Source organism: Erpetoichthys calabaricus, chromosome 5, assembly GCF_900747795.2.
Source record: "Erpetoichthys calabaricus chromosome 5, fErpCal1.3, whole genome shotgun sequence".
NCBI lineage: Eukaryota > Metazoa > Chordata > Cladistia > Polypteriformes > Polypteridae > Erpetoichthys > Erpetoichthys calabaricus.
This window is the reverse complement of record NC_041398.2, coordinates 25,758,481-25,810,213: the sequence shown is the minus strand read 5'-3', so window position 1 is coordinate 25,810,213 and position 51,733 is coordinate 25,758,481. Positions and strand designations below refer to the sequence as shown.

Below are 51,733 nucleotides of genomic sequence, written 5' to 3'. Positions count from 1 at the left end.
TATCATATACATGCCATAGTGAAACCCTTTCAGCATTTAGGAAGACTAACATTTTATAGATCTGTGCTTTTCTTATATTTATTTCACTAACAAATGCCACAGTATTTACCACCAAATACATTTCTGTGCATAAATATCCAGATGATTAGAAAGTTTTCCAGAATTTGAGAATTAAATTTATTTTCATATTTTACTTGCGTGGCAAAAATATGTTTTCAGGCATATGTATGTATATGTCATTAAATAATAAAAGATAAAGGTAAATGAAATTTGAATTTGGCATAAGCATCTAGAGTCATCATGTTAACATTTTGCTGCAGTGGCAGCTTAACATTTTGTTCAGGTATTGTGATGTTTCAGCTTTTCCGGCAGCTCTCTAAGGCTCACTTTAAACATCAGTATTTGTGGGAAAATGTCAATATGGGTCACAGATTCTTAATGTAAAACTTTAAATCTGGCACTCTGAGACTCTTATTTTGTTCCTATATAATTTTGCTTTTCACTTTTTCAACTGTTAGACCACTAAGGGTTGGATTTTAATACCAGCCTCAGTTTTGAGGCCTGTTTCCATTTCTAAAACTTTCTCTTTTAGTTCTTTTCTTCTGTTGTGATGTTTCCCTGTCCCTGCTGCTGAGAGTCACCCTGATAATTGGATGTTATGCTGCCACCGCTGTATAAGTAGAGTTTTGTGGGGTGTATTATATACTTTATATGTTTTAGTCACAACACAACTTTTATCACTTACGTGTTCCTGAGCTAGCCTCAGGTGAGCTGCTCATTTGATATTCATTGCATTTTTATTAATCTCACACCTTCTGAACTCTGTTATGTTCTTTAGTTTTTCTTTCCTTTAACAGCATACAGTTCACTTTAACTTTTTGTAACTTTCTAATATTTATAGCTCCGTCTCATACATTAGCTTGCATTGCCATTGTTTGTCAGGTTGGTTTGAATTGTATTCTTATTCTTATGCATTATGAAAAGCAGTTTGTGATGCTGTGCTCAATGAGAAGGGATTTGTTAAATAAAGATTGATTGTCCAAAATGACCTTTTGGTTTCCTTCAAAACTGCCCTTACTTTGTGCTTGTTTAAATTTGATTTAGTACACTTTTCTATGTAAGATGATATGACAAAGTTTATGCTTTTTAATTACTGCAGAAACATTGCTCACTAGCCTTTAACATTTTTGATCTTTCTTCCATATTTCATTCAACATATGACAGAAATATAACCATTAGCTATTGTGTCTGAATCACATTGATAGAACTAAACCTTTCATGCAGCCTCCAACACCCCCAGCTTTCCAGTCTTCCCTGCTTATTTTGCATTACGGATGGAGTGTATTTTTTAAAATGCATTGTCACTTCTATAATGATGCCATTTGTATAACACACATGAAACAGAATTTTAAGGAAAAGTGATTGAAAATAGTGTAGAACTGTGGTACAGTTGTTAGCACAACTGCCTTACATATCCAGTACCTGTGGTTTAAATGCCAAGTCCAGTTGTTCTTTGTATGGATAATGAAAATTATCCTATTTATACAAGATGTTTTTCCAGGTACCTCCCAACAGATAAATGTGTGAGATGATTAGTGATTATAAACTGGCTCTGAATGTGTGTCCTGTGATGGACTGCCACTTGGCCCTACAGAGAGTTATGAGCATTAGAGAAATTTACATTTACGTATTTGACTGACATCTTTATCTAAGATAATCTGAGATGCAAATGGATGCATTCCTTTTGTCTTTATAATAGGAGCACAGGCAGGTGAACTGACTTGATCATGATCACACAGTGTCAGTAGCTGGATTTGAACCCACAACCTCAAGGTTTTACATCCATAGCCTTAACCACTATGCCACACTCCTTACTTATGGTAATTGTTATCATCATCATTTCAACATTGGAAACTTTTTTAATGAGAACAGGCCATTCAGCCACCTATTTTCTCTAAATTACCATCAAGTTGAGTTTTTTTAAGGCACCTTATGTCCTACTATTTACCACACTACTTGGTAATTTATTCCATATGTCTGTGGTTCTCTGGGTGAGGAAAAATCGTTAAATGTTTTTACACTTAACAAGCTTTCTACTGTGTCTCTGTGTTCTTGTTGAAGATCCCATTTTAAAGTAATAGCCTGGATCCACTGTACTAATTCCTTTCATAATACTATGATCATGTCACCTGTTAATTTCCATTTTCTTAAATTGAAATAGTTCATCTCCTTCAATTTTTCCTCATACTTTTTAGTCCAGAAATCAGCCTAATTGTTCTTCACTAGACTTTCTGCTACCTTTGCTTTGTCTTTTTGTAGCTTGGAGACCAAAATTGCACGTAGTACTCCAGGTGATGCCTCAGGAGTGCGCTTTATAACTTAAGTGTAACCCCCCCCCCCTTGCACTTGTACTCCACACATCGTGCTATATAACCTAACATTCTGTTAGCCTTCTTCACAGCTTCTGCTAGAACGAGACGAGAACAAGCCATTCAGCCCAACAAAGCTCGCCAATCCTATCCACTTATTTCTTCCAAAAAAAACATCAAGTCGAGTTTTGAAAGTCCCAAAAGTCTTAAATCAGCTTTAGCCAATTAAAAGTAAAAGTTAATTAGTTGAACAGTCAAAATCAGATGGATCTCTTATTTCACATTTGAATCTGTACAGAATATACTGTACCTCTAAACTACCATTAGAACGATAGAACACTCTAGACAAGAACAGGCCATTCAGCCCAACAAAGCTTGCCAGTCCTATCCACTTATTTCTTCCAAAAAAACATCAAGTTAAGTTTTGAAAGTCCCAAAAGTCTTACTGTCTACCACACTACTTGGTAGCTTATTCCAAGTGTCTATCATTCTTTCTGTAAAAAAAAAACTTTCTAATGTTTGTGCAAAATTTACCCTTAACAAGTTTCCAACTGTGTCCACATGTTCTTGATGAACTCATTTTACAATAACAGTCTCGATCCACTGTACTAATTCTCTTCATAATTTTAAACACTTCAATCATGTCACCTCTTAATCTTCTTTTGCTTAAACTGTATAGGCTCAGCTCTTTTAATGTTTCCTCATAATTCAACTCCTGTAGCCCTGGAATCAGCCTAGTCGCTCTTCTCTGGACCTTTTCTAGTGCTGTTATGTCCTTTTTGTAGCCTGGAGATCAAAACTGCACACAGTATTCCATATGAGGCCTCACCAGTGCATTATAAAGGTTGAGCAGAACCTCCTTGGACTTATACTCCACACATCATGCTATATAACCTAACATTCTGTTAGCCTTCTTAATGGCTTCTGAACAATGTCTGGAAGTCGATAGCTTAGAGTCCACTATAACTCCTAAATCCTTCTCATAATGTCTGCTCTCGATTCTCAGACCACCCATTGTGTATTCATACCTAACATTTTTACTATCTATGTATAATTCTTTACATTTACTGACATTACATTTCATCTGCCACAAATCTGCCCAAGCCTGTATGCTATCCAAGTCCTTCTGTAATGATATAACGGATTCCAAATTATCTGCTAATCCACCTATCTTGGTATCATCTGCAAATTTAACCAGCTTGTTACTTATATTCCTATCTAAATCATTTATATATATTAAAAATAGCAGCAGCCCTAGCACTGACCCCTGTGGAACACCACTCTTAACATCAGCTTCTTTGGGAATACCCAGACATTCCCATAATGGTCAAAAGATATTAGAACTCCAGCATGTCCTGGGTTTGCCCCTAAGTCTTCTACCAGTTGACCATAAATTGTACCTCTCCAACAGAGGACATCCCATGGGCATACCAACAATATGTCTAAATCACCTCAACTGGTTCCTCTCAGTATGAAGAAGCAGTGGTTTTACTCTGAAGTCCTCTCATATTGATTAGCTCCTCACTCTGTCACAGAGAGTCAGCTCAGCAACTTTGTTTGGCTACCTGTACTCACAATCTCATTCATTCAGTCACTACTCTGTGGTTGGCAGTAAAAATGGGGAAATATCCATCCATCCATTTTCCAACCTGCTGAATCTGAACACAGGGTCACGGGGGTCTGCTGGAGCCAATCCCAGCCAACACAGGGCACAAGGCAGAAACCAATCCCGGGCAGGGTGCCAACCCACCGCAGATGGGGAAATATTCTAACTGTTAAATCAAAATCTTTGTTTGCCATGTCACCACATTCTAATACAGCAAACATAAAATCGTGGCTGCAGTTTAATCAATCTCAGAATCACCTTCAGCTCATTGGATAATAAGACCTTTGTCAGAAGTTCTTTAATCTCTCCAGCTACTCACTTCTTACCTGCAGATACAAGTAGTAACCAGCCACACATTTCCTGGGAAGAACCATGACCGCAGATTTGGACGTGTTGATTCTCATCCTAACTACATCATGTTCAGCTGTTGTTACATCTTTATAAAAAGTATTCATTTTATTTGCCTTAAATCATTTTTAGAAAATTATTACTGTTGTTTGTTTAAAGCTTTTCAAACTTAGGGAATTGAATCCTTTCATTACTTTTCTATTATATTCTATTTGTATCCATGTTTATTTTTATTGTTTTAATATTTTTTTTCTTGTGTTTTGTTTTTGTAGTGGTGCCATTTCTTGTTTTTTTATGGATGCCACCATTTTGCAGCTATGACCGAGTGATGATTTAAATATTTTACTGCATCCAAAGTTACCATTGCAAACCTGTCTTGAATATAAGGAATGTAATGTCTCTCTGTGTCTAGAGGTAAACAAAATTATTCCAAGGACTGGCATTAAAAATAATTTTAAACATTAACGTCTGAATGAGAACATAGTTTTATGTATATAGTTACAAATTGTTGCTTCAGATTGATGAAATAACTGAAGTTATTTGAAATAACTTTTTAAAATTGCTTTATTACAGCCGCTGTAATAAAAAATAAATAAATTGTGAGAATGGAATGTAGGAGGTGTGGGGAATTGTCAGTCAGTTAGTATCCAATCTGCTATATCCTAACACAGGGTCACAGGGGTCTGCTGGAGCCAATCCCAGCCAACACAGGGTGCAAGGCATGGCACCAGCCCACTGCAGGGCACACACACCCACACACACACCAAGCACACACTAGGGACAATTTAGGATCGCCAATGCACCCAACCTGCATGTCTTTGGACTGTGGGAGGAAACCCAGGCAGACATGGAGAGAACATACAAACTCCACGCAGGGAAGACCCGGGAAGCGCCATGTGGGTAATCCTACTAGTACATAAATATATGTAAAATGTGGACTTTTCCAAGAAAACTATGTGAAAGAAGTTGATTAAACTGTAATGTAAGTTAGAAAGCAGACACTGTTCTGTGTTATAAAATGAAGCAATTTCATTTAGTAACAAATTTAAACGACAAGACCGGCTGAGAGTACACAATTGATCCGTTTTACACAAGTTCTGAGAAAATGGACATTATAAAGTGGTGACACTCACAAATCCTCACAGTACTGACACTAATGCACAGTAAGCCATACAGATAAAACAGTTTACAGACAGGTTAAACTGTTAAAGCTTACAAAAGTGGAACTGACTGACAAGTCACAAATCATATTACTTATAATATCTTCCTCTTCTTCTTTTGGGGTTTTCTTAAAATACTCTCTTGCGTACGTTTTGTCGCACAAAAGTCTCACAACAATGTTTGACACGTCACGTTGTTTGGGACGCTCGTTTTAGATTGAAAGTACAGCCAAGCCACTAAGTTTGTCTTGCTACGTGGTGTTTCTGAGGTCGTTTATGATGACTTTTAACATGGAGAACGATCGTTCACACGCAGCGACAGTCACTGGTATAGTCAGCGGTAACGTGTAAGCCGTGCAAACGTCACTGGAAGTAGATGACAGTGCAAAGTGACCTATCAGTAACAGTTCAGCTACTACGAAAACAGTCAACTTGTTTGACTGGATCGCTTTAAAACATGCACGAAATTACAACAATTGAAATGTCCGCGCTATAGCGTTCAACGAGAAGATCGGCAGCAGCACCCAATTCGTCGTCAGCCATAGACGTCAGAGTTGATGGTAACAAGACATTGAACGTTGAAAGCACTGCATCGAGACTGTGCAACCGCTGTTTTAGTTGAGAAAATAATTTTAAAAAAAATTGGCACGGCCCCGAGTGCCCCGCCCCCCTAATTGCACAATCTGCACAATCGACTGCTACGCCAGTGGTGAGAAGCGCACTGAATTCCACCAGGTAGTGATGGGCGGAGTGAAGCCTCATGAAGCATCAACACGTTTGAAGCAATTGTGTCGGAAATCGTATCGAAGCTTCGAAGCATTTGACACTCACCTCTCTAGTGACACCTCCTGGCCATTTGTATTAACAGCACATTTTAACAGTAAACTCTTAGAGCATTGTGGACGAATACCGAATCTCTATGAAGTTGTGATATACACCTTTGAAGTCAAAAATTATAATTGGCAATAATGTCAAGCATTGTAAATCGACATACGCTTAGCAAGTAATTATTCTGCAGTAATCGGATCAACGTTGACTAGTTACGTTAGGCGCCAGCACGGATTACCGTTGTTTAGAAGTAAATGTATGCGTAACGGTGGCTTGAACAATTACGCCAGTCGGACAGCGCCAGGTCTCGTGTTCAATAACAAACCTGGTCAGCATCTGTCTGGGGATTGCAGATTGCCGTTGCCTGATGCGTTTGATTGATAGTTCCGATTATGCGGCAATGCTCCTTGAAAACCTGGTTGGTGTTAGACTTCTAATCGGGAATTTAATCTGCATAATGTACATTCATATTCTAATTCCAATGTAAAACCAGCATATATCAGTATTTGAATTAAACTCTTCAACCAAACTAGACTACACCTCGTGGAAATGCGATTGGTCCATCACTAACTGTCACTAAATTTTGCAATAACTATACTGATACGAACTGGCGCTACACATCCACATCATCACGTGCATTGGAAATGAGACGCTGAGCTTTTGACGCACAAATGTTTCAAAACGACACCTTGAAGCTTGTTTAAAAGTGCACGTGAGATGATGAAGGGGAGGTAAAGCCAAATGTCAGTGAGATATGTCGTGTGTTACTTTTATCAGCACTGTCAATTACTTCACCCCATGTTAGCCTTGTTAATGACGACGCTGTAGACTCTTCATCAATTGATACAGACGCCGACATGAAGATCTACTAATGCACTGGAAACAAAGAGCAGGCAGCTATCCATATTTATAGTAATTTAAAAAAAAAATCTGTCTTTGCCAGAAACATTTATTTTTGTTTACCATAAGAGCAGCCCATACTAATCATTTATCTCGAAGCATGCGCAAATAAGACTTGATACACGTATATCACCTAACGTTCAAAGTACAAGACTTGCAGTTTACCTATTGTAACATAATATAGCCAATACAACTAATGAAACCCTCTACGTTAGCTAGATCTACCATTTCATCATACACATGAAACAAGACACATATTTTCATTAGATACATCTTTATCACACTGCTGCCTCACAATAAGGAGACCCGGGTTAATTTCCCGGCTCCTCCCTGCGTGGTGTTTGCATGTTTTCCTCGTGTTTGCATGGGTTTCCTTCGGGTGCTCCGGTTTCTTCCCACAGTCCAAAGACATGCAGGTTAGGTGCATTGGAGATCCTAACATGTCCCTAGTGTGTGCTTGGTGTATGTGTGTGTCCTGCGGTGGGCTGGCATGCTGCCGGGGATTTGTTCCTGCCTTGCGCTCTGTGCTGGCTGGGATTGGCTCCAGCAGACCCCCGTGACCCTGTGTTTAGATATAGCAGGTTGGACAATGACTGACTGACTGACAGACATATTGAACATTAATGCAGTAATTATAGCAGTAATAATGAACCTGAGGAAGAAAAGGAATATTTATGAGAAGGGACAGAAACAGTGATATCGTAGTAAACAGTATAAAAACAACATATAACACAGTAAATAGAACATATAGAATATCAAACAAGATATTACACTTCACCAGCAACCACCCGGTATCTCATAAACAGAGCTGTGTTAAAACTCTATTCAGAAGAGTCCACACCCACTGTAATACGAAGGAAACAAAAATGAATGAATAACTTCAAACGGATATTCAAAAACATTCATTAATCGGAGCTTACACAGAAGACGCCAAAAAACTCAGCAAACAATTGAACTGAATCAGAACCCCCACCCCACCTGGCACTCACTCCCTTATCACCACAAGGTGTCAGAAGGTACAGCGGGCATCCTGGCCAAGTCAGGTGTCAGAATAGCACACAAACCCACGAACAATCTGCGCACGGTCCTCTTTAATGCTAAAAACAAGAAATCGATAGCAGAAACACGAAACGCAGTTTATAGTATTCCACGTAGTTCTTGCTCAGCAGTATACATAGGACAAACTTCAAAAAGAATCGCAACACGTATACAGGAACATCGCAACGCCATCAGAAGAAAGGACTCACTTTCATTGATCTACACGCATACTAAATCAACAGGACATACATTTAACTGGGACAAGTCAAATTTAAGGCCAGTACTAAAAGTGGCAGAGAGCTGGCCGAATCTTGGCTATCAAATGAGAACGCCATCAACAGACACTTGGACGTAAATCCAGCATATGTAAACTTAATAATAATTCATTACATTTATATAGCGCTTTTCTCAGTACTCAAAGCACTATCCACACAGGGAGGAACTGGGAAGCGAACCCACAATCTTCTTACTGCAAAGCAGAAGCACTACCATTGCGCCACCTGTGAGGACACAGAAGAAGAACATGTTCATAATAAATAAACTGTACACCCAATACCCCCCCCCCATCACACTGATTTAGCCACCCCCCCATCCACATAATGTTTTGCTATATATTGCCTTTGATTCTTGCAAGTCTAAGCATTATCCTCTGATGAAGACCCCTGGCAGGGGTTGAAAGCTCAGGAATAAAAACTACTTTATGATACATGATACATTTTTTCTCCCTTTGTGGATCTCCAGCTGCAAATATATATATATATATACAGTAATCCCTCACCTATCGCGGGGGTTACGTTCCAGAGCCCCCCGCGATAGGTGAAAATCCGCGAAGTAGCGACCTATATTTATTTTATTATTTATACATATTTTAAGGCTTTATTAAACCCTTCCCATACTCTTACAAACCTTTCTCACTCTCTTGTTAACCTTTCCCACGCTCTTATAAACACTTCCTATGCTCTTAAACACTTTCTACTTTCTTAAACACCTCAGACCAACACTGCACACTGCGCAGCGATCAGAAGTCAATGTGTCTGCACTCGCTTTGTGAAGGGGGGCAGCTGAACTCACGCTGAGCAGAAATGGACTTTGTGCTGCTTCTGCCAAAATGCCTGCTTGTCGCTCTGCTCGTTTGGAAGGAGGAGGTGTGTGTGTGTGTGTGAGAGAGAGAGCTGAACGCACCTTCGCTCAAACCCCCCCTCCCCGGAAGCGCAGTAAGCTCCTGCCACTTCGCATTGTCAAGGGGGTGGGGAGCAGAATGAACGCTAAGGAGAAGTGGACTTTGTGCTGGCTTTGTGCTGCTTGTCGCTCTGCGTGTCAATAATTTAAAAGCCTGTACATCACCAATTTTCCTGTCTCACTGTCTTGTCTTGTGTGAAGTTAAAATGTTTTATAATAGTGAGATGTTACTCATATCCTTAGCCCGACATTCACATATCATATGTGTTAACAAAGTGTGTTTTATAAGTTTACATGTGTTTAAAGCATGTGGGATGGGTATTTTAAGGCTTAAACTATAAAAATGTTTATTTATATGGTCTTTCTATATCGCGGATTTTCTCCTGTTGCTGATGGGTCTGGAACATAACTTCCGCGATAGGCGGGCAATCACTTGTATTTAAAAACCTGCGAAGTCGTGAATCCGCGAAAAGTGAACCGCGAAGTAGCGGTACAATCATATATATGTTGATTTCTATATTCAGTGAATACACGCATAACACTGTTCACTATAGAAGTGAGGCAGTGCAACACAGAGACTGGAATATTTATGAGAACAGCCAGAGTATTATGGTGAAGGAAGTGTTTTGAACCATATTAGTACAGCTGTTCTTATGCATTCTAATAGTCAGCATTTTAATATGCAAAATTTGTCATTTTATATTTTGACACTAAGTAATGTACTGCACAATAATTTCAGTTGTGTTGATGATCCAGAAAGATTTGTTTCACCAATCACAACTCTGTTGAAATTTTGTAACCTGGTGGTGGAATATGCAGTGTAATGTAATTAATATAACTTCCTAACTCTCGGGTCAAAGCAGTAAGCTGACATGAGGAATGGAAATGTCCCGCCTCCATGCATTGCGGTTCGAAGCAATGAGCAGACATGCGTAGTACTGAGATTGCATCCTGATGGGGTGCCGAAGCCTCAGACATGCTGAGTACTGAGATCGTGACGGGACACCGAAGCCTCTGACATGCGCACTAGGTTAACTGAGGCTTCGAAGCCTCGAACAGATTTGAAGCCTCAGACATGCGTAGTACTACTGAGATTGCATCATGACGGGCTTCGAACGGGGATTTGAAGCCTCAGACATGCGTAGTACTACTGAGATTGCGTCATGACAGGCTTCAAACGGGGATTTGAAGTCTCAGACATGCGTAGTACTGAGCTCATGACGTGGCGCCGAAGTCTCAGACATGCGCACTGGGTTAACTGAGGCTTCGAAGCGTCGAGCAGATTCGAAGCCTGGGACATGCGCACTGGGTTAACTGAGGCTTCGAAGCGTCGAGCAGATTCGAAGCCTCGGACATGCGCACTGGGTTAACTGAGGCTTCGAAGCGTCGAGCAGATTCGAAGCCTCGGACATGCGCACTGGGTTAACTGAGGCTTCGAAGCGTCGAGCAGATTCGAAGCCTCGGACATGCGCACTGGGTTAACTGAGGCTTCGAAGCGTCGAGCAGATTCGAAGCCTCGGACATGCGCACTGGGTTAACTGAGGCTTCGAAGCGTCGAGCAGATTCGAAGCCTCGGACATGCGCACTGGGTTAACTGAGGCTTCGAAGCGTCGAGCAGATTCGAAGTCTCAGACATGCGCACTGGGGTAACTGAGGCTTCGAAGCCTCGAGCAGATTTGAAGCCTCAGACATGCGTAGTACTACTGAGATTGCGTCATGACGGGCTTCGAACAGGGATTTGAAGCCTCAGACATGCGTAGTACTACTGAGATTGCGTCATGACGGGCTTCAAACGGGGATTTGAAGCTTTAGACATGCGTAGTACTGAGCTCATGACGGAGCTCTGAAGCCTCAGACATGCGTAGTACAGAGATTGGATCATGATAGGGCTTCGAAGTCTCGAGCAGACATGGTTACTGAATCTTTGTGAAGCCTCAGCACACTCAAAGGCATTGACCTCTATATTTTGAGAGTCTATCTGACACTTAACTCTCTAGTTATATTTTGTAATTCGTATTGACATTACACACTTCCCCCTCCTTTAACCGTCACCTTATCGTGGTGGAGGGGTTTGCGTGTCCCAATGATCCTAGGAGCTCTGTTGTCCGGGGCTTTATGCCCCTGGTAGGGCCACCCAAGGCAAACTGGTCCTAGGTGAGGGATGAGACAAAGAGCAGTTAAACAAACCTCCTATGAAGAAAAACCATTTTGGACGGCGTTTTCCCTTGCCCGGACGCGGGTCACCGGGGCCCCACTCTGGAGCCAGGCCTGGAGGTGGGGCTCGATGGCGAGCGCCTGGTGGCCGGGCCTGCACCCATGGGGCTCGGCCGGGCACAGCCCGAAGAGGCAACGTGGGTCCCCCTTCCCATGGGCTCACCACCTATGGGAGGGGCCAAGGAGGTCGGGTGCAGTGTGAGTTGGGTGGTGGCCAAAGGCGGGGACCTTGGCAGTCCGATCCTCGGCTACAGAAACTGGCTCTTGGGACGTGGAATGTCACCTCTCTGAAGGGGAAGGAGCCTGAGCTAGTGCGCGAAGTTGAGAGGTTCCGGCTAGATATAGTCGGGCTCACCTCGACGCACAGCTTGGACTCTGGAACCAATCTCCTTGAGAGGGGCTGGACTCTCTACCACTCTGGAGTTGCCCCCGGTGAGAGGCGCCGAGCAGGTGTGGGTATACTTATTGCCCCCCAACTTGGAGCCTGTACATTGGGGTTTACCCCGGTGGACGAGAGGGTAGCCTCCCTTCGCCTTCGGGTGGGGGGACGGGTCCTAACTGTTGTTTGTGCGTATGCACCGAACAGCAGTTCGGAGTACCCACCCTTTTTGGAGTCCCTGGAGGGGGTGCTAGAGGGCATACTTTCTGGGGACTCCCTCGTTCTGCTGGGAGACTTCAATGCTCACGTGGGCAATGACAGTGAGACCTGGAAGGGCGTGATTGGGAGAAATGGCCCCCCTGATCTGAACCCGAGCGGTGTTTTGTTATTGGACTTCTGTGCTCGTCACGGATTGTCCATAACGAACACCATGTTCAAGCATAGGGGTGTTCATATGTGCACTTGGCACCAGGACACCCTAGGCCTCAGTTCGATGATCGACTTTGTGGTCGTGTCGTCGGACTTGCGGCCACATGTCTTGGACACTCGGGTGAAGAGAGGGGCGGAGCTGTCAACTGATCACCACCTGGTGGTGAGTTGGCTTCGATGGTGGGGGAGGATGCCGGTCAGGCGTGGTAGGCCCAAACGTGTTGTGAGGGTCTGCTGGGAACGTCTGGCAGAGCCCCCTGTCAGAAGTAGCTTCAACTCCCACCTCCGGCAGAACTTCGACCACATCCCGAGGGAGGTGGGGGACATTGAGTCCGAATGGGCCATGTTCCGTGCCTCTATTGTTGAGGCAGCTGACCGGAGCTGTGGCCGTAAGGTGGTCGGTGCTTGTCGTGGCGTCAATCCCCGAACCCGCTGGTGGACACCGGCGGTGAAGGATGCCGTCAAGCTGAAGAAGGAGTCCTACAGGACCCTTTTGTCCTGTGGGACCCCGGAGGCAGCTGATAGGTACCGGCAGGCCAAGCGGAATGCGGCTTTGGTGGTTGCTGAGGCAAAAACTCGGGCGTGGGAGGAGTTTGGGGAGGCCATGGAGAATGACTTTCGGACGGCTTCGAGGAGATTCTGGTCCACCATCCGGCGTCTCAGGAAGGGGAAGCAGTGCAGTGTCAACACTGTATATGGTGGGGATGGTGCGCTGCTGACCTCGACTCGGGACGTTGTGGTTCGGTGGGGGGAATACTTTGAAGACCTCCTCAATCCCATTAACATGCCTTCCAATGAGGAAGCAGAGCCTGGGGACTCAGAGGTGGGCTCCCCCATCTCTGGGACTGAGGTCACCGAGGTGGTCAAAAAACTCCTTGGTGGCAGGGCCCCGGGGGTGGATGAGATACGCCCGGAGTTCCTCAAGGCTCTGGATGTTGTAGGACTGTCTTGGCTGACACGCCTCTGCAACATTGCATGGACATCAGGGACAGTGCCTCTGGATTGGCAGACCGGGGTGGTGGTCCCCCTCTTTAAGAAGGGGGATCGGAGGGTGTGTTCCAACTACAGAGGGATCACACTCCTCAGCCTCCCTGGAAAAGTCTATTCAGGGGTCCTGGAGAGGAGGGTCCGTCGGATAGTCGAGCCTCGGATTCAGGAGGAACAGTGTGGTTTTCGTCCTGGTCGTGGAACAGTGGACCAGCTCTATACCCTTAGCAGGGTCCTGGAGGGTGCATGGGAGTTTGCCCAACCAGTCTACATGTGTTTTGTGGACTTAGAAAAGGCATTCGACCGTGTCCCTCGGGGAATCCTGTGGGGGGTACTCCGAGAGTATGGGGTACTGGCCCCCCTGATAAGGGCTGTTCAGTCCCTGTACGATCAGTGCCAGAGCTTGGTCCGCATTGCCGGCAGTAAGTCGAACCCGTTTCCAGTGAGAGTTGGACTCCGCCAGGGCTGCCCTTTGTCACCGATTCTGTTCATAACTTTTATGGACAGAATTTCTAGGCGCAGCCAGGGTGTTGAGGGGGTCCGGTTTGGTGGGCTCAGGATTGGGTCACTGCTTTTTGCAGATGATGTAGTCCTGTTTGCTTCATCAGGCCGTGATCTTCAGCTCTCTCTGGATCGGTTCGCAGCCGAGTGTGAAGCGGCAGGGATGAGAATCAGCACCTCCAAATCCGAGACCATGGTCCTCAACCGGAAAAGGGTGGAGTGCCCTCTCAGGGTTGGTAGCGAGATCCTGCCCCAAGTGGAGGAGTTCAAGTATCTCGGGGTCTTGTTCACGAGTGAGGGAAGAATGGAGCGTGAGATCGACAGGCGGATCGGTGCGGCATCCGCAGTAATGCGGGCGTTGCATCGGTCTGTCGTGGTGAAAAAGGAGCTGAGCCGCAAGGCGAAGCTCTCAATTTACCAGTCGATCTATGTTCCTACCCTCACCTATGGTCATGAGCTATGGGTAGTGACCGAAAGAACGAGATCGCGAATACAAGCGGCTGAAATGAGTTTCCTCCGCAGCGTGTCTGGGCTTTCCCTTAAAGATAGGGTGAGAAGCTCAGTCATCCGGGAGGGGCTCAGAGTAGAGCCGCTGCTCCTCCGCATCGAGAGGAGTCAGATGAGGTGGCTCGGGCATCTGATCAGGATGCCTCCTGGACGCCTCCCTGGTGAGGTGTTCCAGGCACGTCCAACCGGGAGGAGGCCCCGGGGAAGACCCAGGACACGCTGGAGAGACTATGTCTCTCGACTGGCCTGGGAACGCCTTGGGATTCTCCCGGAAGAGCTAGAAGAAGTGGCCGGGGAGAGGGAAGTCTGGGCATCTCTGCTCAAGCTGCTGCCCCCGCGACCCGACCTCGGATAAGCGGGAGACAATGGATGGATGGATGGATTACACACTTCACTTAATATAGTTAAACTACAATTCAGGTAGTTGCTGAGAAGTAATTATTGTTCTTGTGGTTTGCTGTGATTTCCTTTGTCTGATACATAGTGTCAAAGATATATTGTCATATATCAACTTTATATATATAAAAAGATTAGGTAAATCGTGCAACCTTTTTATGGACCGCTTAATTTTGTTCAAAACCGTACGTCATATAGTATACATCTATAAATATATTTTTTTTGTCTTCATTAGGAGAATACAACAATGATACTCTCGTGTCAATTAAACCAATTTAACGTGCATATGTCAAACAACATATTTCCACATCCGCCGCAGTAAGAACAGTAGTAGTAGTTCAGTTGTGCGAAGCTCGTTGATTATCTTGATTAGGTGGCTCAATGGTATCGCAACTGTCTCTTGGTAAAAACACCAGCGGTTCGCGTCGTCGATTCTCCACTTGTTAAAGGTTTTTTTCAATTCCTCCATTTAACAATATTTTCAGCTTGGACGGATAGTGAGCGAATCGAGCTGTCGAGGGAAGATTGGGCCGCCGTAGACGGGCAGGGGGCACACGTCCCTAATTATATTGTGTATGTAAAGAGTTTCACTGTAAAACGTAATAAGCTTCATATTTGTGTGTTTGGAGACCCTGGTGTCGTACTGAATTTGTATTGTAGAAAAACAAACTACTGTCCAGCATGCCTAAATGTGTCTTTTCGTTTCTGATCGCTATACGGCACTATCAATTTAAGACAATTCGCTATAAACAGTTTCAGCCAATCAGCGCCTTCTAAACATGCAGAATGACAGTGTGAACCTTTATTGTAGCGGCGCAGCGTCTTCGTTTCAGTCAGTCATTGTCCTGTTAGACTATTTACTGTTAAGTGCTGCTTGAGGTAGCGTTTATAGTACAACAGGTAGCCTAAGTAGTTCTTAAATTGGTATTGAAATGCACACACAAGTCTCCTAAATTATTTATTGAAATGCCTACATTTACAGTGTCCGTTTTAGGAAATCGTAGTTTTTACTTGTTCCCGTTATTAGGAATTACAATTTCTCAGTGTCATATATTATTCGTTACTACTCGCGAGTCCCGCATCATTGAGATTCTGATTTATATTCGGTATAAGCAATTTTTTAAAAGGAGCGTTCATTGAACTGACTATAGCAGACTTGTCATCTTCTTAAAATGACTTTATTGATTTGATGTTGACAATCATAAGGTCAAAAACCAAGGAGGCGAAGAGTTTGCACGGACTGTGCTGTTTCTTTTTTTTTTGTGACATCGCATCAGTAGAGAGTGCGTCAAATTAACAATGCATTCTGTCCTAAATGGCAGCGCATACGCTTTTTTATATTTCCTAAAGGCCAATGTGTCTAAGTTTGCTCATTAATATATTTTGACAGTGTATTTTAGTGAGAATGGTTATAAACATATTACCCATGTTCATTTCCCATGTAGATATGTAACGTTTGGTGAGAATAAATAAAAAGTAACAACACATATAATAGTTATGTTGCATTGTTTATGATTAACAAAATTCATAGTTTATCTGAAATGTTCTACTTATACAGTCGATTTATTCCACTTCTGAAGGTGTACATTGTCGGTATTCTCCATTGCAATTGCCCCAGAGTGTAAGGTGTGCCAGTGCAACTGAAGGGTGGCAGACGAGCTCACGTAATGGGTGACAAGGCACATCCTCACCCTGATGCCGAGGCTCTTGTCATGAATATTCCCATCTTGTGCTTTTTCTCGTTCCTGCCAGTTTATTATTATTATTGGACACGTATGTAGAGGGAATGTGTGTCTTATTTTATGTCTATGAAAGGAAGGACAGTAAAGCCTTGAATGACACTGAGTGCTGATACTTTGGGTGACACGACAGGTGAGGAGCAGGGAACGTTAAATGTGACAGTGACTGCGGGGGATTGTGGGACTGGAAGATGGCTTAAGAATACAGAAACGACAAAAGCTTAGTCTTTCAATAATTTTATTTACATCAATGATTTACTCCGTTGAGCTGCAGTTCGGAAGATTACTTATTTACCCCCCGGCGCAGCCTTTGATAAGATGCATTCAGAAGGAAAGGATGTTGCTGACAAAGTCAGGTGCTTTTTTGAAAGTTTGGCTCCAGATGTGCTTATCCAGCTGCTCCTTCTTGTCAGTACTTGAGTGATCTTTATGTTCACCTCTGGATGAATTCGCAAAGTTTCTTTACAACGTTTTTGTCTCATTAACGCAGAACTCCCGAAGCTTTCCTAAAATTGCAGAAGACAGTTGTGATTAGTTATGCAGCACATGCTTTTACTCACATTGCTTTTTGGAAATCAGTAATACAAATCAGCTACAGATCTGGGAATCACTGAATAGTAAAAACGTTTAATGAGAGTGTCTTGCGCATATACTGGTGTAATGACCACGTCGGCTTTAGTGAAGCGTTTCTTAGCCTCTCTGATATGATCGACATGGCGTAGAGTAGATTCTGGATTGTTATAATACGTGCTACCTTACGCAAAATATGCTCATTAATTTGTTACAGATTCTAGGTGGACACGACTCCACACCAAGGAAAAAGGTGCCCCATGTAAATCGTTCATAATGTCTCCAAAATATATTTGTTAACTTTCAGACAAGTACTACTTAACTGTTTTATACAAAATTCTTATTTCAACATATGCGAGCCTAAATTAGGATTTTATCTCGGGTTAGCGAACCTTATCGCTGTAGCAAGAACAACTGCTTTTACGCTTTGAGCCAAAGCGCTTTAACAGGCTAGTGAATGACCAAATCGACTGCTGACTGCGCAGATATCAATGACGTCATTACGCAAGCGTGACTCAAAATCACGTAACGGGCGCATTTGAAGCAAGCATCGAAGCGGTGCTTCGATCGCCAGTGCTTCGAAAGCTCGACACAGTGTCGAAACCTGAGTATCGAGCGGCCCATCACTACCACCAGGCGCTGTCATCTTCATAACAGCTCCAGCTACAGAGGTGAGTCGAACTGGTTTTTAAATTTGTTTACAAAGTACATACAAAATTAAATAAAGCGAGAAGAAGAGTGAAACGAGCTTGTGATTCTCACCATACTGACCGTGTTGCACAGTCACGTTTTCTTTTTTTTAGTACTACTGTATTTTATATTTGCTGTTCATGTACACAAATGCATGCCAGCGAGTCGGATGGTTACCGCCCATCTTTTGATTGGTTGGCGCACACGTTGTTTCCTGCTCCCGTTGTTTTGCAGCGCTTTAACAGGAACATGTAGCTCGGCTCAAGTGCAGACTGCAGTAGTTAAATGCTACAAGCTTTTCGTGCTTACGTAGGACTGGGTGTAAAAAATGTTCGTGATAAGTGACGTCTTTGCCTGAGGTGAAGACTTCACCGGTGTTTTAAGGCTTTCTTGTGTGGAATCCTGAACGATTGCCTTCTTTGGGAGATCCAGTTAATCCACGACACGAAAGCATGGAAAGGTGAGCGCAGGTGAGTGTCGGCATGTCTAATTAGGTTAAGATTTTTAAAAACTGGAAGAACGGCAACTACAGTACTAGCCTTACTTCAGTTTATCTCGTAGCTTTCATTTTCTGTCCGTTGGCATTCACTGTGAGCAGGAAATCTCACTCTCACGTATAGATTTTTTTTGTTCTGCTGATCAACTTTCTCGACCTCCTTATCAATCAGGTACTGCTGGCATTGTGAACTTCTACTTTGGAATTATGATTTTCAGCGATCTACTGTAAGGACAGACACACACAACTTTAATAATGAACTTACACAGCAGTTTAACTTGCACACTTAACTTTTGTGTTCAAATCTTTCTGACAAATCCTCCCACTGATAAGCTGATATGCACAGACCTTTTGGTGGGCAGAGTCTCATATAACAGGACAGGATTTGTTACATTTTAATCCTGGACACAAGCTAGTTCCCACTTTTATGTGTGTTTTTAATTTCACTGGGAGTTTGGATGTAACTTCAGGTGCACTGAAATATTCACAACCATGTTTATCAGAAAAGACACTACAGTCCCCTCTGCTGCGCATATACTTCATTTTCCTAATAAAACATCTGTAATCTTATATAATACTAACAAGATGAAATGGAAAATAAAAGAATTTCCATCTAGTTACATGAAGAGCTAAATGGATGATAACAGCAGGAGTTTATGTCATGTCATATGAGTTCAGGTCAAGATGGAAAGCATGCACTAGTACAGTGAGTTGCAGCTCCCACAACACAACAGAACAGCTCAGGAACCTGGCTGGCAACCCCCCAGGTAGACACGCTGTCCAGTCCCATTCCCCAGAAATGACCATCTATCAGCTGCAGCCAGGTGTTACATGGGCATCCTCTTGGCCTGGTCCAGATGCTTGGGTACTCAACAATGAGGATCCTGTGAGCAGGATCACCTTGAGGGAATTGCGTCACATAGCCGTAGTACCGTAACTGACGCTCCCTCACAATGCAGGTAATGCGCCTCATTTGGGACTCCATGAGCAACCACTCATTCGACACAAAGTCAAACCAGCTGTACCCAAGGATTCCAGTCTTCGTCTCAGGTCACTGGATAGAGTCCATGTGTTGCAACCATATAGCAAAACAGGAAGCACCAGAACTCTAAAGACTTGGACCTTTGTCCCTTTGCAAAGATTCCACACACCCCTTTCCAGCGATCGATCTCATGACCCCATCCATGCTCTCATAATCTGTCTGCTGACTTAATAGGAAGATGTCACCAGAGACATGAATGTTCCTGCCAAGGTGAGTAAATCTCTCGACAAGGTTGACATTCTCTCCGCAGACAGACACACTGCTGATGGCTGTGCCCTATAGGTCATTACAGGCCTGGATCACTGAGTGAAAAGCTTTAAGAACATTGACAAAGGCTGCAAAGAAACTCTGACGATATTCAAATTTGTGCTCCATGAGGACCCTCAGTGCCAGGATGCGGTTGATGGTAGACTTCGTAGCTGCAAAACCAAACTGCTTGGTCACTGGTAGGTGAGCAAGTGATCAAGGATCCTATTGACATTGACCCTAGCAAGTTCCTTACCCAGTACAGAGAGTAGTGTTATCCTCCAGTAGTTTCCACAGTCCAGACAATCACCTTTCCCTTTCCAGAGAGGGATGACAAATCCCACTTTCTAGTCTGTTGGGATGATGTCTGTCTCCCAAATGGAAGCAAAGACCAGCCTGCAGAAGTTCACCCCAGATACCACAGATCCCTGCAGCCTTCTTTACCCTCAGCTAGCTCACCACCTGTGCAATCTCGGTGAAATTGGGTGGTTCACAGCTAATTGGAGGATCAGCCCCAAGAACCGTGGAACCAGAGATATCCAACATCCTAGCTGGAGGATCAGCTTTAAACAACTGCTCAAAGTAGCCTGGCCAGCGGGTGACAACTGCGGTGTCATCCATAAGGACCGTTCCATCAGCCGCCCTGACTGCGACTCTCCAAGGAACAGATTCAAATGTGCATAATACTTTGATTCCTCTGTAAGCAGAACGTGTGTCACTAGACCATAGATGGTGTGTCACTTGCTCAAAGATTCCACTAGCAAATGCCTCCTTATCTGTCCTCAGTGCCCTCGCAGTCATCCTGCTCAGTTTGCGGAACAGACTGGAGTTGCCATCAAGTCATGTGCTGCAACTTCTCTCAATGATATCCAGGGTGCCCTGTGAGATGAAACACCTCATTCTGGGTATGACGTTAAACTACATCCGGCCCTGCAAGCGGTCCTGCATCTCTCAGACGACAGACAGAACTCCTTTCTGCTCTCCGAGGGAGTAGCTCTGCTGCAGCTTCCTATTGGAAGGCTGCTTGCATTGTAAAGGGGATGGGAGAAAGTCCTTGGGAGCCTCATCCCCGGAGAAGTCAAAACCGTTGGAGAGCCAATGTGGTCAGGCTTGTTGGGGACTGGAACTGGTGTGGTGCTGAGGCATTGCCCGCTGCAGAGCTGCACTCAGGTCCCGATTTAAGACAGCCCATCTTGGTAGGCATGTTGAACGTCTTGATTCTCCGGCTTGATGAGTTCATGCCATAGCACATCAAATATTTTTTTTTTGTTTGCAATAAAGTGCCAGACAGTCAGGAAAACACTAGAACTGATCATCAGGCATCACAGATCAGCATTCTTTTCTGCAATTTACTTAAAGCATGGGAAAAAAATTATTATGAACCTGAAATACAATGAAATATAGTTTTGTATATGCAATATATTTTAAGATCTCTCAGTAATGCAAACAAACAAACAAAAATTGTTATGGAAAGGGCCATACAGTACTTTCATGTAAATTTCACTTGAGTGATATTCTGCGGTATCACTAAATCTAAGAATTTGCAATATGATACAGCTGATTGTTCTGTACAGTAATATACAATGAAGCACATTATCTTATAAACTATTTATAATGTATACAAATAAATGTAGGGTGGAATGAAAAGGTAATTGAATCAGGTGAACATCTTAAATAATATTTAATTTGAAAATAAATACATTGGTCAAATAAATTAAGCAAGCCGTTTAATGAATGGGTCCACTTCAACCTTCACAAATCTAGATGTGCGTGTTTTTGTGGTCATTCCTTTCTCTTTATCATGCAGCATGTGCTCTGGTAGGACAAACAAGCTGACAGAGATCTTCACTTGTAAATTTCCTTGAGTGTGCGCACATGCACTTGTGTGTGTATGTGTGTACAAGTATATTTAAATTAATCTTGTATTACAAAAGTTTGGAAATTAATAGGCCTTGTCCCTTGGTTAAATGGAGCAGACTGCAACAATCCCAGTTAAATTAAAAAATATCTATGGCGGTTATTGTTGGACATTGGTTAAACTGTTTTTTGAAGGATGTGGGGATAAGTACAGGGACAAAAATCAATAGGAGCCTGTAACAGGACAAACACAATGCATATTTAAAAAAAAAAATTATATATTTTTGAAAGTTATCACAGTTGATTTTAGCATTCGGGTAAATATCTCGGAAACTGCCCATTCTAAATTTTTGTATTTTCTTGGATGTAGTCATCCTGGAGTTCTACACAACTCAGAAAAATGCATCATTTTATGGTAATATTTTTAAGATATGAAAATCAGTTTTGATTTTCCATAGACACACATACGGATACCATGCTAAAATCAGCTTTTCTTGATGTTTTGAATATTGTAGAATCAGAATCTGAACGTAAGTCAATAGCAAATGTTTGACCCAATCATCAAACTTTCAGTTACATAGAAGTAAAAATGAATATGTGTGGCTTATGTGCACACATTACAGTTACATTCCACATCATAGTATAATATAAATTAATATGTCTATCACACACATATTATTTAAATACATATTGTATGGATGTGCCCTGCCTGGGGTTTGTTCCTGCCTTGTTGGCTGGGATTGGCTCCAGCAGACCTTCGTGACCCTGTGTTAGGATATAGCGGGTTGGACAATGACTGACTGACTGACTATTGTATGGAATTAATTGCAATAATTAGCATAGATCTTACATTATTTCTTTATGGAATAGTAAACAATAGCCTCCCTAGCTTTAACAAGGTACATTGTTTATCATTGCCCAAATATATTTACTTCAAGCACAGAATGACATTCAGTAAAACTCAAAGCATCATTCAAAATACTACATACACTAATGTGTGAGTTATAAGTAATAGAGGCAATATTTTATGTTAGATTAAGTTATTGTTAATATAAATACATTGTTAAGCAAGGAAAGCAAGGTTTGTATACTACTGATACCGTTTGAAATAAATATTCAAAGATGATCCTGCCTAGGCAACTACCCACTTGTTCCTTCTCTCTACATGATACAGAGCTACAGTGCATGCTGATGTCCTTAGTTTTGATGGAGTACAGTAATGGCACTAGATCCCTCTCAGGTGATATTACAACTGAATGATGTACCCTTTGGGCCTGTTCTCTGGAAAAGAGACATAGCTTGGTCACTGTGACATAAATCCTGTCAGCTAGCAATAGATTTTATTTCCCTGAAGGAACTCCACTTTTACATTTCTAGTTCTGTCCATATAAACTGCCTCTCAAAATGACTTATTACAGTTTATTCTTTACATTGTTAGAAAATTAGTGAGGAATACTGAATTTACAGTAATCCAAGGAGTGTACGTGTCATTATACCTTTCTTAAATCAACAATGCCTTTGTATTATTTGAATATATTTCCTTGTAAAAATACCCTCCACTTCCTTCAAAAACCACTCCATTCACTAGGTGGAAATTAGGGGTTTTGCTTGTTGTATTTTGTCTTTAATCTAGCAGATTTCATTTCAGTGAATAAATAATAGATAGGTAAGACATTAAGTAATGCATGTGAATGACTAGCTGAATGTATCTGATCTAAAATAACATTTTCATCCAGAGAGTAGGGAAAAAATATTGAATATAAAATAATCACTGAGAAATATAGTAATATATTAAAGTATATTAATTGTTCATCATACTTAATTAACTGAGAACAACTTTAATAAGGGTTTAGGGGATCCTCAAAGTTCTCTTTCCGCCTCTTGACAATATCCCTATTTGAGGTCAGTATTTTTCCACCTTTGTTGAGTGCACCATGGGTCATATTCTTCTGACCTTTCCTAAGTCATCAAATAGCTTGCCAGAGCTTCTTTCTTAAGTGATCCTCAAAAGTCTCACCAAACTCCACTCATACAGAGAACTTTACTTCATTCACTACTACAAGTACTGGCATTTTGGCCTGCTAAAACCTCTTAATCAATTTTGGAAACTTTTATCCATATTACTAACCGAGAATTGTAAACCGGATATGGACGCAGGTACATGCCCATGCCCATGGACGCAGGAGACATAGTGCGCAGGCGCCTACACAGCACACAGCATAATAGTTCGGACACATTACAGTGATACATTGTTAACAGTACAACCACAGAAAACGCTCCGTATTAACAGTAAGTGCAATTATTCATATTACTAACGGTACACAATGGAGAACTAATGGACTCAGGATCACGGCTCCAAAACTATACAGCTCCACTAACTGAGCTAAAAAAACGAGCCCGCGTGGATAAAAACAATAAACGTTACAGAAACGAGCCTGCATGGATAAAAACAATAAATGTAGGCGCCTACAACGCGCTTCTGAAACCGCGGAAGCATAACTGTCTCGGCTCCAAAACTAAACAGCTCCACTAACGGAGCTACAGAAACAAGCCTGCATGGACGGATACAATGAACGTGGACGCCTACAACGCGCGTCTCAAACCGCTGAAGCAAAGCAGGCACGGGTTGAAAACGACATTGCGCACCTGACAGAGATACAAACACGAGCCCGCCTGGGAAGCAAAGCAGGCACGGGTTCAAACCGACAGTGCTCGACTGACGGAGATACAACAATTCCACCAATTAGCTGACAACGCATTCTATAATGAGTCCACTATTAATGAAAATTCATTGGGATTAATGAATGTCATTTGCGGTCATTGTCATTCACTTAAGTTCCCTGAAGAAACAACTGGCAATACAACTAATGAGTTTACACGTTGTTGTCAAAAGGGTCAGGTTACACTGCCTCCTTTAGATGAATATTCTGAATATTTACGGAAGCTTCTAACTAACAATGTACCCGAAAGTAAAAACTGTATAGACTGCATTAACCAAACGTCCAAACTACACAGCATATGTGATGCACATTACATAACAATCAACACATCCCAAGGACAGACCATGGACAAAGTCGCCCTTTACCTCTCTGAGCCTGTATTTAAACATAGACAACTTTATGTAGCCTTCTCAAGAGTTCGGCATTCATGTGACGTTAACATTAAGATTATAAAAACTCCATACCAAGAAACACTCATTCAAGGACAACACGCCATCTACATATGTTGTGTATATCTTTACTTCCTATGTACGTCATCTACACCTTTACACTCCAATATATCTCATACATAGATCTGCACATCTATACTTACATAACATAACAATTAAACTGCTATTGTCATTTACATATATTATATAGACCTACAGATATCGTGACAGTGAACATGATACATATGTAACAATTACCAAGAAGGACAATAATCTCTTTCAAATGTATTTCGCGTTACCCACGACCAGGGGTTGGCGAGCGAAGCGAGCAGGGGGAGGAGCCCCCTAGTTATAATGGAAAAGCTCCTTGCTGCTACTTCAACTGCTGAGGTATTTAACAGAGTCCACTTAAATGCCATGTACTTGACCTTTCCATAAATGCAGTAAAAGTTTTTCTGGTGAGGAGAAATGGAATAAAAGAATTTGCTAGTCATTCCCTTCATGACTTCACTACTCTACTCCCTGCAGAGGGCAACACTTCCGCCACTAATTTGCTCTCTCTTTCTTTCTCGCTTTTGGCTTCTAGCAAAGGAACACCTATGCCCACAGCACTTGGCACCCTCACTGGAGCTTTATAGTACTAGCTAACCATTAAATGTTACATCTTCTTTGAGCTTTGCTGAACTTTATACTTGTCATTTCACATCTTACTGTACATGCTAACCACGATCATGTCTATTTTTTCCTGTTCAGGATATTTACTTTTCTTCAGTCATCTGTCCACCCTATTGGTTAGTGGCGCTGTTCATGTGGCCCATCAGTTATTTCTGTTACTTCTTTCATTTGCGTAAAACCTGGATCAAAGAAGGCACATAAAAAGAAGAATGTTTCAAGATCCAAACCAGTGATATCTCAGAATAATCAATGAATAAGAAAGAAAGAAACAGAATAGCTCTCCCTCTTTCTTCTTCCACCCTCACTTCCACTAATTTCACAGGAAACAATCTACAAAAGTGCCTACTTGTTTGATGTAATTATTTGTAGCAATGGATTTTCTGAAGAAGAGACTTGAAAAAATCTTAAAGAAACTGGGAAACTATCCATTAAAACAGTTTTGGAATAAGTTGGGATCATTTGAAAGAAAGCACAAATGTAAGCATATTCCATCAAGTGAATTGGAACGAGCTGAAAAATCTGCTCGTCCTGCTGTAGAAATTGCTCAGCTTATGGTTGGTCACTATGGAGTAAAAGCTGAAGATATTGCTTTAGATGTTTTAAATGAAATTGGAAGAAAGGACTTGGCTGTAAAATTTAAAGGTAAGTGAAAAGCAAACTATTTCCTTCTTTGTTTTTTTGCCCAACATAAATGAATTTGAAAATGTTTGACATTATTTCCTGAATAGAACTTATATCACTGATAATTAGCATTTTCTTGAAGGAGAGAAGCTTTTTATTTTGCCTTTCTGGAACTTGTGGCTGACTACTAGAAACTTTTGGAAGCTGTGATTTCTGATAATGCAAATGTTAACACAGTGTTGATGTAGCAGGTTCTCAGATGTTTTGGAAATTCCACATTCTTTTTTACCTGTTTAATTCAGTAAGTAAATAGTAAACTGTGCAGTTTACTATTAGTTTAGTACTCGAAAAGAGAGTGTGAATGTTCACAAATTTCAGCACAGTTGTGTGAATAACTACCCACTTTTCCTAAGAGTTTGGTAAGGATTTTGTTTCGAAAAACATTGACCAAAATATTTTTTTATTAATAATAGATCAATTTAACATGGTATAATATTATAGTCATCAAACCATCTTACCAAAACAAAGGGAAATACTCCCAATTTGGCCAATTAACCTAATCTGCCATCTATAGAGATATAGGAGAAAAATCAGAGTACCTGTAGAAAAAACATGCAGACATACAGTAGGTAGATTGTGCTGACTTCACACAGACCATGACTGGGGTAAGATAAAAACATAGAGCACTGAATGCATGAAGGAGGAGTGTTGACCTTTTGTGTAGTTCTAGCAAGCTTTATAAGAGCAATGTGGAGTAGTGCTTGATCAGAGCTACAGGGAAACAGTATCCATATTACTAACTGAGAATGCTAAACCGGATGGACGCAGGGACATCCGGCCATGGGCCGTAGCTGCAAAAAGACGTACTGCACAGGCGCCCCAAGAAATGAGGCGCCGCGAGAGGAAGACCACAGAAAAAAGGAGTCAAACGCAGGCGACGCACACAGCGCCGCACGAGCAAAACACCCCCCCCCCCCCCCACACACACACACAAGCAACGGACAGGACACACACAAAGAGGACGATTCAACAAGCCCCTGGCACACAAAAAAAAGAGCCCACAAACCCCCCCCCCCCCCCCCCCACACACACACACAAGCAACGGACGGGACACACACAAAGAGGAGGATTTAATCCCATTGCACACGAAACGGGACGCACACAAAGAGGAGGATTCAACAAGCCACAAGCACACAAAAAAAAGAAGCCGCGAGCACCACACAAAGCCCATTGGACACGAAACGGGACAGACTACGGACATAGCACACGAAACGTACACAAAAACGACGATTCAGACCCACGACCACAGTAACATAAATAACAAATGACACACAAAGCCCCATTTCTAAATGAACCATCCGTATTAAACATACGTCATCTCAACACGTTCACAATATGCAGCATAGGTAGATCTCATTACAATGAGGCACTATTAACCGTTCAACCGCAGAAAAGGCTCCATATTAACAGTGAGTGCGATCCTTCTTAGTACTTATCCATATTTCTCACGCTCAAGAACAAACAAGTCATGAATTCACGATCACAGGTACAAAACGATACCGCTCGGATAACGGGACCAAACACAATTCACACTATGCAGCATAGGTGGATCTCATTACAATAAGACACTATTAACCGTTCAACCGCAGAAAAGGCTCCATATTAACAGTGAGTGCAATACTCCTTATTACTTATCCATATTTCTAGAAGAAAAAATGTCTCGGCTCCAAAAACGCAAAGCTCAACTAAAGCTTCTAACTAACGATGTACCTAAAAGTAAAAACTTTATGAACTGCATTAGATCCTACAATAGTTCATTTGTTTTTGCATCTACCGGAGTAAATATCAGGCCACCAAAAGGCAATGGCCCATACTGCTTTCGCATATGTGCACAAATACTGCATCGGATTGGAACAGTGCACCCTGAAACAAATCAACAACGCAAATATGCACAAATCTACATCCTAGATCCACATGACGCAAACTATCAATCAAAGTGCTGCATCGCAACAGGCACGGATTCAAAACGAAACACCTCCCGTCTCAGACATACGTTAACGGCAAGGAAGGCTACAACGGGCTTCTCACACAGCATAGGCAAATCGATTACAGCTCCAAAACAACACGTCCCAAATACTACACATGCAACAACGCGCCTCTCAAACGGCACAAGCAAAACATACACCAGGAAAATTCATTCGGATTAATGAATGTCATTTGCAATCATTGTCATTCAGTTCACTTCCCTGAAGTAACAACTGGCAATACAAGTAATACATTTACACGTTGTTGTCAAAAGGGTCAAATTAGAAGCTTCTGTAGATATTCAGGATATGAATGTAAAGGAGGCAGTCTAACTAACGATGTACCTGAAAGTGAAATCTTTATCAACTGCATTAGATCCTACAAATCGGTATCCAAAATGAACATTAACGGTGGCACTGCACGTGACATCCGTCTTGCAAAAATGTTAATTATTGATGAATGTACAATGGCATCCAGTCACTTACTCAACACCATTTATAAACTTCTACAAACGTTTATGAATAATAATATTCGCTTTGGAGGAAAGGTACTTTTATTAGGAGGAGATTTTAGACAGTGCTTAGCTATTCTTCCACATGCCATGTGCTCAGCTATTGTTCAGTGCACCTTAAAATACGCAGACAATTGGCATTGCTTTCAAAAGATACAGTTAGTAAAAAAGATACGATGTCCAGAACCAGCTCATAACAATTGCTTATTACAACTGGGAGATGGTACACTCACCAATACAGATGGACTTCACCCACATATTATTACAATTCCTCAAGCCTTTATCTGCGACGACTTAGTTACAGACAGATTTGGAACAGCAATCTCATTAGACCAAATACCCCTTTTAACACAACGCACTATATTATGTCCAAAAAATATTAATGTGAAAAACATAAATACCCAAGTCATTCCATTACTTCCTGGAGAGACACAACTCTCTAAGCTCTGACAAACTTGACTCTGATCACAACAATAACCATCTTCATTGACATTACAAGTTCTGACCTGGAATTACCTTTTACACTTAAACGGCGTGTACAAAGAAATTTTCCAATAAACCTTTACACTGTGCCACACACTTTATTGTTTGCTTTCTATTTGCATCATCTACACCTTCACACTATTCTATATCTCATTCATACATCACGCTCTTTGTCATTCCCAACACCAGGGGTTGGCGAGCGAAGCGAGCAGGGGGCGGAGCCCCCTAGTACATTTTATAGAAATTCAGTGATACTTGCCACCAGAATCTCCCTTAAACTCCCATGATCATTGCTCAAGTAACTGCTCTTGCCAACATTGTTTGCGGTTATACCCACTAGTAATTTCTGGAATTATTCTTTCATTGCCTAAGTTTACATCAAACTGTTTTTATTATAAGAGCACCAGTTTGAAACATTTGTAGAGGGTGTGATTCAGAATCAGCCATAGCTTTGAAGCAAAAAGGTGGAGCAAGCAATTATAACTTGCTGATCCTTCTGATAGCTGAGAAAAGATTTCTTTTTGGCAAAAATAAGTTGAAACAATGAAACAATGTACTGTACATATCATTTTTCTACCTTGTAGTCAGATAACTATTACCTTTGTAGTTTATGCCAGAAGTTGCATATTATAAATACTTATTATATTCTTCTTTTTTCGGGCTGCTCCTGTTAGGGGTTGCCACAGCGGATCATCTTCTTCCATATCTTTCTGTCCTTTGAATCTTGGTCTGTTACACCCATCTCCTGCATGTCCTCTCTCACCACATCCATAAACCTTCTCTTAGGCCTTCCTCTTTTCCTCTTACCTGGCAGCTCTATCCTTAATATCCTTCCCCCAATATACTAAGCATCTCTCCTCTGCACATGACCAAACCAAAGCAATCTCACTTCTCTGACTTTGTCTCCTAACCATCCAACTTGAGCTGACCCTCTAATTAACTCGTTTCTAATCCTATCCATCCTTGTCACACCCAATGCAAATCTTAGCATCTTTAACTCTGCCACTTCCAGCTCTGTCTCCTGCTTTCTGGTCAGTGCTACCATCTCCAACCCATATAACATAGCTGGTCTCACTACCATCCTGTAGACCTTCCCTTTCACTCTTGCTGATACCCGTCTGTCACAAATCACTCCTGACACTTTTCTCCACCCACTCCACCCTGCCTGCACTCTCTTTTTCACCTTCTTCCACATTCCCCGTTACTCAGTACTGTTGATCCCAAGTATTTAAACTCATCCACCTTCGCCAACTCTACTCCCTGCATCCTCACCATTCCACCTCCCTCTCATTTACACACATGTATTCTGTCTTGTTGCTACTGACCTTCATTCCTCTCCTCTCCAGAGCATATCTCCACCTCTCCAGGGTCTCCTCAACCTGCTCCCTACTCTCACTACAGATCACAATGTCATCAGCAAACATCATAGTCCACGGGGACTCCTGTCTAATCTCGTTGTCAAGCTGTTCATCACCATTGCAAATAAGAAAGGACTCAGAGCCGATCCCTGATGTAATCCCACTTCCATGTTGAATGCATCCGTCACTCCTACCGCAGACCTCACCACTGTCACACTTCCCTCATACATATTCTGTACAACTCTTACATACTTCTCTGCCACTCACGACTTCCTCATACAATACCACAGCTCCTCTCGAGGCACCCTGTCATATGCTTTCTCCAGGTCCACAAAGACACAATGCAACTCCTTCTGGCCTTCTCTATACTTCACTTTAATAATAACATAATTTTTTTTACCAATTGTAGCTAAATTCAGTACTTTAGAAACTACAACACACATGCTGCCTGTTCAGACTGAAATGTGCTGCTACTTATATTATCTCCATTGTTCTAGGTATTGTTCCATTTTAGAGTTTTGGTAAATCTGTTTTCTTAACCCACTTTTTTAAAGTTAAGAGTGTCGGCAGCATTTAATGAAAGTCAATTGTGGGGTACACTCACACCATCACCAGCATCATCAATACAATGCCACTTCAGTGTTATCAAACATTCATGCTTTTGGGTTTGTTTATGTATTTTAATTAAAAACTTTCTAAAAGTGGAGCAGAATAGACCCCAAACCTCATTTAGAAGGATTTCATAAAAGATTACTAGGATTACAGGTAGTTATTGTTGTAATATACCATTTGAGCCATTATGTATACATGAATACACTCCATACCTGGTGCCAGGCTTGGGAGTGGTGTTCTCTGGTGAGTGCTCTGTGGCCAGGCCGATGTAAGCTAGTCAGGGCTCAGCCTAAAAAGCTGTATGGAGCCATGATATAGGCTTACTACCCACAAGGTAAAGTTTGAGGGTCAGATGTATTGTCAATCAAGTGACAGGCAAGAGTGAGATGAATCATGGCGGTGAAAATTTAAATAAGTGAGTCATGTTTTACATTTTTCTTGGAATGAAGGTTGATGATCAAGTAAAACAGACTGTTCTACAAAAACAGAATAGCAAAGTACTACTTGCATTCATTTCCATGTTTCTGTTTTATGGAGTGTTATATATTTTTGGAAATATGCTTAAAATAAAGATAAACTGAAATAAATGATTTAAATAGGAAAGAGTGATTAAAATATCTGTGAAACAGCTATGTTGGACCTTAACACTATAAATTCTGCTCCAGCAATAGTATCCTATAATTTAGAATAAACCGTTGAATAATAAATAACAGTTAAATAAATGTTAATGCTTATTGCAATTAAAAAGGATTTGGCTTACTGTTTTGTTTTTCTTTCTTTTGTCTGATACTCTGTCTTATATTATCACTGAGAATGACATTTTTCTGTTCAGGCATGAAACATTAATCTAAACCTTAAAATAATAGTTTCTCTAACACAGATATACAGTATAATTTTTAAATAATCTAAATATAACATTTTGTAAATTCTGTTAACAGACAAATTACTTTTTTGCTGTCACATTTAACCTTTTTTTTCAGATAATAAAGAAGAAAGCTCTGTGTATTCAAAAAGAAAAAAGACTGGTATGTATTTCAGAAAATTAAAATGTTTCCTAACTCAGTTATTGAGTTCAGGGTTATTGGTAGTCATTGTTTTTCCCAGCAGAACAGTAGAAGGGAATATAGAAAGGCATTCAACAAGGTTCCATCCAAATATTACTAAAAATTAACAAACGAAAATATAAAAAAGTTTGTTTTATTTAAAACAAATGGGTTTGGCCTATTTAGAATAGAAAAATAGAATATAATAGCAAAAATAATAGCAATAGAAAGAAATTAGCTTAATTGCTTTATAGTCTGAATGCGAAAGAACAGCTCAATGCTCTTTTCCCCCACAGTACATATAGCATTGTGCTCCACTCCTCACAGATGGAAGTGAACTGGAATGCAGTGCCACCCAACACACCCCAGCTAATGGAAGCACCTTTGCCTACTCCACCTTACTAAAAAAAACCGGTTTGCGCTTGCTTAGGAATTTGGTTTTATTTTGCTGTGTATTATTTGATGTGATGATTATCTGCAAGTACAAACTGGAGTGATATTCTTGCATAATGAAGGAAAAAAAAACACATCAAGGCTTTTCAATGAGTTAGGAGTGTTTTTCTCTCCAGATAACTTTAGGTTTCTTTTAACCACTAGGCCTGGTGTTAGCACTGATGTTCTGATTTGATTCAGTTTCCATTCAAAATGTCCCAGTTCGATTCAATGTTGATTTTATCTTGATTTAATTAGCGAGCACTGATGTATTTAAAGTGCTGGCTTTTTTTTACAGAACATGTAGTACATTAATATAATGTGGCAAATTTCAGTAACACTTTATTTGAAGGGTGTCTACATAATGACTTCATAACATACAGTATGCATAAGCATGGATTTATATTTAAGAACCAGTACTTGATGGGAGTGAACAGTTAACAGCAGTATTTGCAAGTTTTTTTAATAACACAATTTTATTTATTTCACCGTAATTTAACAAACATATGTATCATCGCCACATCATAATCCACACATATTGCAGTGACATCTACTTTAGAAAACATCATCTTGTGAATAATGTAATTAAAAAATCAAATATTGCCTCCTCGGATAAGCGGGAGACAATGGATGGATGGATGGAATATTGCCTCTTAAATAATAAATATATCATCCAGTGAACTGTTTGTGTGTTATGAATCTCTATGTAGACACCCTTCAACTAAACTGTTAGCCAAATATATTCCCCTATTGGACATTTAAAAAAATCCTGAATTAGTCAAGATTAAAGATGCAGTGGAATGACTCATGTCTTTCTATAATTATATAACTTACACATATATTTAGTTGCTTACGTGTAGCAGTCAGATTTCTTCAAATCTCATTATATTTTTACCTAGAATTCCTGTTCCAATGTGCTCAGAACCTCCTAATCTTAACTTTTGACTCACTCAGGACTTTCCATGCTGAGATGGTATAACACTACTTTTGCCTTAAGTAGTTTTTTTTACATCTAATAATGCTTAACATATATGATTCAAATACACATTTCTTTGCATAAGTAATATTTCCTTTTAATTCTGTTTTCATTTCCATTTGTCATGAGCTTCATACTTAAAATTATTTAAATACATTATTATGATTAAATAGTTATCAAAGAGTAATAGTTTGAAAGTTCAGTTTTTGAGCTGCATTTAAAGGAGGAACTGCTTTTTGTAGTTTTAACTAACATTCTAATCTTCACATTTGGCTCATTGTTTCATTTTCAGATTTTTAAACTTAATGGGCACATTGTGACTTGCAAATTTCAATCTTGTATTATCTGAATACTTCCAGCTCATTTCTGTCCATTTCGGTTCTTAGTCTGATTTTTCAATTGTCAGCTGGATCATTTGTTTACCTGACCCCTTCCACCAACAGTCTTCTCACTGTAATAAATAAATGTCTTAGAAAAATACTACATAGCAATTTTTTTTACTTGTAGTTCCATAAAAAGTGTGTTACCAATATACACTCAATGAGTGTATTGTCTGAAAATTTTATATGCAATGAAGAGGAGAAGTGAATAGATGGAAAGTGAAACACTGAATTATGTGAAACCTTGAACTTAAACAAAACAGCCCCCTTCGAAGCCGGACAGATGTCTTTTAGAAGTCAAAACAGGGGACCTCTGTTTAGTTCTGTACATATCTCATTCATGCTACCATTGCTACATCTGCACGTGTTTGTTCTAGATTTTTTCCATTTAAGAATTATGGAAGCTACAATGCTCTTAGATAGATAGATAGATAGAACTTTATTTGTAGATAAGTAAATAAATAAATACACACACTTTGGTCTGAACATACTTAGAAGAAAGAAAAGTTCTGACTTGGATGTCACAGTGAGACATTATGCAGATGTATTGCTGTTGAAATAAAGGAACCTTCAGCAGCATTTCTTGAGAATCGCTAATACTGTAAGAAATGTTTTGTAGCCTTCCCAAATTTATGGCTTGACACAATCCTGTCTCAAACTCTGCAAGTAATTCCTTTAATCCAATGGATTGTTTTTTACTCAGCTGTAGGACTTTCTATAGGCAGGTGTGTGCCTTTCCTACTCATGTCCATTCATTTGAATTTAATAATAATAATAATTCTTTGCATTTATATAGCGCTTTTCTCACTACTCATTGATGGTCTCCAAACAAGGTGTAGAAACATCTCAATAATTCAAAAGAATTGGATACACATGAGCCTGATTTCAAGTGTCATAGCACAGGGTCTCAATACATGTGTCAATGTGATATTTCAGTTTCTTATTTTTATTAAATTTGTAAGAAATTCTAAAATCCTCTTTACACTTTGTTATTATGAGATATTGGGTGTTAGTTGATGATGGAAAAAAAGTAATTTTAGCATAAGGCTGCTAATAAAGTTACAAAACACAAACACATATTCTTTAAAAACCCATACAGGACAAAAGCAAGCAAGGAGCTACAAATATAAACAATTAACCCTCCATGTGGCAACACTGTAGATTCTTCCTATTCATATGGTTAAACCTTGGCTGATTTAATTATTTTTTGGATGACACTGTATAAAAATGTATGATTCTTTTACAAGCCAGCTGTTTCATCTTATTAAGAGCATCTGACAAGCAGTGGCATAGCTAGGGGGGTATCAAGGGGAGGACATCTGTCCCTGGGCGCAGCATCCAGGGGGCGCCGAATTAATGTTCCCCATTGCATTTTGGCAAATAGGAGGAGGCACAAAATCTTCAGTTGTCCCCAGGTGCTGAAAACCCTAGCTATTTATGTGTAGCCTACAGGCTGGACATTCCCTACTGGCCATGGTTTGCCCTCTTCTGCCCTACAGGAACATCAGTAAAGCACTTAATTAATAATGCATTTGAATTAATATTACAGTATTTGGTATAAATGATAAATTTGGATCTCATCAGCATATGAAATAAAGTCAGTATTCTGTTTCTGAATGACATCTGCATATCATTCTGAATATAATTGGAGGCTTATTAATACCTTTATCTGTTAATCTGTAAATGTCTTTGTTCAGTTTGTTCCTTGCTATTAATTTTAGTATCATCGATCTATGCAGACTAATAAATGTGCAACTGTATTTAATTCTATTAAAAGCCTAACTGACAGGTTTCAGATTTTAAAAAGTATGCAATCTTTTTAAACCATGGGGAGACACTTTCACTTTAAATAAAATGATAAAAATGATTTACAAAAAAGTGAAAGTTAAAAAGTTCAAACAATGAATTACAATTTGAGCAAAATCAAAATTCAAACTAAAAAAGTAATAAATTATACTGTAGCTTTGAAAAGAAACAATTAAACAAAACACACCAAAAAAGAGAGAAATGATGAAAAAGTGTAAAGTTTTACACAGACAGGAGTGGCAAGAAGTGTAAGTCAGTGAACCTTTCCTGCAAGAGGAATAAGTTAATATGGGTTTATGACAACTATTTATTTTTTCATGAACGTAATACAGTATTTTCAGATTTCTGTGATCTATGTACTGTAAAATAATCTGACACAGTAATGTCTTGATGATTCATCCATCTGTCCAGTTTCCTAACCTGCTTATCCACGGCAAAGTCACAACACTCCTGAATTGCATCCCAGCAATCGTGTGTAAGGTAGGAACAACACCTGGTCAGGACGCCATTCCATTGCTTATGTTTTGCATAATTTGACATTGCTGGTTCTTATGGACCACTATGACATTAGTTGTGGCATGGTTTTATGATGTTTGAATTATTCATTGCTCATTAGTATTTCACCATGAAGCATAGTGCACATGCTAACTTCTAAATCATGTATCTTTCAGATTACAGCAAACATTACAAGGAAGAAATAAAAGATAATCTTGCAAAAATAAGAGAATATAACAGCCTACCAGGGGAAACAGTGGATTTCAATGCTCAATATACAAAGCTAATACTTGTGAACAAGCATCAACAAGTAGAAGAGAAGAAGATGGAATTAGAAGCAAAAGGAAAAACACACACACATTTGATGGAAAAGCACAGAGACTCTAGTATTAATATTGAGCATCTCTTCTCTGCAATTGAAAATGAACCAAAAGAGCCAAAGACTGTGGTCATTCAAGGCCCATCAGGAATTGGAAAATCTTTCACAGTACACAAAATCATGCTCGACTGGGCCTTGGGTAAACTCTTCCATGATCGTTTTAGCTATGTGTTTCACTTGTGCTGCAGAGAACTGAGAATTTGGGAAAACAATAGCTTGGAGGACTTGATTATGCAGTGCTCTGACACTTTAAAGCCAGCTATGCAGGAGATACAGTCTGACCCCAAAAGCGTCTTGTTCATTTTTGATGGCTTTGATGAACTCAAACTTTTTCCAGAAGATGGTGAGAGCAAAGATGGCATTAATGTGGCTACAAGTGAGGTGATCAAATTGTTGAAAAAAAACATCCTGCGTGAGGCGTCACTGTTAATTACAACACGTCCTACTGCTTTACATGTACTTGAGAAAATAGTGAAAATTGAGCGTTGTGTAGAAGTTGTAGGGTTTTTAGAAGAGGAAATTAAAGACTATTTTATAAAAAGTTTCCAAAATGAGAAAGAAGCCATCAGTGCATTTAATATAATAGAAGAAAATAAAGTAGTGCTGTCAATGTGTTTTGTTCCCATTTTCTGTTGGATTGTCTGTTCAATTATGAAAACAGGTGGACAAAACTCTGAACAGATCATGAAAAACATGAAGACAGATTCTCAAGTAATGTTACATTTTATAAACCATTTGCTGAAACATCATTGTATGAGTAGCCCATCTGAGAAAACAGAATTTCTCCTGAAAGTCAATAAATTGGCATTCTTTGGAATCCGAGAGGAAAAGAGAGTGTTCACAGAAAAAGACTTGAGCATGTTTTCAATAAATACAGATAACAATGAAACCACATTTTTTAGCAAACTGTTTTTTAAGGCCGATGCTCGGAGACATGTGTTATACCATTTTTTACATTTAACAGTCCAAGAACTTTTTGCAGCAATCTATTGTGTGTCTCACTCATCATCCGAGGAGATAGAACAACTTTTAAATGACTCCTTAGACACACAGAATCAGAGTCTCATCCATGTGGTACGCTTCATATTTGGTCTCAGTAGTGTGAAGTCACAAGAAATGATTGAAGGTGGTTGTCAAATAACATCAAATAACCTGAGGATTCATCTTCACAACTGGTTTCCAAAAGCAGTAATGTCCTTCAGGGATAATCCCCCTTTTCTCTTGCAGTTATTATACTGCTTGTATGAGATCCAGGATACACAATTTACTGCATATGCAATGACAGTCCTTTCTCGGCTCAATTTTGGGAGATATACTCTAAATAAAATTGACTGCACTGTTATTAAATACTGTATTGAACATACTGACTCACTGGAGCAGCTTGATCTTTGTTCTTGCAACTTGGGAGAGAAAGAAATAAAAATACTACGGAAGGTTATTTTTAAAAGCCAGGACATAAGGTAAAATTTATACTGTATAAAACTCTTATGGATACAGTAGTACACCATATAGACTGTAATGTTAGAAAGCAAAGTTGAAAAAAGTTCAGATTTTACTACATTGGCAAAATGTTTGAATTAGTTTATTTTTTTAAGTCGGTTGTCGAGACAAACATCAGGAAACATATTTATTAAAACAAAATTTCAGGTTAAACCTTATTGGAGAAAGAAATGACACGAAATCCTGACTTACTCTGTGAAGATAAGAAAATAAAAATCTTGACATTTTTGCTTACATGGTGTTTTGCCTATTTTGAAAATTATGATTTTCAGCTACCATTATTCAGTTAGATAGAAAATTTAAATTCATTCAGTTTTTAATAGTTTACCAAATTTGATAATAATTTTAATTAAACATCAATGTAAAATTGCTAAAAAATAAGTTTCTTGAGTTTAGTTTGACATTTTGAAAGGTGCCAGTCTAGTCATCATTTCAAGATATGCAAGTTAAACTACTTTATTATAAAGCTTCTCATATTTTTATACACCCTTTTTATTTGATATGGGTATCTACGCTTATAAAAATAGACACCTTCTAAATCTGAAAACATACCTCTTTATACAGAAATGGATCTAATCATGTAGGCATGTTTATCATAATTGTGTTCTTGTGAACCTTAGCTTTTCAAAAAATGGATTTTTTTTTTAGTTTATATTTATTTATTTGTACTTCTTAGGTGAAGTTTGTGTGGATAATGGTGTTTTTTTCCTTCATAGGATAAGTGCAACAAATATTACAATAGATGCTGTAGAAGATTTCTGCAGAATTATCTCTGCACAAAAAATGTATAATTACCTGCAAGTTTATGTACAAAAAACGGAACGTATGTATAATTTTCTTCTACAAGCAAACAAGAGTGATGCCGAGACCAGGTTTGCACTTGTATTTAAAATAGATCAGTAATAATGCAGCACCATATACTTTCCTCCTAATATTTATTTCATGTCTTATTATATTTGATATACTACTTATGAATCAGTTCAGTTCAATGTATTCTTATTAAGCACACTTCCATTTAAATGCTCAGCACATTATGTATTGTGTGGTGTAGTATTTAAGACTTTATACTATAGACTTCAGTTAAGTCTTTATTCTTTGGACAAATTTGAGGTAGTAGGTTTAAATCCTGTGTGGAACGTGACCCGGACACAGACAGGTAGACATGTTTAAAAGCACCACCACACGTTTATTTACACTAATTAATATTTACACAAGTGCACATACAACCCCCAAACTCCCCCAAAAGTCCAGGCCTCACAACGTCTCTTTCACTCTTCAGGCCACCTCCTTTCCTCCTCCAAGACCTTGTCTTCCTTCACTCCCGACTCTAGCCATCGAATAGAGGGAGGCGGCCCCTTTTATACACACCCGGATATGCTCCAGGTGCCTCCCAATTATCTTCCACCGGCACTCCCCAGTGTGGTGGAATTACTGGCTGCACACCCGGAAGCACTCCGGGTGTCCCTGGTCATCTTCCCCCCCAGCACTTCCGGATGTGGCGGAAGTGCTGAGGGCCAGGGCTCCTCAGGCACTGGGGTGACTGGGGGAGGCGTAAGCCCTCTTCCGGTCCTCCGGAGAATCCTGGCTGGGTACCACCCCCAGCCACCTGTGACACCTGTTACAAAGACAGAGTGTGGCCATGAGCAAGTCACTTCTTCTGCTTGTGCTGCAATTGTAAAAAGAAAAGAAATTAACCAATTGTATTTTAATTGTTTTAAATCACCTTTGACAAAGACGTTAGCCAAATAATAATCAAAAATGTCATAATAATGGATAAAAGAAAATTGTTAAAGATTAAAATTATAATGCTCAATTTATCTTTTTGATCTTTATGCATCCTCTTATCCAGTAGAACATCAACAACAACAAGTTCCTAAAAAGAACACACTTTAGATATTTAAACAATTGTAATTTTTTTTTGTTTGTTTGTTTTATTTTACCCAGCATTTTATTTTTTCCCCGCAGTATTTCAGTCTGTGATGTGTCTGCATCATGCCTAATCCACCTTTTCAAAAAAATAATACCAAAGTATAAACCTGCCTACATCCAAGTTTCTGGTGAGTTTGATAGAGAAGCAGTGGATACTTTTACTACATTCCTGAAATGTGAAGACTATACACCTAAGCACCTGAGGTAATTATGTGTTTATTTTATTTATTTAATTTTACTTAAATGAAGACGATGACACAGCAGGTTTGTTTCAAGCTTTCTGTTTTAATGAATGAAATTTTGTTTGCTTGTGTTATTATATATCACATTGTTTTATTATGGAAAGGCTTTTTGGGACACATTTGTGTAAAACATAACCCCCTTTTGTAAAATACAAAGATTCTGTTTACCCTGACTTTTAACAGTGCCTGGGTATACAGTCTGCACCTGATTCTATATTGCGGTATCATATTAGTTGTATATAACCCACAATTCATTGTCTGTTGTGCTATTGTATCACTCTTTTGGAGCATACTGCTCACTGGCTTACCTAATATACTTAGTCCCCGGTAGTAGAGTAAAGCAACATGGAAGGTGGAGAATAAGGCAATTAATTTAATCTGATATTGTAATATTCAGAATATCAATACTGTATAATCTTGCCAGAGTACATGCAAATTAAGATGTGAAAAACCATGTGATACAACTTGGAAGTGCTAAATGTTCAGTTCCCTTTTGGGCTCTTTTCTTGTATAGCTTGAAGTGTCAACAGTAACTCCGTGCATTCTTTGTTTGAATTCCCTGTCATTCTCCCTGGTCAGCTTTTTTTCTAATCTTATAAAAACACTTTAGTTGTGATCATCCTGCCTCTAAAAGAGATTTTAGTGCTGTGACAAGTAGCCCGGACACAGACAGACGTACACCCTCTTAAAGTTCACCACACGTTTATTTGTCATATTTACTATTTACAAGTCCAAATGTGCACAACCCAGTGCCACAAGCACCAAACTCCTCCAAAGTCCAGGCCTCTCTCAGTCTCTCTGCCTGCTCATCAGGCCGCCTTCACTCTCCTGCCTCCAAACTGTGTCCACTCCTCACCCGACTCCAGTCCTCCTTTGCAGGGAGGCGGCCCCTTTTATAAGTGCCCGGATGGGCTCCAGGTGATCCCCGACACTCCCTAGACACTCCCCTGTGTGGCGGAAGTGCCGGCTATATTCCTGGAAGCCCTCCGGGTGTTCCCAGTCTTCTTCCCCCCCCCAGCACTTCCTGGTGTGGCGGCAGTGTTGGGGTTCCGGATCCTTCAGGCATGGGGGCGCCCCCTGGCTGAGACCACGGGCCCCTACAGGGTTGGGCTTCCAAGCTCTACACCCGTGGTCCCCAAAAGAACCAGGGCGGTCGCCCCCTCGTGGTCTGGAGGAGGCATGAGCCCTACTCCTGTCTTTCTGGGTGTCCCGGCTGGGTGCCACCCCCAGCCGCGTGCCACAGTGCTCATCAATTAACTTACTCTTATGCCATTATAGGCTGAAAGATGTAGTGATGTGTGCTTGTGTATCTTATAAATAGGAATTATAAGAAGGGCTCTTGTACCAACATAAATTGTGCCTTGTAGTAGATGCATTTGCTTATCAATTACAGTCTGAAACTTCAGACTTAAAATGCTGCAGAGCTTTTTGTACTTTCTACTGAAACTAATTATCAAAATATTCAGATAATCCTTAAGCAGATACAAAAGCATTAATAAACAAGGCACATTTTGCAATAGTCAAGTAACATAACAAGCTGTTTAAATATAGAAAAGGAATGAAGTGTCTAGATCTGCACCTTCCTACATATATGCAAGTCTGCTTGTTAATCAGATTAACTGTGTGCCAGATCCTGTACTTGCATCTACTGACCTAAGTGGTGGCTGGCATTTGACAGACTAGGCCCTCAACAGGTAAATCTCTAAAGGATGCATGAAAGAGTATATAGCTTATACACCTTATTCTCTTATTGTATTCTGGGGTGCACATATTTTGTCTGGAAATCTACCTAAATTGACAATTTTTTTTGTACCTCCTAGGTTCATTTAAGTAACCCGTATATTTGAAAAACACTACGATATTTGCTAAACAATGGCATCGTCTTAAATTATATGCATTTTGTGCTATTTAGAGGAATTATTCAGTTTTTTTCCTAAATGTCTTCAGCTGGTCTAGTATAGTTTACTTGAGTGACTTTTAATGTGTTTTTTTTTTTTTGGTCTTCTTCTTTAGCATAAAAACCAAACACTCGAATGAAGATTCAGCAGAATGGATCTGCAATCACCTTTCCTCACATTACAAATTTAAGTGTGCAAAATGGGAATTATCAAGAAATCATGAAAACTGGATTATCCTAAAATATGAAACTGGAATATACAAACCCAGGTATTGCATGTAATAGTAAAAATTCTACTCTCTCCTTAATAAAAGAGAACTGTAATACACCAGTTGCTTGTATTCCTAGTGGTGAAATACAGTCCATTACTTGGTAACTAATGCTCATTTAACTGACTGGCATCCTAGTGAACATTCAGATTTTTAGGTAAGTTTCCATCATGTGTATTCAGAAATCTCTCATTTAGGTAAGCTCTGTCAAAAAAAGAAATACATTTTAAAAATACATGCATGTTACATTTTAAAGATAATTATATTACAGCATCTCATCCATATTACTAACCGAGAATGGTAAACAGACAGGGCCATGGGCCGTAGCCGCAAAAGACGTACTGCGCAAGCGCCCCCACAAAACCCCCCTTCCAAGCAACGGAAACCGGATGCAAAGCAACGTAAAATAACAAATGAGGCGCCCATAGCACACAGAAAAAAGGAGTCAGACGCGAAACGGAACACACACAAAGAAGAGAATTGAGACCCACGACACACAAATGAGGCAACGCCCCCTAGCACAAAAAAAAAAAAACAAGTCAGACGCTAGCGCCACACAAACCCATTGGACACAAAACAGGACAGACTACGAACATAGCACACAAAACATACACAAAAAGCAGGATTCGGACCCACGGCCACACTAACATAAATAAGAAATGACACACAAAGCACCATTACTAAACGAACCGTCCGTATTAAATATACGTCATCTGAACACATTCAAATTATGCAGCAAAGGTCGATCTCATTACACTGATGCACTATTAACCGTTCAACCACAAAAAAGGCTCCATATTAACAGTGAGTGCGATCCTCCTTATTACTTATCCATATTTATAACGCTGAAGAACAAACAAGTCATGAATTCACGCTCACGGGTACAAAACGATACGGCTTGAGTGACGGGACCAAACACATGAACCCGCATGAAAAAAAAACAATACATGTTGGTCGACTAACCGACATACAAAAACGGGCAAGACTCAATACAAACAATGACCGCCGTAAACTGAAACGGGCTTCTCGCACAGCACAGGCAAATCGATTATGGCTCCAGAATAGCACGTCCCAATTCCTGCACATACAACGACGCGCCTCTCAAACGGCACAGACAAAACATAGCTGACAACGCGTTCAATAATGAGTCCACTATTCATGAAGATTCATTGGGATTAATGAATGTCATTTGCAATCATTGTCATTCACTTAACTTCCCTGAAGAAACAACTGGCAATACAAGTAATGAATTTACACGTTATTGTCAAAAGGGTCAAATTTGACTGCCTCCTTTACATTCATATCCTGCATATCTATAGAAGCTTCTAACTGACGAAGTACCTGAAAGTAAAATCTTTATGAACTGCATTACATCCTACAATAGTTCATTTGCTTTTGCATCTAATGGCATCCACTCACTTACTCAACACCATTAATAAACTTCTACAAACGTTGATGAATAATAATATTCCCTTTGGAGGAAAGGTACTTTTATTAGGATGAGATTTGACACAGTGCTTAGCTATTGTTTCACATGTCATGCGCTCGGCTGTTCTTCAGTCCACCTTAAAATACGCAGACAATTGGCATTGCTTTCAAAAGAGTTACGGAGATATTTGGAACAACAATCTCATTACACCAAATACCCCTTTTAACACAACGAACTATATTCTGTCCAAAAAATATTAATGTTGATCACATTAATAACCAGGTCATTTCATTACTTCCTGGAGTGGCACAGCTCGGACCCACGACCACACTAACATAAATAAGAAATGAAACACAAAGCCCCATTACTGAACGAACCGTCCGTATTAAATATACATCATCTGAACACATTCAAATTATGCAGCATAGGTCGATCTCATTACACTGATGCACTATTAACCGTTCAACCACAGAAAAGGCTCCATATTAACAGTGAATACGATCCTCCTTATTACTTATCCATATTTCTAACGCTGAAGAACAAACAAGTCATGAATTCACGCTCACGGGTACAAAACGATACGGCTCGAGTGACGGGACCAAACACACGAACCCGCATGAAAAAAAAACAGGAGGAAAGGTACTTTTATTAGGAGGAGATTTTACACAGTGCTTAGCTATTGTTCCACATGCCATGCGCTCGGCTATTCTTCAATCCACCTTAAAATACGCAGACAACTGACATTGCTTTCAAAAGAGTTACGGAGATATTTGGAACAACAATCTCAGTACACCAAATACCCCTTTTAACACAACGAACTATATTATGTCCAAAAATATTAATGTTGATCACATTAGTAACCAGGTCATTTCATTACTTCCTGGAGTGCCACAGCTCTTTCTAAGCTCTGACAAAGTTGACTCTGATGACGACAATGACCATCTTAATTTCCCCTTAGAATATTTGAACACTATTAACCCAGCCGGATTACCACAACACAATCTTAGCCTTAAAAATGGAACAATAATCATGCTATTAAGAAACCTTAACACTAAACAGGGTTTATGCAATGGTACACATTTAGTCGTCAACACCATGCCACACAATGTTATTAAAGCAAAACTTCTTACAGAATCACATGCTAACAATATTGTTCTAATTCCTACAATTACCTTGCAACTTCTGACCTGGAGTTACCTTTTACACTTAAACGGCAACAGTTCCCCATTAGACCTGCCTTGACCATGACCATCAACAAATCACAAGGACAAGCCATAGACAAAGTTAGCATCTACCTCTCTGAGCCCATTTTTGGACATGGACACCTTTATTTGATTCCTATATGCGTCATCTACACCTTCACACTATGCTATATCTCATTCATACATCACGCTCTTTGTCAATTCACAACACCAGGGGTTGGCGAGCGAAGCGAGCAGGGGGCGGAGCCCCCTAGTACTAAAATATACTGTACTTTGAAATATGTAAATGAATGTAATTTTTGTTTGTTGTTTAATGATAAGTTTATTTTTGTTTTTTCTGTCTTCCCTGGCCATCAGACCTTACTTTTATTTGATGTTGATTAGTGTTCCCTTATTTAAATTCTTATCTATTTTGTCTTTTTTCTCTTTTTTCATCATGTAAAGTACTTTGAGCTACATTATTTGTATGAAAATGTGCTATATAAATAAATAAATGTTGTTGATACTGTAAAATAACAGTTATAGTGCAGCTCAGTAGCACAATGGTAGCGCTGCTGCCTTTCCACATGGAAACAGGGGTTCACATCCCGGGTGCTCCCCACATGGAATTTGCATGTTCTCTCATTGTGTTCATGGGTTTTTAAATGCAGTTGAAAGACATGCAGGTTAGGTAGATTGTGGATTCTATATTGGCCCTGAAGTGTGTGCTAACCCTGCAATGGACTAGCTCCCTCTCCAGAGTGTTTTTACCTTGTACCCAGTGCTTTCTGGGATAGGCTTTAGCTTCCCTGTGACCCTATTCTAGATAACTGGGTTTGGAAAATCAATGGATGGAATGACAGCTTTTATACACAATGAGGTACAGTGATCCCTCGCTATATCACGCTTCGACTTTCGCGGCTTCACTCCATCGCGGATTTTAAATGTAAGCATATCTAAATATATATCACGGATTTTTCGCTGGTTCGCAGATTTCTGCAGACAATGGATCTTTTAATTTATGGAACATGCTTCCTCAGTTGGTTTGCCCAGTTGATTTCGTACAAGGGACGCTTTTGGTGGATGGCTGAGAAGCTACCCAATCAGAGCACGTATTACGTATTAAATAAAACTCCTCAAGTATATACGATATGCTTCCCATGTGGTGCTTCGCATACTTGAAAGCCCGAACAGCACGTATTGATTTTTGATTGTTTGCTTTTCTCTGTCTCTCTCACTCTCTCTGACATTCTCTGCTTCTGACGGAGGGGGTGTGAGCAGAGAGGCTGTTCGCACACTGGCCTAGAGGATACGAACACTCCTCTAAAAAATGCTGAAAGACTACCTTCACATTGCTCCCTTCCTTGCAGCTGGCGGTGCTTCGCATGCTTAAAAGCCTGAACAGCCCTACTGATTTTTGATTGTTTGCTTTTCTCTCTCTCTGTCTCTCTCTGACATTCTCTGCTCTGGAAGCGCACTTCTTTGAAGGTGAAGATATGTTTGCATTCTTTTAATTCTGAGACGAAACTGTCATCTCTGTCTTGTCATGGAGCACAGTTTAAACTTTTGACTAAAGGGTGTTATTTCATGTCTAGAGCACTCTAATAATGTCAAAAAACTTATTCAGAAGGTCGTAAACAGGTTTTCTATGCTCTAACTGCGAAAATATTCGATTTATAAATTAAGAATCCTTCTTCGCGGAAATGCATTTATCGCGGTAGAGTCTGGAATGGATTAACTGCGATAAACGAGGGTTTACTGTTTATTTTATATGTTACAATATGACATGTCAACGTTGCAGGAACTGGGAGTGGCGTCCTCGGAAGTGCCCGGAAGTGAAGTCATCCTTGGGGCCGGCAAGAGGCGGGATTTTCCTGGGAAAGGTCTGCAAGGGACTGAGAGAGATAGTCAGTACACTCCGCCGCCCCCTGGCCTGGCGTAGAATTACTAGTGTTTAGGCCCTTGCGCACATGTGTGACAATATGTATATATATATATATATACTAGCAAAATACCCGCGCTTCGCAGCGGAGAAGTAGTGTGTTAAAGAGGTTATGTAAACATATATATATACATAAACATATATACATATATATACATATCTACATATACATATACAGTAATCCCTCGCTATATCGCGCTTCGCCTTTCGCGGCTTCACTCCATCGCGGATTTTATATGTAAGCATATTTAAATATATATCGCGGATTTTTTGCTGGTTCGCAGATTTCTGCGGACAATGGGTCTTTTAATTTCTGGTACATGCTTCCTCAGTTGGTTTGCCCAGTTGATTTCATACAAGGGACGCTATTGGCAGATGGCTGAGAAGCTACCCAACTTACTTTTCTCTCTCTCTCTCTTGCGCTGACTTTCTCTGATCCTGACGTAGGGGGATTGAGCAGGGGGGCTGTTCACACACCTAGACGATACGGACGCTCGTCTAAAAATGCTGAAAGATTATCTTCACGTTGCTACCTTCTGTGCAGCTGCTTCCTGAAGCGACATGCTGCACGGTGCTTCGCATACTTAAAAGCTCGAAGGGCACGTATTGATTTTTGATTGAAAAACAAACTCTGTCTCTCTCTCTCTCTCTTTCTCTGCTCCTGACGGAGGGGGTGTGAGCTGCCGCCTTCAATAGCTTTGTGCCGCGGTGCTTCGCATACTTAAAAGCCAAACAGCCGTATTGATTTGTTTGCTTTCTATCTCTTTCTGACAGGCTTTGCTCCTGACGCGCACTCTTTTGAAGAGGAAGATATGTTTGCATTCTTTTAATTGTGAGATGGAACTGTCATCTCTGTCTTGTCATGGAGCACAGTTTAAACTTTTGAAAAAGAGACAAATGTTTGTTTGCAGTGTTTGAATAACGTTCCTGTCTCTCTACAACCTCCTGTGTTTCTGCGCAAATCTGTGACCCAAGCATGACAATATAAAAATAACCATATAAACATATGGTTTCTACTTCGCGGATTTTCTTATTTCGGGGGTGGCTCTGGAACGCAACCCCTGCGATGGAGGAGGGATTACTGTATATACATATACACATCCACATATACATATACAAATTTACATATCTACATATATATATATATATATATACATATAAATATAGACATACATATATACATACATACATACATTCACACATATGTATATATACAGTATATATATATATATATATATATCTACTTATTGGCTCCTGTATTTAGGATATAGCGGGTTGGAGGATGGATGGATGGACATTTGTATGCATAGCCCTATTTGCCCGTTTTCATTTTTTTTCTTTCTTCAGTAATATTTCAGCAAACCCGGAGCTTGTCAGTTCAAATCCTGGTACTGACATCACTGTGTGACCGTGAGGAAGTCACTTCACCTGCCTGTGCTACAAAAAACAAAACTAATGTAACAAATTGTACCTCAGATGTTGCAAGTTGCTGGAATAAAGGCATAAGTAAAATAGATAAATATGTATTATACACATAGGAAGTATTAATTTATTTTCAGTCAAGTCATCTGCAGCAAACCTTTATAAATGAGGGTTTCTCATTATTTTTTCTCATTAAAAGTTTGCACTTTTAGATAGTGCAAACTGTTTCTTCTTCATTGAGGTTTTCTCTTGGAGAGCTTTTTTCATTTCATTGAAAATTAAAGCAGCAGCTGCCAAAATATGTAGCTTTCTTATTAATTTTTCAACATTGTGTAAAATAACTTTATAAAGTAACATAAAAGGTTTAAATACTGGTTATCCTTTTACACTAAAATATTACTAAAGAGATACAAAAAAAGTAAAATGCATATGTTGTTTTTCTTTAAGGAGATTAAATATTACTGAAGAAAGAAAAAAAAAAACTAAAACAGCCAAATGGGGCTATGCATACAAACTTAAAAGGTTTAAATAAAACAGAAATATACACTTTTACTTTTACTTGCTTAACTTGTGGAGGGTGTATCCAGTAGCAAAGCCCTAACTTTTTTTGTGAAAGCCCGTTTCAGTCAATAAGTCTTAAAAACAGGTGTAAAGATATTGACAATAAGCTACGCAAACCCACCAAGACATGGAATCGTTTAAATCAAGTATCATTACATCTTCCTTTCTTAAAGAGAAGTAAGGCAGTACTTATAAGCTTACATACATACATATATATATATATATATATATATATATATATATATATATATATATATATATCTATATATATATATATATATATATATCTATATATATAGACATACATACATACATATATATATATATATATATATATATATATATATATATATATATATATATATATATATATATAATGTATATCTATATATATGTATATCTCTATATACATCTATATATATATATATATATCTAAATCCCCGCGAAGTACTGCTTTTAAATTTTTATTAAGAAGAAAAGCTTTTTAAATTGAGGGAAAATATCCCAATAGCAATTTGTTAAGGATCTGTTTTTTTCTGAAGCAGCCTTAACACAGCTTTTCCACTGTTTTATAAACGAACGCCATATAAGGTCTTCCTTTTTCCTTGCTTCACCAAGGAAGAAGCCTTTTTATTAAATCCAAGGGTTCTTCGCCTTTTTTTTTTTGTTTGTTTATTACAATTGTTATAGTTCTGTTTGTATACGACATTGTCAGTTCAGCACTCAGGTTGTAATATGACCAAGCTGTGCAAGCTTACTGTTAAGAATGCAACGTATAGTTGTACATGAGAAAAGCAATCTTGCCTCAGATCAATGGCAACCTTTTGTAGGTCTATGAACTTAATTTAAAGTTTAGGTTTACACGGTGCTTTCTTTCTGAAGTACCTGCACTCATGAATATGTCTGTATGCGTCAGTCACTCAAATCCCCGCGCTTCGCACCGGCGAAGTACTGCTTTTAAATTTTTATTAAGAAGAAAAGAAAACCTTTTAAAATTTAGGGAAAATATACCAATAACAGTTTGTTAAGGATCTGTTTTTTTGTGAAGCTGCCTTCACTCGAGTGATCACTTCGAGCTGACTTGCTGGCTAACCATAAGCGTTACCTGGTAGGTAACCACCCATACAATCAGATTATGAATCAGACTACGAATGCCGTGAATGTAATTACCCCGATCTACATGCTGTCAAATAAAGGAACCACACGCCGTGGCGCAATTTTAGGGGCTTCGCCTCTAGCGCTGACGTCTGAGGTTCGATTCCCGTAAGGGAGTGAAGTGAGTGGCTGGTTACCTACCAGGTAACGCTTATGGTTGGCCAGCAAGTCAGGTAACATCAGCCACGGTGCCTTCAGTTGTGAGAAGCAGATCATAGAATGGATGAAAATAGTTTACTGTCAAATAATGCAAAGAGTACGCGACACGTCTTTCCCCTTTATTCTTGGCTCATCAGGCGTACACACTCACTGCACTCGCTTACGGTAATCGAACCTCGGACGCCAGCGCTAGAGGGGCTTCGCAGCGGTGAAGTATTGCTTTTAAATTTTAATTAAGAAGAAAAGAAAACCTTTTTAAATGAAGTCTTATAAAAAGAGGTGTAAAGATATTGACAATAAGCTACGCAAACCCACCAAGACATGCAATCATTTAAATCAAGGCGCGAGTCGAAAAACACCATCCCATAATATTAGTTAACGATTAACACATTTCTATATGTATTGTAAGCATACAATACAACTGATAATATGTTGTGCTTATTTATCTGGTTTACTGACATTTTTAAGCGTTTAACGGCTGAAATCTAACGTGGTTTGTGCCCTTCAGAATGAAAAGAGTTTGCATTTACCTTTTTAATAAAAGGCGAGCTTTTAAGCCTGAAAAATCACCCCGTAAATGCACACGTTTAATTGCACATGTGTTAATATGTATGCTTACACAGTATTAAAAGACACTCAACAATTACACAGTATTAAAAACAGTCAACAATTAACGTCATTTACCTTCGTTCCCGCGTTTGACTTGTGCTGTAAATCTCTTCCTCGTTTTCAGTTCACGTGATTACGTAGGAGGCGTAATACGTGATGACGCAATACGTGACTCCGCCTCCTCCATTAGAGTATATGGACAAAAAACAGGTTCCAGTTATGACCATTATGCGTAGAATTTCGAAATGAAACCTGTCTAACTTTTGTAAGTAAGCTGTAAGGAATGACCCTGCCAAATTTCAGCCTTCTACCTACACGGGAAGTTGGAGAATTAGTGATGAGTGAGTCAGTCAAACAGGTTGCAGTTATGACCATTACGCATAGAATTTCGAAATGAAACCTGCCTAACTTTTGTAAGTAAGCTGTAAGGAATGAGCCTGCCAAATTTCAGCCTTCTACCTACACGGGAAGTTGGAGAATTAGTGATGAGTCAGTCAGTCAGTGAGTCAGTGAGGGCTTTGCCTTTTATTAGTATAGATGTATAGTGTTCGGCGGTGAACACTTAATACAAAACATTTAATATGCTACATTAACTTATGACGGGGTTTGAGAAAATCTAGTAAATTAAACATTGAGTTTAGGATGAAGTTTAGTTTGCGACATTCTACTGCACGGTAGTGCTGCTCCCTCGCAGTAGGGGGACCCCAGGTGTACGTTCAGTGTAGAAAATTTTATGGCAGGTGTGACGATGCTCCAAAAAACTGGATGTATGAATGGGTATCGCACAGGTTTAACTTAAATATTTTGTAAATATTGGGTTCATGATATGGTGGTCGGAGTCACGAACACAGAATTCAATGGATGTTCTTCTGAGCGGGCTTTCTTTATTGCATGCATGCTGTCTCTGTCTGACAAACCCCCAGTTCCTATCTTTTCTTTTTCTTTCTCCACATAACCACACGATAAACGTCTTTGTGAAATTAAAAATAGTTATAAACTTAGATCACGGAGTG

At 39.9% G+C, this 51,733-nt stretch overlaps 1 protein-coding gene across 3 annotated transcripts; it reads left to right on the top strand.

The window, feature by feature from the left end:
• The first annotated feature begins 17,681 nt into the window (after positions 1–17,681).
• On the top strand, positions 17,682–42,477 carry LOC127527731 (NACHT, LRR and PYD domains-containing protein 3-like). 3 transcript variants are annotated; one of them, XM_051927407.1, is made up of 7 exons: positions 17,682–17,821; positions 25,383–25,946; positions 31,895–31,939; positions 36,223–37,885; positions 38,642–38,797; positions 39,891–40,058; positions 42,110–42,477. In XM_051927407.1, the coding sequence occupies exons 2-7, from the start codon at positions 25,676–25,678 to the stop codon at positions 42,273–42,275; spliced, it is 2,469 nt and encodes an 822-aa protein (XP_051783367.1). In that variant the 5' UTR covers positions 17,682–17,821; positions 25,383–25,675; the 3' UTR covers positions 42,276–42,477. The 3 variants fall into 3 exon arrangements, with proteins under 3 accessions (XP_051783367.1, XP_051783368.1, XP_051783366.1); XM_051927408.1 differs by lacking the exon at positions 17,682–17,821 and adding an exon at positions 18,084–18,310 and having other exon boundaries at positions 25,627–25,946; XM_051927406.1 differs by lacking the exon at positions 17,682–17,821 and adding an exon at positions 18,084–18,310.
• The last annotated feature ends 9,256 nt before the right edge of the window (positions 42,478–51,733 follow it).

What these genes read in the sequence shown, in the direction of transcription:
- LOC127527731 (XM_051927407.1), top strand. Translation starts at nt 25,676, where the DNA reads ATGGATTTTCTGAAGAAGAGACTTGAAAAAATCTTAAAGAAACTGGGA. An exon ending in TTCAAAAAGAAAAAAGACTG is followed by an intron (nt 31,940 to 36,222) that starts GTATGTATTTCA and finishes TGTATCTTTCAG; the next exon opens with ATTACAGCAAACATTACAAG. An exon ending in TATACACCTAAGCACCTGAG is followed by an intron (nt 40,059 to 42,109) that starts GTAATTATGTGT and finishes CTTCTTCTTTAG; the next exon opens with CATAAAAACCAAACACTCGA.